At 35.8% G+C, this 72,089-nt stretch overlaps 1 protein-coding gene across 4 annotated transcripts; it reads left to right on the forward strand.

The window, feature by feature from the left end:
• The first annotated feature begins 263 nt into the window (after positions 1–263).
• WASHC3 (WASH complex subunit 3) lies at positions 264–47,321 on the forward strand. 4 transcript variants are annotated; one of them, XM_041738952.1, is made up of 7 exons: positions 264–416; positions 1,048–1,146; positions 7,264–7,329; positions 9,356–9,463; positions 13,333–13,443; positions 32,638–32,702; positions 47,068–47,321. In XM_041738952.1, exons 1-7 carry the CDS (start codon positions 366–368, stop codon positions 47,150–47,152), a joined length of 585 nt encoding a protein of 194 aa, XP_041594886.1. In that variant the 5' UTR covers positions 264–365; the 3' UTR covers positions 47,153–47,321. The 4 variants fall into 4 exon arrangements, with proteins under 4 accessions (XP_041594886.1, XP_041594887.1, XP_041594888.1 ...); XM_041738953.1 differs by having other exon boundaries at positions 13,336–13,443; XM_041738954.1 differs by lacking the exon at positions 7,264–7,329.
• The last annotated feature ends 24,768 nt before the right edge of the window (positions 47,322–72,089 follow it).

The following is a 72,089-nucleotide window of genomic DNA, read 5'->3' on the forward strand; positions in this document are numbered from 1 at the left end:
ATGTATATATTTTTTATTTCCGAACGACTTAGCTATTTACCCGACGGTGGAGGGAAGCAGGGGCAACCCCACACGCTCCGCCCCCTTCCTAAGATCCCACAGCTAACGCCGCGGTCTGGTCCTACCCCGCGCCGTGCGTCTGACGTCACAGCCCAGACTTGAACTACCAATCCCAGAATGCCGTGCAAAGAGGCGGGCTCTCCGGGAGCGGTCGCGTGATTGGCGGGCGGCGGCGTTTCCTTCCGGTGGGAAGGGCGCTGAGGGGTGGGCCCAGGGGGAGGTGTTGGCACATTGTTGCCGGGTTGGGCGGGCCCGGTTTGGGAGGGCTCTGTGGGCGAGCCTCTGGTCCCCCACCCGCTGACAACATGGATGAGGACGGGCTTCCTCTCATGGGGTCAGGCATAGACCTGACCAAGGTTTGTAAAAGGCCACGTTGCATTCAGGCGCCCTGGGAGGAGGATGGCAACGGGACGCTCGGTCCCAGGGACGCCCCATCTCTCCGTGTCCACGTCCGTCCTGACCCCCGGCCTCTCCGGTCCCGCCCTCGGTGGGGGGAAGCCCCACAGTTCACTGTAAAGATGCAGGGTCCTTCCTGACCCGTCCGAGCTGGTGGGGTGCCTTTCCCGGGGTCAGGGGCGCTTCCTGAGTGCGGACTCGCTACGCACGGGCTACGCGACGGCTACAGGGGCAGGTCGCGACCTCTCACCTCACCTCTTCTATTTGGTCCCCAAGTGTTCTGTGTGTCTATGTGTCCTGCCGTTACCTCCTAAAGTTCGCACTTGTGAATCCAAAGCTCCCTCTTAAACTTTGCAGCTTCTGTCATCATCGGACACCTCACTCCCACAGTTTAGGAAAACAAGTTCGTGACTATTTCTAGTACTTCGAGTAACTCCTATAGCATAGGAAAGAGTCCTGTTATTACATGGCAAGGAGTGTGTGTGTGTGTGTGTGTGTGCGCGCGCGTGTGCGCGCATAGATGCAGATGTCAGTGGGTTTGCATGGTGTACTTTGTCCTGTACAAACCATGTTTGTCTTTACATAACACAGGTGCCAGCTATTCAACAGAAAAGAACGGTGGCATTTCTAAACCAGTTTGTGGTGCACACTGTACAGTTCCTCAACCGCTTTTCTACAGTTTGTGAGGAGGTAGGTCCGGTGATAATGGTTTAATGAGTAGCCCAGGAACCATCTTACACTTTTAAAGGTGGCAAATGAGTAAAACAAGAATTGCAGTCTATGTGTTCATTTACCAGGACCTCTCGCTGTCCAGGTGTCCTGGTAACCTACCTTACTTAAATGCTGCTCCATTCTGTACCATCAATCTTGCACCCCACCTCTGCAGAATTCGTTTCTGGAGGCTTTCAGAGATAGTTTACTAAGTCTGTGACTAAAGAGAACAAAAAGGAATTCACAGTCAAAAACATTACTTTGAAATTTGTTTCTATTACCCCAAAGATTTACATTGTTTTCCCTGAAGATACACATTTTTTTTTTCTCTCAAAGATTTACATTTTTAAGTACACCTTATTTTCAGTTTATATTAAAATTATCGGGGCACCTGGGTGGCTCAGTCTGTGATTAATCACTGCTGCTTTAGTTAAGCGCATCTGCCTTTGGTTAGGTCAGGATCCAGGCACCTGGCTCCCTGAGCAGGGAGTCTGCTTCTCCTTCTACCCCTCCCCCTCCACTCATTCTTTCTATTAAATGAATAAATAAGTAAAATCTTTAAAAAAAATACTATTTAACATTCCTTGATGCAAATGATGGTTGGGGAAGTAGCCTCAAAACATAACTTTAGTATCAAATATCCTTGATATCAAATATCAAATATTATGAAAATAATAAAAATACTTTTAGCAAATAACCAGTTAAGGATTAGGTACCAGGTTCAGGGACCCTTGTTTTTTCTTCAAAAGCCAAAAAAGAGAATGGGAAAGAAATGGAACCATGGGTTTAAATTGGGTTTAAGAAAGGAGAAAGAGGAATAAAATGAGATCATTCACAGGTGAGTCAATAAAAACAGTATTTAGTTCACTCTGTTTTATTTATAAGGTATAGCTTTAGCAAGTAGTTTTTGTTAGATGAATTCCTATTAGCAAAAATTTGCATGGAGACAGGGAAACTATTTTCACATGTATAGCATCTGTTATTTTTGTCTAAATTAGCAATCTCTAGCCAAAATCTCTTCTGCCTTCTCACTAAAACAAAAGTGAAATATGATAATTGATAGAGTCAGGGACTCAGTTCCATGTATTTTATTGACAGGCACAGAAGTTAGGTGCTTGCTCCCATGAGTTTTATCTTATATTGCTGCCTCTCTAAATGGGATATAGAATCGACTGACCACAGAGCAGTAAACCAAAGATTACTGGATTTAGTCCCTCACTTTTTATACCAGGGTAGGCAGGGTGGAGAGAGAGGTTTCAAGGATTGTTAGCAGAGAGGAGCAAATATTCCATCCCCATGCTCCTTATCACCAGATTAAAAAAATAAAACAACAACCAGCAAACACACCTATGAAGGCAACTCAGCTAAACTGCCCTGAGACGGGGCAGCCCCTTACTTTCCTAGTGTTTAGTAATTTTCACTGCCTGGATAGTGAATCCAATTTACTAAAGACTAGATCAAATATAACTAATCCTCTCCTGTTTATTTATTGCCTACGTATTAGCAAAGCCACGTGATTCACTCTTTAACCCCCTTCTGTCTCTCTCTCTCAACTTCCCCTCAACTGTTTGGAGTGTCTCACTAGTCCCTACTTCTTCTCTTCCTTAAACCCTAGAGAAAAGTTTGTTGACCAAAAACTCGTGAAGTTTGAAGGTAGTTTATTGCCGCCTTCTCCTTAATGGATGGTAGTCTAGGGTTAACTCTAACTCATTATTTGCAAATTCATATTTTAGCAGTTTGGATATTTATGTCAATTGTTGACTGGTGTGATGACACTAATATTTATTGTCTGCTTATTCTGTGCTAGGCATTTTACTAAGTGTTCTACATGTATTCAATCATCACAGCCCAGCCCTTTGAGAAAGGTCCAATTTTCTATTTTTTAGAAACACAGAAATTGAGATGTAGAGAGATTTAAACCATTTGCTTAGTCCTTATTCATTCATTCAATATATATTTGTGTGCATAGTATTTATAGCTGGAGTCACTACTATTACTTGCCCACACTCACATAGAAAGTAACAGAGTTGGGGTTCTAATTCTGATCTAATAACTGGAAAAAATAGAAGTGTTTCACTGTTCTGTTACATTACACCTTCTGATCTGGTTAGGTACTGCAGTGAGCTATTTAAAATTTTGGTTTTTTTAGATTTGTATTCTCTTCTTTGCTATGCCATATTCATTGGATGTGATGTCTTTTTTGATGTGATAAATTCCGAGGATATAATATATGTATTCGACATCAAGTGCCATTTTTTTCCTCGAGTTAAGATCAATGTGATTTTTCAAAATGGGTTGTTTGTTGATAGCACTTATTAGACCTGTAGTCCTTGTTTAGTGAAAGCCTTAAACAAGAGCCAAAATGTATTTTCTCCCTCAGTAAAAAAGGAAACGCAGATGTTATTTTTTTAATTGGAAGTGAACTGTGACAAGGGGGGGGGGGAGGAAACATTTGTTTGTTGTTTTTCACATAATTTGATTTGAACCAAACCCACCTGTAACAACTTCAGTCACAGCTAAACTCAAACTGGAAGTAAATTTGAAACAAATGATTAGGGCTCTTTCTTCATCAATAATACTGGTTTTAGAATTCTCTAATGAAGAGAAAACTGTAGAACTTCACTTTTTAAAAACTTTCTGGATACCAGGGTGCTTTGCAACTCTTTTAATGACTGTAATCAGGGTAAGAAGAAAGGTTGGAAGACAGAGAAAGGAAAGTAGTTGAATCAGACTCAAGTTACAAAGTTCTTCCTTCACAAATCCCAGTAAGCATTTCTGTTCTGGGCCTAATCAGAAAAGTCTTATGGTGGTCCATTGGGTTTGCAAATTTAAAACAGGATGGGATGAGGAGTGCAGTGCAAGTTCTATGCCTATTACAGATAAAACTAATTTAACCTTATAATGAATTTTAAATTCAAAGCTCCTCTATAAATAGGGCAATCATATGTGTTATTTTGACTCCAACTTGTAACATGTCTAGAATACAGAGTATTCAGTCAAGTTTAGATATTCTAAACTGTTTCTTTTTTCTAAATTCTTTAAGAATAGAAAAAAATACTGAGAATTTTCATATAACCTAACAAAATTTTATAGTGCTTATCTTCTACATCCAATTTTTAACCCCGCTCTTGGACGTAACCTTCAACCAAATAATCTTGCTTAAAACTGTATTTACTTCTACAACTTTTACAACTGCTTTTACAACTTTGACAAATGCTGGATTTAAGTGTCAGATGAAAATTAATAAAACCATTGATTGCTTCCCTTTCTGGCTTATAAGATGTATTCGACCCAGTGTGATATACCTAGAGATCCATTATTTTAAAATATTGCTTCTCTTTTAGAGAATTGGATATGCAAACTGGGTATTTTGCAAACCTGAAAAGCCACAGTGTTTTATTTTTGTTTCCATGTTCAGCTGTTAACTCCAGATTTCTTCCTTTCATCTTCCTTTTCACTTTAATAAAATGCATTGCCTTAGAAATAGGTGGATGATAAATCAAGAAATTTTCAACTTATCTGGCAAACTTCAGATACCTTGCAAATTCCCTTATTGTCCCAAACCAAAATATTTCAAGTTTGCTTTAAATGCTTATAAAGATAGGATGGTTATGTGGATGGAAAAAACTGTTGTTTCAATTTCTTCTTTCTGCTAGAACTTTCAGAGGTGGGGACAGTTACCGTCATTGATCATGTTATGTAAACCCATAGTCCTCTACGGTTTAAGCAGTGGTTCTCAACCAGGGGACATTTTGCAATGTCTAGAGATGTTTTTAACTATTAAAACTGGCATTTAGTGTGCCTGGGTGGCTCTATTGGTTAAGCATCTGCCTTCAGTTCAGGTCAGTTCAGTTCAGATTATTTTACTTGTGTAAAAACTCAGTTTTCTCTTTAAAATTGGCATGTAACAGTTCCTGCTTTATATGTTTGGTGTGAGATTTCAAATGATATATTATATGCACAGTGTAGCATAGTAAGGTAAATGCTCAGATGTTTACAATGATGGTGATTATTGCCTAAAAGTACATTTATCTGGGGCCACCTAGGTGGCTCAGTCAGTTAAGCATCTGACTCTTGATTTTGGCTCAGGTCATGATCTCAGGGTGGCGAGATAGAGCCCTGCATTTGGGCTCCTTGCTGGGCCTGGATCCTGCTTAAGGTTCATTGTCTCCCTCTCCCCTAACCCCTCCCCCCTTTATCCGCTCAGGCGCCCACTCTAAATAAAGAAACAAATAAATAAAAGTACATTTATATAAAGATATCTAAACAAAAATTAATTTTTAATTCATCTTTTTCTGTTTTTATTTTAATCAAACCAATATAAGTATTTTTAGATAAGCTAGAAAGTATCTCACTTACAAATTAATTAGCTGTAGGATTTCTGTAGTTACTAATCTTCTCTAATGAATTAAAAGACTAATGAAATTTGCAAAAATTTAATTTCCATGATTTCTAGGACAACACTTATAATTTGGAAAGGAATTCATTCATATGATTTTTCTATAAACCTATATTTATGTTTACATTAAAGCTTTATGTGAACAAATGCTAGAAATCAAACTTAAACTTAGCTTTAAGAGCCATTTAAAACTAGATTCTAGGGGCACCTGGTTGGCACCGTCGGTTGAGCATCTGACTTTTATTTTGGCCCAAGTCATGATCTCCAGTTCATGATATCCTGTCCCAAGTTAGGCTCTATGCTTGGCATGGAGTCTACTTGAGATTCTCCCTCTCCCCCTCCCACTTGTGTGCTCTCTCTCTCTCTCTCTCTCTCTAAAATACCAAAATGTTTTTTAAAAACTAGATTCTAATGTTTTATTTCTATATTATAGATTTGTAGACACCAGGATGCTCATCTTAAAAGTGTCTGTGAAGAAGCTCTAACCTGTGGCTGCTTTCTGGTTTTCCCCCCCACCCCCCTAAATGTGGGCAAAATGACCATTACTTAGGGTGTTAAAATTCTGCTTAGGAGTTAGTCAGGATCTTGATAGTATCCCAGAAAGCAGTCAGAATGCTGCACATCTGCCAACTAGTAAACGGGCCAACTGGTCTTGGACTGTGTCACTGAGTATAACAGTGTTTAGGATTAGGGAGTTTTAAGTAAATGCTCTTATGGATCATATTTTGTGATGTTATTTTTATTTGTGTGGCTGTAAATAGTATATATACTTGGGTAATTTAATTGTACAGAATAACTAGAGCATGGTAAACTTTTGCTTCTGTTTTATCTTGGATTTGATGGTAGGTTGATTCCTTTTCCTTTTTAGTACTCTAATTTTTTCCTCTTTGTTTTACTTCCTTCCAACCTGAACTGGCTCATCTTTTAACTTCAGGTTCTTTTAACTTTCAACTTAAAAAATTTATATTTGGGTTAATTGCATAAACGAATTGTATATACTTGTTAAAGTAACTTAAAAAGACAGATTTTCCCAGAGTTAGGAGGAAACGAACTAGGGGTAGTAGAAAGGGAGGTGGGCAGGGGGTGGGGGTGACTGGGTGACAGGCACTGAGGGGGGCACTTGATGAGATGAGAACTGGGTGTTATTCTATATGTTGGCAAATTGAACACCAATAAAAATAAATTTAAAATAGATAGATAGATAGATAGATAGATAGATAGATAGATAGATAGACAGACAGATTTTGTTCCAGGCTGTCTTGAGCTAATTTTTATTCTTTCTATGAAGCATTCTTTCATTCATCAACAAATAATTACTAGATTCCTGTTAAGTGTCAGATACTGTTCTGGGCATGGGGGATATAACAGTGAACAAAACTCTCTATTCTGGAAGAAGTTTACATTCTGGTCCCAATGACTGAGTATGTCTCTCATAATGACTTTGATAAGGCTGATAATGTAACTTTTGCTTGTCTGTGAATAGAGCTTTATAAAGTAGCCATGAAACATGCTAATGAAGATAACAGAATCCTTGAGCTCCCATTCCTACTCAGTGTAAATAAGAGAGTAGTATATTAGAAAACGGCTAGTATCTAAACCATAGTTTTTTAAAATTATTTTCAGATTTTCCTTTGTTATCCTGTTAACAGTTCATTTCAATCAGACTTTATACTTTTGTTCTAATCTTTCTTTTCCAGAAACTAGCAGACCTTTCTCTTCGTATCCAGCAAATTGAAACAACTCTCAATATTTTAGATGCAAAGGTTTGTATTTCTGAATAACTTATAGTATAAACTTTGCTCCACATGTACCACTTTCTTAGTCATACTTTAATTTCATTTGGGAATGAATTCAATTTAGCTCCTGCATCCATAATGTGGCACATGTTTTTTGTTTGTTTTTAATTTATTATAACTGTGAATAAAATGATATCATTATGAACTGTTAACTGAGTTTGTTTAAATGTACATGTGAACTAAAATTTCTTTCATTATTTGTCAAACACATGTGAGTAACACGCTAACAAATTGGGGTGTTCTATAGTTCACTCCATTTGATGGAAAACTCAGTTTTCTTAGTAATCATTTGATAACATAATAAAAATTATGTAAAACTTCAGATGTTTCCAGAGCAAAATTTGGAGAAAATATCAGCTATTTCCTATTTGCAAATATACTGAATGCTAATGAAGAATACCAATTTTGATGTCAGAAATTACACAATATAACTAGCAAAAAATAGGAAAGAGTTTTGATTTGAAACCTTGCAGTTTTATGTTTTCCCCGATTATAAAATAGTGGAGACATTAGTATATTTTTGTGACCTTGTCCTTTTTCAAAAAAGTTTATCTGAAAAAATACAGAATATTTATGGAGAAGTAAAATGGCTAATAGCTTTGGCATAATGATCAGAATGTCTAGTTTGTACTTTCTGTATCTTGTGGACATAAGCCATTATATTTCTCTCAGAATATTTCTGTAGCCTGAAAAATTTAGAATATCTAGCCTTGGCTGTGTTGAACATACTCTTCTAGCAGCCATACCTACTTGAAACTGGGCCATGGCTACTGTGCTAAGTACTGTCATCAGTCAGCAGTTCTCAATGAATACTGTTGCTTTAGATATTACCATTGGGTTGGGCTTGTTTTTTTTTTTTTTTTTTCATTATTCTTCATTATGAGCATGTGCCTTATTTTAATGTTTGGGGGAATTCTTGAGTTAGAGTCCATAGTTACAAGTTAAGTTACTGTATGAACAAGTTAACCTTAATTATTTCCATAGCCATAAAATTAATCCCTAAAGTTAGCCAAACATCTGACAAATGTCTATCACTGATCTCAGAATGAAATCAGAAAAGAGCATTTGCATGGATCTTGCAAATCCAACCTGAAATACATAACTACTGACAACATTCCCATCTTTTGTATATGAAACAGACACATTTTAGTAACATTTGGTGGTAAATGTTTAAAGAAAGGAAAAAATAATGGGCTGTGTCAGACATTAAAATGTGATGACAGAGTCTTGTCATTTCCTAGATAATTCAAACTTAAAGTGTACTACAAAGGACTTTTTTTAAGTACAAAATATGTTTAATAAAAATCTATTTACAACAACTGTTTGAGGTAAGTTTTCTTATCCCCACTTCATAGGGGAGAAAATTGATGTGTAGGGAGATTTATAGAAGGTCTTATAGCTTGTGACTTAACCCATGGGCAAAGCCCATGCTTTTATATCTTACACTAAGATCCCATATATTTTTTAAAATAATTCCTGGGAAAAATGTTTATATGAGTGAAGTTAGATTTATGAGAAATTATTCAAAAATACTTTATTTTTGAATACCTTTCACTTTTAGATAGTTTATGGCATGGAGAATTTCAGACACCAATGATGAAATTTTTAAACCCTATTTCTATAGGCTTAAAAACTTAAGATAGCTATCTAAAACATACACTCATTTGGAAACTTAAAACGGTTAAGCAGCTTAATATTATCTTCATATACTAGCATTAATTTTCTTGTTTTCTTTTTTTTAGCCAGAAGAGACCATTAATTTTATTTTATTTTTTTATAATAAATTTATTTTTTATTGGTGTTCAGTTTGCCAACATACAGAATAACACCCAGTGCTCATCCCGTCAAGTGCCCCCCTCAGTGCCCGTCACCCATTCACCCCCACCCCCCGCCCTCCTCCCCTTCCACCACCCCTAGTTCGTTTCCCAGAGTTAGGAGTCTTTATGTTGTCTCCCTTTCTGATATTTCCCACACATTAATTTTCTTTTCTCAGTTGTCATCCATTCCAGGCCTAGATGATGTCACATTTGAAGTATCTCCTGTAAGCGTCACTGGTATCACAAATGAATCACATTCTGAAACTACTTCAGAGAAATCACAGGTAAGTTTTTCAGTTCCAGAAAACATGAGCAAATCTTTTTGGTTAAAAGAGACAAACCTAGCAGCAGGCTTGAAGGAAGAAGTTAAATAAAGATGTAAAAGTTGAATAGTAACATTTTAAAAGCTTGAGATAGAAAATGATGTTTGAAAAAAGTTAACTGTTTTATGGTTCTTTTGAAGAACTCCCTGAAGTTATTTATTTATTTATTTTTGCCTATAAAAGAGAATATATAGAGGAGGAGTAGGAGAAATCTTGAACATAATAATATTCTTCAAGTTCACTATGGACATTTTCCATACATTATGATGAGAATGATATTTTTAAATGTTTTATTATAAAAACCTTCAAACACACACAAAAGTAGAATAGTACAATGAAGACCTAAAGGCACATCACCCAGATCCTCCAGTAAAGATTTTGTTACATTTGCTTCATCTAGTTTTTTTGTCACTTGCTAAAGTGAATCCCAGGCATCATTATCATTTCACCACTATGTAATTCCTTGAGCATCTCTGAAAAGTTCTGGAAGTTTCTTGTATAACCACATGCCTGTATCATAAATACTATAATTAACAGTAATTCCCAACTGTCATCTAACCCTTTGTTACTCAAAGTATGCTCCAAGCACCAGCCTGGGCATCACAGAATCTGAGGTCCATCCCAAACCTACTGAATCAGAATCTATATTATATATATATAGTAAGATTCCAAGGTAACTTGTAGGCTCCTAAAATTTGAGAGATGCGGGATCCCTGGGTGGTGCAGCGGTTTAGCGCCTGCCTTTGGCCCAGGGCTCGATCCTGGAGACCCGGCATCGAATCCCACGTCGGGCTCCCGGTGCATGGAGCCTGCTTCTCCCTTTGCCTATGTCTCTGCCTCTCTCTCTCTCTCTCTCTCTCTCTCTCTCTGTGTGTGACTATCATAAATAAATAAAAAATTAAAAAAAAATTGAGAGATGCTGACCTAGAAATATCAAGTATCTAAAAAGTGTGGTTTTAGAGTTGATTTGTTCAAATTAGCATCCTGGTAAGGGCCATACTTTAATTTACATTTGGTTCTTAATGTCTTGATGTTCATTTATGCCCTGTATACATTTAAGTTTTATATTACTTTTTATGTCAACAAATGAAAATTCTCATTGTTGCAGAATAGATAATTTCTAGTGTATTTTGGTGAAGTATTAAAATTCAAAATAAAAGGATCACTTAAATAGTGATCTGTCTAGTAGTACTGAACAAACAGACTTCTTATCTATATGGATTCTGCATTTGCACCTGGAGATACTTTTCACAGGATACTTATCAGGTTATGAGTACATTGGGTGATGATAATGACTAACAAGCAGAAGGTGCTTACCTACCAGGCATGCTTCTAAGTGCTTTTCAGAAATTAACTCATTTAATTCTTACAGCAGCCCTATGAAGTAAATACTGTATTATCACTGCTACCTGTGTGAAATGATGTACATCATTACGTAACTTGCCAAAGGTCAAAAGAACAAGTGTAAGAGCTGGAATTTTAACCCAGGCAATCCAGTGCCAAAAGTCCTAGCTCTTAACCTGCTATACTACACTGTCTCCAGCACTTGTGTTGAATTCATTAAATATATTGAACATACATATATGAGGCCATGAGAGGAGGCATAAATTTAATTATAATATGTTTTTGGGGAATAATTAGATGAACATTTACTTAATAATTAGATATTAGAAAATTTAACATCCATCTAATCAACATAGTAGATTTCATTATGGCCACTGGAATATATATAATATGGAAGAAAAAAATCCAGATGTTTTAAAGGAGTTTATCTTCACAAGATCCTTTCAATTAAATATGAACCATGCTTTTTCTAAAACAAGGCATATATAAAAAATATTAAAATGTTTTCACTCTACCTAATAGTTATTCTTTGATGGATATTAGCTGTCATATGTCTTTAAGTAGTTTCCGTTTAATTTCAAATATTGCTTTTTCCAGGTGTTATTTTGAATGCCATCTGTAGTATGTATCCTAAAACTTAAGCAGTTGTGTTGGTCCTGCCTATTTAAAGTCTCAAAAAATTGATTACAAGTAGTCACAACTAAATTTTCTAAAATTCAGAATAATTGGTATATTTTGGCAATTTTATTTAAAAACTATATATTAATTCATTTGAAGAATTTATGAAGTTCTGTTGGCTTCCTGGGTTTAAAAAATTGTGGTCAAGTCTTGTGTTGAGTAGCTTAATACCTGTTTAGCATGTTCTTAATATACAAATCAACATCTTTTTCTCCATTGTTATTATTTTTTTATGTAAAATATTTTGAAATGGACTTAAGTACTGCTTAACACAGAATCACTGGCATTACAGTCAGCTCACTTATCTGGTAAAGGATAATCATGTACTTTTTTAATCACTCATGCATTTCAATCTCTAATCTATGTGAGTTAAAGAAGGAACCAAGGTTATATACTGACCTTTCTGCAACTTTAATTTCATAATTCGGATCTTATCATTACTCACATCCAGTTGTGCAAATTGAGATTGAGAATAAAATGAAGGACAGTTGAGAGATATGATAGAGTACTTAATGGATCATTCAAATAGCAAAGGTGTAAGAGCTGACATAATTAAACTTTGTTGAGATCTTGGTTATTAGGCAAAGTTAACAGCCAAGTTTTGAAAATTCATTGGTCCTGTGTGTAATTAATTCTTATTTGTTCCATTGTGCTATTGTATGGGTTTATTGTCCATAATTTTAAAAAAAACGTACTAGGGTCTTGTTTGAATTTTTTAGTTAATTAAATGTTTTGGATGTTTTGTATTTATGTATTTTAAAGATTATACACACACACACACATTGATTTTTGTATATTTAGTGTCATATAACAGGAGAAACCTAAGGGATTTGGGGATGTTTTGTTTACTTCAGTGTTTCAACAGGTTTAATATATATTTGAATTATCTGAGTAAAAATCTTAATATATAATTCAAATTCTAAAACCTATAAACATTTAAAGATATTTCTTGATTTATCTACATTTCAGCATAGACATATAATTGACTTCATTCTGTTGAGGAGCATCCTGTAATGCTAATATATAGGTAATGAGAATTCACAAAAGTAAACTTACTCTAAATGTTCAGGTTGATAGAAGAAGCAAGAACTTTATACAGACAGTCCTAACTTTGCATTCTGAGGACAGGATTCCAATATGGACAATTTTCATTTAACACAGTACCATGCAAAATGAGAACTGCCTATATGATAAAAGCATTTTTATCTAAAAAGACCGTTCCCCATTATTTTTTATTGTAAGTGGTATTAATATTAATAGTTCTATATGTAGCTGAAAGATACAAACTAGATAATTTTTCTAAAAAAAATGGACTTCTCTTCCACAAATTCTCCATGTATTGCTTTCTAAGATGATAGAATAGCCATATACACTTAGACTAAGATTATTTAATAAATGAGGAATACCTAGAAAATCAATTTACTGTCTGCAAATCAAATAGTTTTATTAGCGTTATTAAAAGCTTTATTAAAATAATGTGTCCATTTATATAATTCATGTTTTATGAAAATATGGGGGATAACTAAAGCAGAATTCCAATATTTTTTAATGCCATGAGTATATTTACATTTTTAAGGAACAATTATAAGTTGATATTAAGTGGAATTTCCTCCAAAATCATATTTAAGTATTTGTAAATATTTGGAAGCATATATCCCATAATTACATTATTGGTATGTAAATTTAGAAATATGATTTTTTTCTGATATTGATTGCATTAGAATTATAAAAAGATACATCCCTTTTAAAGTAACATAATGGACCCCTCTGTGAATTGTCTGAAGATTTACACCCAATACTCTCTACAGCAGAACAGTTTACAAGACTCTGGACCACAGAGAAGTGAAGTAACACCAGAAAATATCTTAACTGTAGCCAAGGACCCAAGATATGCCAGATATCTCAAAATGGTTCAAGTGGTAAGCTAATTTGGTCTGTCTTCTCTATCAGCCTCATTTGAAATTCTTAACCTTAGAGGTCTCTGTTATTTTTTCTGAGAAAACTGCTAAACTGAGTGACCAAGTTTTCTAACACTCTTACTTCTTTCCTATGTTTAATTAATGCCCTGGTAAAAAGTGTCTTCCTAGTTAAAATTGATCTTTCTAGTTAAAATCTTTCTAGTTAAAATTGATCTCCACTTCAGACTAACACAGTTTAATATTTATGTAATTTTTTTTGCTTTATATAAAGTTATCATAGCAAATCTTAGATGTATCAGAAGAATGAAAGTGCACTATTTCTTAAATCATGTGGCTTTGGCTTAATTCCTGTATGCTAGTACAAATAATGGGTTTTGTGTATTTTTATTCTGAATTTCTTCTGTCACTGATTTGGTCATAAAAAAGAACCTAAGTCTTTTGGCCATTTAAGGTACAGCTTTTAATATTATATGACTTTAGAATTCATTTTTTTTTCTGAGAAATCATTCCATGTATGATACCAAAAATATCTACAATTGTCTATAATAGCAGAAGTTAATTTCTTTTTATTTTTGTATAAAGGCCTATTGCAATGGTTGAAGGAATTAATTGAAAAAATAATGTATTTCTAAAATTCTATCAAGCAAAATAAATATTAATATTAAAGAACGGTTTGATTTGCTGTCCATGACATTATTTATCATCAAGATAATTAAAAAACAAATACTGTCAGATAATCAGAAAGAGTAGATTGGTTCATTTAGAAGCAACAGAAGTGACACTGGGGAGAAGAAAGTACATTCACTTTTCCTGGCTGTCAGAAAAAGTGGATTTGTCACTTTCAGAATTCTTCATTGGCAACCCAAACCCTGAGCTCTAGGCTTTAGAAAAAAAAACAAACCAGACTTGGGGATGAAAATACATAAAGTTCTTTTTATAAGAATAAAGTAGGGCTAGTTTGAGTATGAATTATGATAAATTTTTAAAGCTAGAACCCAGTAAAGCTGTTTTTATAAAAAATATGGACTATTAAAACCTGTGTCTTACTCTTTCAAATAACAGAGGAAAAGTTTCAGAATGACTCTGGAAGACTTTTTATTTAGTCTTTTCATGCCTAACATATATAAAATATGAAATAGGAACATCTACTTGATGATATTGATAAGAATGCCTTGAAATCTTTGATAGAAGACTACATCTTAGGATAATTGTTATATTCTTGATACCTTGCTTCTGACTTTTTGAGAAGTTCAAAAATTTATTATCCTTTTCAGTGTAAATTTACTGTCCATTTATTCCACAGATATTTATTATACACTCATTTTAAGGTAATGTATTAGGAATTTTTAGATTTATTTAGCCAGATAGGGTTCTCAGACATCACTTGACATTTTTATTTTTATTAATTACTTAGACAAATTCCATTGTTTTTCAGAATCATAAATATACTGTGTGTGTGTGTGTGTGTGTGCGTGTAAATGACTGTAAATATTCACACAGCCTATGAGACCCTATCCAATTTAGCTCTCCTATTGCCCTTTTGATCTCATATCTTCACTCGCTCTGCTCCAGCTCTCCTGGCTGGTTTGATGTTCCTTGAATAAATATATAGACAGTCTCCTAGCTCGGCCCTTTATCTCAGCTATTCTACCCAAAACACTTTTTCCCAGGTATCTTGATGAAACATTTGCTCCACCACTTTTTTCAGATATTACTTTCTCTCTGGCCCATTCCTTTTACCCATTCCCTGCTGTTTTTTCTGATATAACTGACCAATAAGATAAAAAATACTACATATTTTACATACTTGTCTCTTCTATCACTAAAGTACAAACTTAACGAGGGTAGGGAATTTTTTGTGTACTCTACTACTCTCAATTCCTACCTTGCACATAATATTTACCTATGAATGAAAATAGCTACAAAATTCCTCTGTGCCATTTTACCTTTAGATAGGTTTTGGTGATAGGTTTATTTTTTATACCAGCTCAGTGGTTTTCAGATTAGGAAGCTTTATCAAAACATGTTACTGATTCTTACCATACTAAATAAGAATCTCTAAAGTTGGGACTTGGAGCTAGAGCTATATTTTTAAAAATAGCTCTTTTGATTGAAAGCTATTTAAAAATGTTTTATGTTATGTATAACATCGTTAAAGTCTTTTTTATTTTAAAACTAAGAAATAATAGTTCTTGTTTTTATGTTTAATTATGTGGCACTGCTTGGCACTTAGCTTCAGCCTATCCTTTTGCTTGGTGTCACTGAGTATGAGTAGAAGCTCAGTTTCTTCTGCCTCAGAATTTTCCTGTTTTTAGCCCAATTTTCCTGATTTCAGTCCTTTGCCTCTCTTTTGCCTTTGGTATGTGTGTTTCTAATTCCTAAACATTTCCAAGGTTCTGGAAGTGCTACTTCTTTGTGGTATCCCCTCTTCCAGCACTTGGACTTGGCCTTCCTAAACTATGCTAAGTCATCAATCATACTTTTATCTGCTTTTAATTTCCACATGTTATGGTTCATATATGCTGCTTTGTCATTAAAATTAGTGTTTGTATTTTATTTCTTTTTGCCTAATTGGGGGATAATTTTCAAGAAGAAAAAGGGGAGCAGCATCTTTACACTGCCATCCTAAAACTGCAAGTTCATCCAAGTTAAATTTAATTTTATTGTTTTCAGTTTATTGTGCCAACCTGAATCCCAGAATCTTATTACCCAACTTTTGTTTCCTTCTGCTTTCTATCCTGTATTTCATTCTTCAGACAAAACCACAAACCCTTCTCAATATTAACTTCATACTTTTCCACCTCTGAATCTAGATTCCCCTTCTCTTGATTACTACACGTCCAAATGCTGCTCATCTGACATGTTCCTATGAATATTACCTTCTGAACCCACCAACACATAAAGCTAGAAATAATATCTCCCTTCAGTGATCTGTCTAACCACTTAAGTTTCTTTATGGAATTTATCACTTTATATCTTGATAATATATACGTATTTTTTATTGCCCCTGTTGAAAATGAACCATGAGACAAAGTATTTATCTTGACTCATCGTTGCATTCACTTTAACATCTTACCCATAATGGTACTCAATCAATATTTGTTGTATGTTCTATTTTATCCTGCATATTAACTCTCCTTCCCAGCTTTGAGTCACCTGGAAACAGAGATATATTACTGTTTTTTCAAGTCACTAATTTTATTTTATTTTATTTTCAAGTCACTAATTTTTTTTAAATTTTTATTTATTTATGATAGTCACACACAGAGAGAGAGAGAGAGAGAGAGAGGCAGAGACACAACAGGCAGAGGGAGAAGCAGACTCCACACAGGGAGCCTGATGTGGGACTCGATCCCGGGTCTCCAGGATCACGCCCTAGGCCAAAGGCAGGCGCCAAACCGCTGCGCCACCCAGGGATCCCTATTTTCAAGTCACTAATTTTAAATGTTTTGTAGGACCAGATTAGGAACAGACCAACTAGAGGTCTCCCTGAAGGTTGATAGGAATCTGCCAGTCATTATTCTTTGGATTATAGTCATTAAGCCATATATAAATCCACTGTTTTTCCTGTTGTCTAAGAATATCATGAGTGACTGTCAAAATATCCAGCCACAAATGTAGTTACATGTTTGACAATGTCCAGGATTGTCTTTCCTTGGCATGGTCACTACCAGAGCTCCTATGGCTTCTGCATAATCATTCAGTTCTGGGTTTTTGTTTATATTTATGTATGAAATAGTTAAATCAATTCCCTTCATTACATCCTTTATCTGTTGGAGGATGAAATTTTCAGCAAGGTGATAAGAATTTATCAGAGGCTCTGATTTGAGTAAAATTAAGCTGCCAGTACATGTGAATAGCTAATGCCCCCATCGTGGCTGTATCTTGTACTTGTTTGTAACATGGTTTATTAAAGACTGATCTAAATCCTCCATCTGGTCAGGTGATCAGACTCCATTTGATAATACAACCATTGCCTTCTTTTAGCCTCACTTGGCCAGTGAGTCGGGAGGTTTCCTTTATCCCACATTCAAGAATCTCCATGGATGTGTGTATATGTTGATTTATAGACATCTTCCATGTTCCATTGTAAAATATTGTAAGACATTCTTTTCAAATGCCAGCTCCCATTTATGAATTCCTTTCCAGTAAGTGTTAACAGTCCCTGAGATTTACTTATTTTGATACTGCAAGCTTGCTTTCTATAAACACATACTTTTTTTTTTTTAGGCTATTGGATTTGTTTTCTATTTGTTTATATTTCTCCTCTTCATCATTACCTACTAGTTCTTCCACTCTGTTTTTTCTCCTATCATATTATTGTTACTTATAGTCATACAGTTTTAACTGAAGATTATTTTTTTATTCTTTGATTTTAATTTAAAGCCCCTTGATCATACCTGTGTGGGTCTTTTTTTTTTTTTTAAGATTTTATTTATTTATTCATGAGAGACACACACACAGAGAGAGAGAGAGAGAGAGGGGCAGAGACACAGGCAGAGGGAGAAGCAAGCTCCATGCAGGGAGCCCAACGTGGGACTCGATCCTGGGACTCCAGGATCACACCCTGGGCCAAAGGCAGGCGCCAAACTGCTGAGCCACCCAGGGATCCCCTGTGTGGGTCTTGTTAAGCATAATTTTTTGGTTCTTCTGAACTACTTAACACTTTTACAAGAGTATAGTCATTTTAGTGTCATAAGTCATTCATTACCTAACATATGGTTCTTTGGCAGCATCTGCATAGCTGGTTGTGTTTCTTTTTTAAATTTTATTTATTTCTTTGGGGGAGCGAGAGAGAGAGAAAGAGAGAGAACATAAGCAGGGAAAGTGGCAGAGGGAGAAGGAGGTTCCCCACTGAGCAGGGAGCCCGATGTGGGGCTCCATCCCGGAACCCTAGGATCATGACCTGAGCCAAAGGTAGAGACTTATCCAACTGAGCCACCCAGGCGCCTTGCTAGTTGTGTTTCCTAAATCCATACCTTTACAAAGCTATAACTTTAACTGGAAGAACAGATGACAGTACCACCTTGCTTTAGAAAATGCCTCACAGCAGTAAAAGAGTCACATAATAATTTGAATCATTCAATTTCTATCAGTGATTGTGGGAGGAATCTAGATAGCTTTGTATATCTATACTCAGGGTAGTTAGTAAATTGCCATCCTATTTTCTGTTTAGTCTTCTCATCAATTGTTCATTTGGCTGAGATGGTTCAGTTCCTTGAGTGTAACTGAGAACATATAGGATTCAGAGAGATTAGATAGAAATTCGAATTTAACCATTTACTATACGAAGGAGCCTAACCTCAGCTAATTCGAGAGGGTAGCTTCATTAGAAATTGCCATATCTATATTGGAAAGTATTTCACCTCCCAACAAAATTGTAGATTTTTATTTAAATGCCAATTTTTCTCAAACTTAGAGGGTTACTAAGGTTCCTCTTTTTTGTCCATGACTAAAAATTGCATTTTGGGGTACCTGGGGGGGCTCAGTCCTTTAAGCATCCAACTCTTGATTTTGTCTCAGGTCATGATCTGAGGGTTGTGCTATCGAGCCCCATGTTGGGTTCCACACTGGATGTGGAATCTGCTTAAGATTCCCACTCTCCCTCTCCTGCTACCCCTACCAAAAAAATTGGTTCTAGTTACTAATGTAGAGAAAGACCAATATACGCATAATCCATCATGTGAGTTGTATTTTGGCTATTGGTATGATCTTGAGTAGTTTGTCATCCATTGTACACATTGCTACATGTTGTGTTAGAAGTCTACAATCTGGAATGTAGGAAATTGTATTAACAAAAGAAAAGAAGGTAGCATGGTCTCAAAAATACCTGTGTTTCTGAAAAAATCACTATATACCAAAAGTATAAAAATCTCTAAAATCCCCCAAATAACCATTTCTTTTTTTTTTTCAAATAACCATTTCTGTACCCCGAAAAGGAAATTAACAATGCCATAAATTCTCTCACGTCTTAAGGACAATAATAGGATTTCTTTCATTTTTAATTGCCTTTATAATTTTGTCATTTGAAAGTATGAGCTGCTGCTCTATAAGCAGAGTCTTACATCTGTAATTCCATTTATGTTGTTTCTTTTCTTTTCCAAAGTGTAATATTCTTCTACTCAGTGCCTTAATACTAACTAGGCCCTCAAACCTCTTGTAATCTGTCCTCTTGCCTCCTTCTTGAATTATTGTCTAAAACCATTCCATTCTTTCTAAGACAGGGAGTAGACAAGTATTTCTCAAACCCTTTAAGCTTCTTCACTAGTATAAAATCTTGAATTTGCTTTTACTTACTATCCATGTAGCAATCATTCACTTCAGATAGGAAGACATAAAAAGTCCTACAAGTTACAAATACAGATTTTTAAATAATTTTATTTATTTTAGAAAGAGTGAGAGCAGGAGAGCACACAGAGGGAGAGGGAGAAGCAGAATCCCTGCTGTGTAGAGCTCCCAATGATGCTGGCCTCAATGCGGGGCTGGATCCTAGGACCCTGAGATCAGGACATGAGCTGAAGGCAGACACATAACCAACTGAGCCACTCAGGTGCCCCTATAGCTTTTTTTTTTTTTTTTTTTTTTAATTTTCAGGCTTCTAGGATGTCAGGATAAAACTACAGTCTTTTTTTTGGCTCTCTTTCTAAGCTGCCATGCAAATTTCCTGAGTCCTGGCTATCTCCTAGAATGTACTGCTTTGGTATTTGCCCTGCCTTGCTTGCTACAGGTTTTAGTTTTAGAAACTAGGCAATTCATTTGCAAGTACATGGATGGAGCTAGGGTATATTATGCCGAGTGAATTAAGTCAGTCAGAGAAAGACAACATATGATCTAACTCATGTGTGGAATTTAAGAAAGAGAACAGATGAATATATGAGAGGAGGAAAAAGAAAAAGAGGAGAGAGGGAAATAAGCCATAAGTGACTTGTTCTTAACAATAGAGAAGAAAGAAACTGAGGATTGATGGAGGGATATGGGTGGGGGATGGTTATAAGGAAGGCACTGGTTGTGATGAGCACTGAGTGTTGTATGTAAGTGATGAATCACTGAATTCTACTCCAGAAATGAATATTGTACTGTATGTTAACTAACAAAATGTAAATAAAATTTTAAAAATTTGAAACCAAACCAAAAACATTAGGTAGTCAAACCTGCTTAATTATTAAAAACTTCTTTGAACAGAAGCCAACAGAATCTTTCAAGTATCAGAAGTATCAGTTCACAGAGAAGTAAATAGTACCTTGCTTTTTTGGTCTCCATTATCTTTTTCTATCACTCCTACATTACTACCCTCTGTGAGGTATAAGAATAATCATGTTTCCAAAAAGAAGTTGTTTCTCTGTGCCACAACTTGAATGCCTGGGAGTACACCTAGATCTTTATTCTACTTCTGGGATGCAACATGGTATAGTTTCTTAGTTTTGTAATACAGTCCTATGTGACCACATTCAGGCCATGTCACCTCTCAAGTCTTCAGGTCTCTCATACATAAAATGAGATCTGAAGTTCCCTCTAGGTTTGAGATCTATTAATTGATCCCCAAATTTGGATCTCATTATTAATGAATGTTCCTGGAACACCTGCTGGCATTTTCCGATTTTTTTTTTCCTTTTTAAGAAAGTTTTACACAAGATTTTTCAGTGAGTAATACTGTTGTCTTTCAAATGTGGCAGATAATCGATTCTGATTTAACGTTTGTTGTCAAAATAGTGCAGCACAAGCCTTTACTAAATTATATATTGCTTTTATAACTTAACTGGAATTCTGTACATAGATCCCTTTTCCAACAGTTCTCCCCTTTTTACTGGCAAAGTTTGGTGAATCCCTTGCCAGTAATAAATTGTACATTGGGAAAGTCCGACTTCCACATTAAGCTAATGACTTGTATTTTTTGAAACCATATTTGCCAGTCTCTTCGGACACGTCGACTTTTTTAAAGCTCTATTTTCTTTGGCTGGCTTAAAATGTGAATTGAATAATCTCCTTGGTTTTGGTGGTTCTGATGCATCTGTTGCCAGCAGTGGATGTTGGCTTGGGGAAATGTGACTTCCATTACCTAAGGATGAAGAATCTCCAACTGATTATTAAAGATGTTCATCAGGACGTTATATACCTTAGACCTGGGGAAAATAATCAAGCATGAAGTAGAGTGCTCTTTAGATAAGGTATAGTTTTTGTAAAGTAGTTAGTTAAAGGCTTTAAAGCCTTGTTTGGGATATGGCCCCTGGTGTGACCTCCCATGGTCTAGAGTTCCAGGATAGGTTCCTCATCACTGATCAACAGTGTCATCAAAAAGGAGGAGCTACTATTTCATATATAGTCAAAGTTGTGGAGAACACTGGTATAGATTTAGTGTAACAACTATATGATACTTTTTTTTCATTGCTTTTAGACTCAGTAAATATTATGATATATTAACATGTGGTTTTAGTTTCCTTTATAATACCCAAAGTTTACTGCTCAATATCAAGGTCAGTATTTTTTCAGTACATAAAGGTTGGGGTGCCAGGGACAACTTTCCATGGTGTTTTAGCATCTCACTGTGCATTGAAGATAAAAGCTGCATGTATAATGATTGATTTCCTACACATATGAATGTGGATGAAGTTGGATACTGAAAAGATACAAATGAACATTTGCTCATTTAATTAATTGCCCTATTCAGTCAACTTTGCCAATTGAAGAGGAACAGCCAGGTCCATTTGACTACAACTAAAAGAAAAAAGCAAAGCTTAGCAGAATGGTAAATTTGAACTGGGGTAAATGGAACTCAAGAGAGGACAGTTATCCTCCTTCCTCTGTATTCTGTCTTATAACAAATGCAAAGGGGATTAGATAGAGATTTCTCCAAAGGCAGAAAACTGTGACAGCCACCATTTGGGAGCCCTTGAGGTGTTATCTCTGCTTTTCCGTAGCCTGAGTATCTGGAAAACCTAGAAATAGGTAACTTTTTGTTGTATTTTTGGCCCAAGAAAAAGAATTACTTAATTCTCTGCTAGTTAGTGAACTAGCCTCTAAGGAAACCATGTGTGAAGAATTATGCCAGTTTTACTGGAAAGTGTTTCACTTTCCCAAAAAGATTGTAGATTTTCATTAAAACTTTTTTCAATGATTTCAAAATCACTTAGGATTTTTCAATATTTTGGCTACCTTTTGAACCCTCTCCAAGGTGCCTTGAAAGTTAGGGAGTTCAGAGCCTGTCATACTACATACAGTTTAATGTTGAGAAGTATTAATTTTAAATTATGTATTCACCCTTTTGTTTATTCTTTGCTATTTTATTTTTCTTATATATGTTAAAGAACAGTAAACAATATTGCTAAGTTCAGGTTTTAAATTTGCTTTTTCTGATACATTTGTTTTCCTGATTTCTCCTTTTCCTTAGAATACTGAAGGAAAAACATGTAGTGGACAGGTACTAGTAAGTTAGAAGGTTGTCATTATTCATTTGGTAATAGTCTATGCACCTGCCTTATCTATGCCTCAGATATTCTTTGATAATAGCACTTTGCCATAAATATATAGCTGACACCACATATTTTTCATTGTAGTTTTCTTTTGTGGCAGTCATTTGCTAAGAAGATGTTGATTTGAGTAGTTTGTTTCCAGAAACTAGTTGTTTACCAAAACTATTTCTATTTATGGAACTTCTAGTCTCTGGAAAAATACATTTTAAATTGTGAACTGCAGGAGCATTTAGAGTCCTCAATCATATTTAAGGAATAGTCACATACCAACAAACTGGTGTATGTAGAAATCAGTGTTCCTTAGAGTTGTAGGAGGATATCTGGCTGCTCTAGACTCGAATTTTTTGTTTTTTAATAATATATCAGATAATTAAAAATCAAATTTAAAAACAATTTAAAAGGAGAAATAAATGGAACTTGAGATTATTGAGATTACAAAATAATCTTTTAAAAATAATCGATAAGGTAATACATTTAGTATGCTAAATTTGTCAGATCAGTTTTTTCTAAGTATAAAAGTTATGTATGAAAAGAATATATTTCTTTAGGAATTTATTTGCATATTTTTGTGTAATTAGTATCATAACTAAAATAATTTACATAGGATGGCCTATCTGAAACAGTCCTTTAAAACCAAAACATTTAATTCTTTATTTCAGTTTATTTTGTGGAATACCAGTAAAATTTATTTCATCTGCCTTAAATTCACTGTAACACAATACCTCTGTATGCCTCTCGCTGTAAAAGAAGGAAAAAGGAATTAAGCAAAACAGGAGAGAATATTTGGAGGATAAGCTTAAGGTAGTTTTGAATTTCATAGGAATCTCCTTTGAATGGCATATAAAATGGGAACCAACAAAGACGGGCTAAATGCAGAAAAGTATTTTAACTTTAAACTTCATATCTTTCATTCCAACTCATTTAAACAACTCTAACTTCAGAGGTTGTGACAAAAAGAACAGTAATCTATTATTAAGGTTCTTAAGGAAGCTTCTGAGGATACATATTAACAATGACAGTTTTTATAGTTGCTGAAATGTGGTATAGTTCTTTTATTCTGATCCAACTATAATTTTTTAGTCACTCAACTTCGATTTCTCCATGTCCTTTTATCTTCTTTGCTACTACTAACCACTCTGCCAGAAATAAGGGACCTCACAAAAAAGTTTTCCAAAGAGGAGGAAATAAGTGATGTAAATTATGTAGTTATTTACTTAGATTTACTCTTTTCAAAAATACTGTGATTCTCACTGTAACTAAAATTTGTCTAAGATTATGGTTTATCAACAGGAGGAAAAGTAAAAGACCAGAGAAGCAAATGAGCTATAATAAGGAAGTAGGCTCAACACTGGTGGCAGAGAAATGTCTTAAGTGGTTTTAGAGACCATCAGCTTGAGAAAGACATTTTAGCACCATATTTAACAGAATCTAATAGTATAAACATTTATAAAAATGGGGTAGACAGCCCTTGTGTGAAAGATAATTTGTCTTTAATGGATCACAGCAATGTAAAGACACAATATTTCATTTGTAAGTAAATTTTTTGATAAGGATTGTTTTACAGTTTGGAAAAATGTGAATATGTTAACTATGCTTTAAAGGGAAGTAGATTTCAAAATATTAAATTTCATATTAATGAAAATTATTTCTCTACTTGAAGATACCTACATCTTAATACTGCAATTTTTAAAAATATCTCCAGATGTAAGTACATCTTACCATAGCTTTTCATCATATAAGACAGCATCACAACTTTTTTCGTTGTTTTCCTAGCCCAACTTCACAAATGACTTTTATTTAGTTAATTGGTTAGATCATGTGATGATGACACACACTGATAATAGATTCAGGACCCTTCTTCATTGTCGTTCTATAGCCATGTTGAATGGCTAATACTGATCATCAGTCTTTAAGTGGGTACCTATGGATCACTAAGGGCACCGAACGAGACTCATGACACACCTGTTCAAACACATTATCACTATTGAAAAATTAGTTCAGAAGTGACTATTTTGTGGTTTCAATCAGTAGAATCATCTTTGTAATTAATTGCTAAGAATTTTATTCTTTACAACTTTTATTGCTATATTTGGAGATATTTCTTTGAATCTCCTTAAATAGGTACATGTAGTAATTTTCAAAAACTGAACAAAAGGCCATCTGAACTTATTATGCTTTTAATTTTGGTAGTGAATTCCAAAGTGATTTGTTGTAGAATTTTTTTTTAAGTTTTTATTCCTAGAAAGTAGAAATATAGTTAAATTTAGGAAATTTTAATGAATACATGTTTCAAAGAACAAATGTCATTTGAGTGAAATGTGGTGTAGCAAAAAATATATATAGCTGAAGTATTCATAATGGCGTTCTAGTATTGATTAGCCTATTAGAGCAAGTCTTTAAATTTTAAATATTATTTTACATTATAATGAGGGGGGGAAATGGGTTTTTCATAGCACCAAATTGCCCTTAAATCAACAAATCCCTGATTAGCTACAAAATGCAAAGAAAACACACAGTGCAGCATGATCATTACACATGACATTTATCATGTTACAGGAATATCAATGGGAAAAATCAATCACATGGGGAAATTGATGCAGCTGTATTTTTAATTGACTCATAACAATAGATCCTTCACCTTTTGAAATAATTTCTTTAAAGGTTTTTCTTGATAGGCATTTAAGTTAACTTTAGTTCCCGTTCCCAAAAGGCACATGGGGTATTGGCTAATGTATTTATTTTTATGAATATACTTCACCAGTGTCCTGGGGTCCTAGTCAGGACCAGTGTCATTTTTATCTATTTCATCATGGAATTTGTTCCTTCATCTGATGAGCACTCAGTGAGAAATACTTTCTCACTACAAAACTTATCTCTTGAGATAATCAATGAAAAAGGAATAATTTACTCTGTTCCATATAAACCACTGTGTATAGCAGTAGTCAAGATATGTGAACCTCTTTTATTTCCCCGCACATTTAGGTTCAAATCAGTGACCCTTCATAGCAACAGTATTGGAGTTAATATCAGAGTCTAGCATTTTCTAAATCTACCCAAGTCATTAGTGATAAAGCTTCCCTATTTTTTTAGATAGCCATATTCATTTTACATGATTAAGATATATATTTTAAATTAGTTTTGTATCCCTGTACAGAAAACTTCCAGAAGGAGATCAGTGATCATATGCTTGCTTCTGTGGTAGGATTAGTGCAGTATACATTTAGTATCTATTATATAGAATATTTCACCTGAAGATTTTATTCTCATTATAGCACCCTACCTAATATTTTCATAAAAGGCAGTATAGATATTTTTAAGATCACACTGTTGAAAATTAAAAAGGAAAGAAATGGTTGAGTCCATTTCACTAAGTTAAAATTTAATTAAACAACCTGATTACAGGACTGGGTTGCCTTTTTTCCAACCCATGGCTTCTTTTCAACTCCTATTCATTCCCTCTCACTGCAAGGAAAAAAATACTAATTCACCTGTCAACTCAGCAGATCATTTTGTTGTTGTTGTTGACCTAGGTAAGGGAAAGAGACTTAGTATTTTACCTTTTTAATAACTACATTGTTGTGATTCAAGCTCATAAACTGAGAGGAGAAACCGAAGTATACAGAGCATTTTATGTTACTTTAAAAAAAAGTCATTTATCCCTATTAGATTGAGTTAGGATTTTTCTTCTCCCCTTCTAATCTAAAACTTTAGGAAAACCTCAATATGTTTTACAAAAGAATTCAGTAGCTTGTCTTTCATTAACGCAATAAATATAAATACTGGCAACTTACAGTTTTTGTGATACAAGAAACTAGTAACTGTTAGTGTTGCCATCATAATTTCATTAGTGTGGCTTCTTTACACACTTTCTCCAGTGACGCAAATACAGACGTGATTTTTTGGAACATCAAACTTATGGCTGCCTTCTCTCTTCTTCATTACTTATGTTGGACAAACTGCCATTTTCACTTGCCAAAAATAATCCCACAGTTCAGTAGACTTCAGTTTTGAGGTCTCTCATGTCCTCCTTAGACCACCAGTAACTTTGTCTCTTGGAGATCAGAAATTGCACACTTCTTTTTGATGTTTAATAAACCTGACTCTTTCCTTAACCCCTGAGGAAGAATATATCAAAACAACAAATTTTCTAAGCAATATCACTGGAAACATAGCAGCAAATCCCTTTGGAATGCATCCTTTGGGACACAGGCCAAATTATTTTTGTATCAAACTTTATGAGATTTGTTAAAGTGATAATAATACTAAAGTCTCTATTAGGGTAAGATAAGTCATTTGTATTTTCTCTTATCTGTATCCATATACAGAAATGACTAAAGAGTCCCCAAATTTTGGTAGTATTTGTATTCTTGTGCTGTAAAGAGCTTCAAGAAACTAAGGGTAAATTATGGAGTGTACATAGTTAGGTTTCTTGTATACACTATAACCAAGGCCATGAAACTCATGTTAAAATAGGAAAGCTTATCTAATTCTACCAACTTCCATTTTCCCCATTACTCCCTACCCACTGCTTCCCTCACTACCACCTCATACACACACTCTGCTATATTTTAGGAAATGTTTTTTTCCATCTCATTTCTCCTCCCTTCTGTTTTCTCGGCTTTCCAACTTACTTCTATAACCTTTCCAATGATACCCTATGGATTATGCTAAAGTATAATAAATAAATCACATACTTTACTTGAGTCTGTAGAAAGACCTTATACCATCAAACCATAGTTAATAGAAACTGAGAGGTCTTTTTAAAGAAGTGTAATGTAAAACTCTGCTCTTTTTCACATCTATCCTTAGCACTTTAGTGTTTTTTATGAAATGCTTTATAGTCCTAACTTTCCTGGTTCTACTAAATTAAGTAATAGTTAAGTACTTAATTATCAGGTAAAGTTCCCAAACTTATTCAAGTGTCAGCTTTCTCCTCTACCATTAAAATTAATGAATTTTAGTATGAAGTAATTATTAAGTACATTTTGTTTAAAAACCTTTCTCTCAGGCAGCCCGGGTGGCTCAGCAGTTTAGCGCTGCCTTCAACCCAGAGTGTAGTCCTGGACACCTGGGATTGAGACCCACGTCGGGCTCCCTGCATGGAGTCTGCTTCTCCCTCTGCCTGTGTCTGTGCCCCTCTCTCTCTCTCTCTGTATCTCTCATGAATAAATAAATAAAATCTTAAAAAAATAAAATAAAATCCTTTTAAAAATTAAAAATAAAAACCTTTCCTAGTTCTAGGAAATATATTTTAAAAGTGGTACAAGTTTTAAGCTCATGATTTTTTGGTTCCAAATATAAGTATCTGTGCACATTGGATGCCCCTAAGCAAGTTGCTGCCTTTTTTTCTTTCATTTATCCTTAAACTTTATAAGCTAACAAAAGGTTTTATCTTCTACCTTCTTTGTCTTTTAACCCTACCATATTTCACTTTTTAAAATTTCTTAAAGTTTGCACCATGAAACAGTATTACTTTCAGGAGTGTGACTTTGAAGAGAGTTATGTGATGGTACTATTTTCATCTAACACTTGGGGTGCATTTAAGTGTCCATTGCTTTCTGAGTCTTTTTCTGTTTTTGAGAGAAAAAGCCCACATGTGAGAAGAGTGGTAGAGGAGAGGAGCAGAGGGAGAAGAAGAGAAAGAATCTAAATCAGGCTCCACACTGAGCAGGGACTCTGAGGTCATGACCTGAGTCAAAATCAAGAGTCAGTTGCTTAACCCACTAAGCCACCCAGGTGTCCCACTTTCTAAGTCTTAACAGACTACATTTTATTAATTTATAACTTAAACATAACAGTTATGAAAATAAATACTATAAAAAGGCCTGTAAATAACAGTCTTGACTTTGCTGCCTCTCAGGAGAGAGTCATCCTGATAACCTATAAATTTGAAAGACAGTCTTGTTTTCCCAACCTCCTTTAACCTCTTCTCCTATAGCCAAAATAAGAGACTGGTTATAGAAGGCATCTTCTGACACCTAGAATTGTCTTTTCTGGACATTTTTTAAAAAGTAAATAATTAAATTTTAATACATTTTCTGATTTTAAAAATGAATATTATAGTTAGTAAAGATCTGAATTTACTTGGCAAGACCTGTAACATTTTTATGTGAGATATATGGTCATTACCTTTGAAGATTCTTCATACTGATTTTTAATCCATTTGATTCTCACATTTTTACATATGCTTGCCAAGATTTAAACAATTTTATTAGGTGAAATGTAAAATAAGCATTTGGGTGAGGGAACTATCTAAGCAAGTATCTTTTTGTTCTTGAAAGTATGTTTGAGACAACTTGTGTAAGATAGATTATTTACAGATTTATGTTTCTTAGTCTTTGTATTTTTCATTTTAACTAAAACTTCTATCCCATCTTTAAGACTTATCTCAGCAAATCCTTTGCTGGTCCTCAACTCAGCCTTTCCTTGGGTCTAACATTACCCATTATGCATGCCTCTGTTCTCAATCGCATGATTGCACTTTATCTAACAGATCTATTAGGCTGCTCCCTGCTCCCTGAGGGCAGAGGCTGATTATGTCTTTTCTCAGATGAAGTACTGTGCTGCCATAGTGATTGTTAAACATTGTGATATCAGAATTCTGCTAACCCAGTAAATTTACCCCTAAGATCCTTGAGACTAGAAAACACATGGGACAACTGCAAAAGGAAGCAGGGGAACCTTAGTTGGGTTGGTGCCCAGAAAGTTGAGGGTAAGAGTTCTGAGAAACTGGACTAGAGCATCAGTGCTCCTAAGAGGCTTCTTCTCTCAAAACTGAATGTCCACACCTGGCTAGTGACATGGAATGCCTTAAAGGAAGAGTGTGCAGTGCCAGTCGAGAAGTGATGGAGCTCTTTACCACCTGGGCTCTGGGTCCGCTTACCCCTTCTGCCATGCAGGATGAAGACGGGATGAAGATGTATGACAGAAAGGGTCCCAAATGTGGGTAAAACCTTGTAAAGCACAGAAGTCATACTTTTGAAAGTGATATAATAAAGGTCTTCAGATTTAACACATCACACTAGTGTTTCTTCTTTGGTAATGATGTGAAGAGTAGGAATTGGAAAGAGATTTGATTGCATCTTCTTCCCTTAGAGTTTTATAAGTGAGCTTTCAGTAAATATTTATCATCAGATCAGTTGCCTTTTCAAGTAAATATGTATTTATTTTTGTCATATACTTTTCTTATTGTTTTGATGTTCTTATCCTGAATTTTGAGATTCCCATGTTCCTAATGTTTTTGTGACTTGTATACTACCAGCATTATCATTATTTAGTGTTTGTATAGATATAGACAAGATACATAATACAGCGCCAGGAGAGTTCTTGAATTTTATTTGACATTTGTCCAAATGGAATTGGACCATTGCTTATGAAAAGAACATTAACATAGCTATACTTAAGAATAGAAAGCTCTGGCAACCTGGGTGCCTCAGTGGTTGGCTCAGGTTGTGATCTCAGGGCCCTGGGATCGAGTTCTGCATCAGGACTGAGTTCTCCCTCTGCCTGTGTCTCTGCTTCTCTCTCATGAACAAATAAAATCTTTAAAAAAAAAAAAAAAAAAAAAGCTCTGAAGTCTTTATTTGAAAAGACATTCACTCATCTTGTTTAGCATTTATTGTACATTCCAGTCAAGATTTTAATCATTTGCATTATCGACTTTTTTTTTTTTTGGTAGTATAAGAATAGTGAAAATGTGATATCTGACAGCAGAATTAGTAATGGATAAGTTCAAAGGATTTTTAAAGGATAAGTTGGGGATTATGTAATACTGGACAGCACTGATTCCATTAAGTCAGTTAAAATGTGTACCTTATTAGATTATTCAAGCACTACATACATACTAATATAAAAGCAAAATAAGAGCTATTTTAAATAGTGAACCATCTAAAAGGTCTCTTATTTTAGGGAGTATGTGGAGACTTATAAAGTAGGCTTTTTATTTTAGCTTCTATTTATTTATTTTTTCTGGTTTTATTGAGAAATAATTGAAATACATCATCATATAAGTTTAAGGCATACAGCATGATGGTTTGATTTACATATATTGTGAAATGATTACCACAGTAGGTTAACACCCATCGTCTCACACAGATATAGGGAAAAGAAAAGAAAAAAAGTTCTCATGGTGATAAGAATTCTTAGGATCTACTGTCTGAAGAAGTTTACTATATACCATACAGCATTATTTGCTGTAGTCATCATGTTGTACATTACATCCCTACTATTTCTTTATCTTACAACTGGAAGTTTGTACTTTTGACCACCCACCTCCCCATCCCTACCTCTGGTAACCACAAATCTGGTCTCTTTTTTTCTATGAGTTTGGTAGTTTTATTTTGTTTTTAGATTCCACATACAATGAGATCATGAAGTATTTGTCTTTATGTGTTTTAGCATTATGCCTCCAAGGTCCATCCATGTTGTCATAAATAGTAGGTTTTTCTAATTTTTTATGGCTGAATAGTATTCTATTGTGTGAGATATATCTATACCACAACTTCTTTCTCCATTTGTCTACTGATAGACACTTAGGTTGTTTCCATGTTTTGACTGTCATAAACAATGCTGCTACAAAAATGGACTTACATCTTTTTGAGTAGTTAGTATATTCATTTCCTTTGGTTATATTTCCAGCACTGGAATTGCAAGATCATCTGGTAGTTCTAATTAATTTAATTAATTAGAGAAATTAATTTTTTGAGAAATCTTCACACTATTTTCCATAGCAGCTGTACCAATTTACAGTCCCACCAACAGTGCACAAGGGTTCCCTTGCTCACATTCATCTAACAGGCATGAGATGATATCTCATTATTTTTTTTTTATAATTTTTTTTTTAATTTTTATTTATTTACGATAGTCACAGAGAGATAGAGAGAGAGGCAGAGGCACAGGCAGAGGGAGAAGCAGGCTCCATGCACCGGGAGCCCGACGTGGGATTCGATCCCGGGTCTCCAGGATCGCGCCCTGGGCCAAAGGCAGGCGCCAAACCGCTGCGCCACCCAGGGATCCCCGATATCTCATTATTTTTAATTTTCATTTCTCTATTAACTAGTAATGTTGAACATCTTATTGTGTACCTGTTGGCCATTCATATATCTTCTTTGGAAAAATGCCATTCAGGTCCTTTGCCCATTTTGAATTTGCATTATTTACATTTTTTTTACTATTGAGTTGTATAAGTTCTTTATATGTTTTGGATATTAACCCCTGACAGATATATGGTTTGTAAATATTTTTCCCATTCTTTAGGTATTTTATTTTCACTTTGTTGATGGTTTCTTTTGCTGTACAGATGCTTTTAGTTTGATATAGTCTCACATATTTTGTTATTTGTGCTTGGGTGTGATTTCCATAAAATCATTATCAACTCCCATATCAAAGAGTTTTTTTCATAAGTTTTCTTCTAGGAGCTTCATGGTTTCAGGTTTTAAATTTAAGTCTTTCATCCATTTGAGTTAATTTTGTGAGTGGTATAAGATATGGATGAGGATCAGGCTTCGTTTTTTTTTTACATATAACTATTCAATTTTCCCAGCACCGTTAATTGAAGAGACTGTCTTTTCTCCATTGAGCGAATATTATTGGCTCCCTTGTCAGATATTAGTTGGCCATCTGTATTTGGGTTTATTTCTGGGCTCTCAATTCTGCTTCATTGTTGTATATATCTGTTTATATGAAGGAGGCATTTTTAATTATTGATTATCTTATGTCCTTTGCTTAGGGTGTTCCAGTGATGGCAATAAGAAACAAAATGATATCAGAAGGACTAGACCCAGATCTTCTTGAGTAAGTAATTATTCTAATATCATATTATGCCAAGATGTTAAATTTATCAATTATAATAAAAATATTCCAAGCTCTATATTTTTCCCCACTATACAGTATTTTATGGTTGAGGAAGCCACCTCATAGATAGTGTCTCTGCGAATGTTAGAAAAATGAAAAATCTCTTCTTCTACTAAAACCAGCCTTTGCACATTTTAGGAGCAGTTTCAATAGATAATTGATGAATCTATATATCCAAAAGAGATGGAATTTGATGACAGTTTTGCTCCACAGCAGTAGCATCCAACAAAAATTTTTTATGCTACCTTTTTCTTTTCTTTTTTATTCTATTCTTTCCTTCCTTTCTCCCTCCTTTATTCCTTCCTTCCTTTCTTCCTTTCTTTCTCTACCAGATTTTTAAGACCTTAGTGTATAGGAAAGTTACCATGATCTAAGTTGAGCCAGATTGAGAAATAAATAGGATAAAGCCACTCTAGGTCTGCATTAATAATTGCTGTGAAACTAGATATCTGTTTGTGTGAATTTTATAAAAAAATGTTTTTGAGAAATGCTGACAAATTGTGGCTTAGAATTTTGACAATAATTTATTCCATCCAAGGAAACCTGGCTACATTGCTCATTCTGGATAAAATATATCTTAATGGATTATTCAGAGCTAGTCTGTTTTTCAAGTATCTAGATATTTGTAAAGTGTCCAGTTTGGGGTTTTAGTTCACCCTGATGTATTTAGTTATGTTATCCAGACATTCATACTCTACTAGCAATATACTTTGAAATTTTTCTTGGCGCTCAGCCCTTCAAGAAAATGTGTGCATTTTGGAGGTAAAACACAATAAAAGTCTTCTTCTCATATTTTATCTTTTAAAAACAATATTTAAGAATTTTTTAAAAGTCTGTAAGAACAGATTTCACACATGTATCTACATTTAGTATATATCCAAGTAGCAAACAGTTCAAATACAATGGCATATATTGGTAATTTGAACTCAGACATCTCCAAGATATTTGGCATTTGTTCTGGAAATTGTTTCTGACACACACTTTAGAAACAGATGGTTTGTGACATATATTTTAATGTGAATTGAGCATATGGGTCCAATCCATTTTGGTATTCATTGGAATATATGTTATAAATATATTTAACATTGACCATGACCTCTTTTTTGCTTCTGGATACACAGTAGACCTTCTACAATAACAGAACTAAAATGACCTTTAAAATTATTATTTTTCTCTCTAGAGAAAGTGTAATGGAAAACTAACCATCCAGTTAGCATCAGCATATGTTGGATATCCAATCTCTTTACCCCCTGCCGGCTTCATTTCATCCTCTTCCCAGTCTAAACCTACTTCATAATCTTTTACTTCAATCAGCTACGCACACCAAGAACTTGAAAGTCATCCTTCAGTCTATCCTATTCCCTGTCCCTATCAGTCACTATGATTTTTTTTCATTTTTAATATCTCTCACAGCTGACCACAGGACTCCATGCCTATTGCTGTTCAGCTCAAGCCCTCATCATTTCTTACCTGAACTATTATTTTAGCTCCCAATTGGTTTCCTTAATTCTCTTTCAGTCTGTCACTAAAGCCTTAGTGAATCTAAACTTTCTGTGACTCTCAACTGCCTTCCACACATAGTCTTACACCTTAGAATTGCAAATAGATGTTTTTATCATCAAGACCCAGACTCTGTTGCTTTATTTCTTGCCTCTCTTCCATACATTCCTATAGCAGATGACTGGCAGCTCTCTGAATGTTATTCTCCTATTCCCTTTTAGTGTCTTTGATTTTTTTTTCTCCTTGAAACTCCTTCCCCCACCTTATTGGCCTGGCTAATTTCATATTTGTCAAGACTCTATCTAGGTATCACCAAGGGAGGAAGTCCATGGATGACTACCAAGGGGAGAATCCCCAGCACCCCTAATACTTCCTTGATGTATCTCATTTAGCAAGTTTGAGGACCCATCATTGTCTGTAAATGTTGAGAAACATTCAGTTGCAAGGTGGTGCCAAATGTTGGGATAGAATTCCAGTAACAGTTAACATTGTCTTACAGAAAAGCTTCTCCTCAACCACAGCCTGGAGCCTGAATTCTGATCCATTACCTCATAAGTACATGCCATGGGTCACAAGGGTTGGAGTGGGGGTGACTCACTATAACCTATCACCACTACTACTAGAAAACCAGCTTCAGCATTTAGCTAGATACGATAAGTGAAATCAACCGCCGTGTTAAAGAGGGATTCTGGCATTTGGGGAATTATGTTTACAGAAAATTTGGGAGCCTCACTTGGGGGAAAAACGTCTGAGATGATGAAGGAGAAGAAAATGTATCATCTGAGGGAAGAGTATACTTTTATTTAGAATTTTAATACATATTAAGCCTCAGCCAAGAACTTTCAGTAAACATTGTCTTGTTTTTACCTTAAAGTATAAACATACACTTTTTAAAAATTAGCCTTAGGTGGTAAGACAAACTCATACAACTATTAGAGGAAATAGTTTAGATCTGTCTGCACTGAGCAAAAAGCAAAGCTGAGGGTAATATAGAAATAAAGACTGATCACAAATACATTATTATTTGATTGACTTGTTTGTATAAAAATTTGGAAACTAATTTTAAAATAGTTTACATAATAAGGGAGAAGAAAACTTGGCTATTTTCCAAGAAAAAATGACTATCATTGAATTTTAGAAAGTCTGTGAAACTGAAGAAAAGTCCTGATAATTAGCAAATAAAATTTGTTTGCTAATAAATGATTATTTTTAAAAGTCCAAGTTTTTGAGAATAACAATAGTGCTTATATAACCAAGAATTATTTCTGTTTAGCTTGTAAAAATTAGTTTCCAATGCTACTGAGATAAAGACATGTGAAAGAATACCTTTGTAATCATCATACTCTAAAGAGTTTAAGGGGAGACAAAATGGAAATCTTTAAGGTTAATTTGTTTTAGTTTTGAATTCAGAACTGTGCAACAGGTAAATTCTTTTAATCAATGCCTAATCTTATGGGGCAAGAGGGAAGTTTCTCCCTTATCCTATTCTTCTGTATACTTGTATGTCTCAGAACGATAGTTACTATTATTATTTAGCAATTACTACTTCTATTCTAGAATACATAGACTGCCCCCTGGACCTGCCCAGTAAGAGATGAAATTCATAATGGTTAAGGCACAGGCTAAGACAGACTTTAGAAATGGTTTGCATATTCAGATTCTGCTCTGCCACTTTCTAGCAGTATTACCCCAGACTAATTATTTAATTGCTCTCTGCATAAATTTACTCATCAGTAAAGCCAGAAGAATTCACCCTTCACAGAGTTGTTCAGACTTAGTAAGAGAATGATGTAAGCACTTAGCAGAGCTCTAGACAAGCAAGTCCAATAAAATGTTAGTTGTGATTTACAAATGCTTTAATGAGGGAATATGTAGCAAGTTGTAAACAATTGGATTTACCAGGCTTTTGGATCACAGCTTATTTATAATAATTTAGTTGTCTATATACCATTTTATTTTCAACAAGATGTATTTAACATACACGAGGTGGTTATCCTTTTGAATTATGCTGTTTTCTCAAACTGAAAAATCTGTATTTTGAAATTTGCAGTAAAGAATAGACTTCTGAAAATGAAATTCAACTGGTCACACTCTTTAATATTAGTGGAGGGGTACAGTTTGTAGCATTTTTTGAGGTAAAATTAGTATATAACATTATATGTTGCAGGTAATACAGCATTGTAATTTGACATCTGTATACACTACAAAATGAAGTGAATTTTAGAAAGTCACCACTGAAAGTCATTACCATCATCCATCACCACACTTTATTCACTCATTTTGCCCACTCCCACCCCACTTCCTCTCAGGTAACCACCAGTCTGTTCTCTGTATCAATGAGCTTATATTTTTATTTTGTTAATTCATTTGTTTGCTTTCTTTTAGATTCCACATGTGAGTAAAATCATTTGATATTTTTCTTCCTCTGTCTGACTTATTTCACTTAGCATAATACCTTTAAGATCTATCCATCTGTGTTGTTGTAAATGGCAAGATTTCATTCTTTTTTATGGCCTAGCTGTATTCATTGTATTCATTGTATACAACTTCTTTAGTAGTCATCCATCCAATGATGCACATTTAGCTTGTTTCCATTTCTTGGTTATTATGAATAATACTGCATGAAGGTGCAAATATCTTTGTAAATCAGCATTTTTGTATTTGGATAAACACACAAGTCAAATAGCTGGATTATATAGTTCTATTTTTTGAGGAATATCCATACTTTTATCCACAGTGGCTATATGGATTTGCATTCCCATCAACAATATTTGAGGGTTACCTTTTCTCCGGATCCTCACCAACACTTGTTATTTCTTTTCTTTTCAATAATATCCATTAAATCCAATGGGAGGTGATATCTCATTGTGGTTTTGATTTGCATTTCTCTAATAATTCGTGATGTTGAAGATCTTTTCATGTGCTTGTTGGTCATCTGTATGTCTTCTTTGGGAAAATGTCTATCCAGATCCTTTGCCCATTTTTAAATCAAGTTGTTGTTATTTTGTTACTGAGTTTTCTGCGTTATTTATATATTTTAGATATTAATTCCTTAGATACGTGATTTGTAAAGTCTTCTATTCAGTTTGTTGCCTTCTCATTTTGATGATGGTTTCTTTTGCTGTGCAGGAGCTTTTTAGTTTGTTGTAATCCCATTTGTTTATTTTTACTTTTGTTTCCTTTGTTTTTGGAGTCAAATCCACAGAAATATCACCAAGGCCAATGTCAAGGAGCTTATTCCATGTTTCCTTCAAATAATTTTATGGTGTCAGATCTTACATTCAAGTCTTTAACCCACTTTGAGTTAACTTTTTGTGTGTGGTATAACATAGTGGTCTAGTTTCATTCTTTTGCATGTGGTTGTCAAGGACAGAACATGAGACTCCTAACTCTGGGAAATGAACAAGGAGTAGGGGAAACAGAGGTGGGCGCGTGGATGGAGGTGACAGGCACTGAGGGGGGCACTTGATGGGATGAGCACTGGGTGTTATGCTATATGTTGGCAAATTGAATTCCAATAAAAAAATATACAAAAAATTTTTAAAAATAAATAAAATACATGTTTATTGAAAAGACTTCTCTCTTCTCCATTGTATATTTTTTGACTCTTATAAGTTAATTGTCCATTTTGTGTGGGTTTAATTCTTTGTTATCAGTTCTGTTCCATTGATCTCTGTGTCTATTTTTATGCCAGTAACATTCTGTTTTGATTATTATAGCTTTGTACTATGGTTTGAAATTAAAGCCTGATACCTTCAGCCTTGTTCTTTCTCAAGATCGCTTTGGCTATTAGGGTTTGGTTCCATATAAATTTTAGGATTATTTGTTCTAAAAGGCCATTGGGATTTTGATAGGGATTGAATTGAATCTATAGATTGGTTTGGGTAGTATGGACATTTTAACAATATTAATTCTTTCAATCCATGAGCATGTGATATTTTTCCATCTTCTTCAGTTTCTTTCATTAGCATCTTACAGTTGTCAGTATACAGATCTTCCACCTCCTTAAAGTTATTACTAGGTATTTTATTCTTTTTGATAAAATTATGAATGGAATTCTAATTTCTCTTTCTTTTCAAATTAATAAATTTTATATTGGTTACATGTTGAAATAATATTTTGGATTTATCAGGTTAAATAAAAAACATAGTAGTAAATTTTTTTTTATTGGAGTTCAATTTGCCAACGTATAGCATATATTGCATATAGCATATAGCAACACCCAGTGCTCATCCCATCAAGTGCCCACCTCAGTGCCTGTCACCCAGTCACCCCCACCCCCGCCCACCTCCCCTTCCACCACCCCTAGTTCGTTTCCCAGAGTTAGGAGTCTCTCATGTTTTGTCTCCCTCTCTGATATTTCCCACTCATTTTCTCTCCTTTCCCCTTTATTCCCTTTCACTATTTTTTATATTCCCCAAATGAATGACACCATATAATGATTGTCCTTCTCCGATTGTATTTCACTCAGCATAATACCTTCCAGTTCCATCCAGGTCGAAGCAAATGGTGGGTATTTGTCGTTTCCAATGGCTGAGTAATATTCCATTGTATATATAGACCACATCTTTATCCATTCATCTTTCGATGGACACCAAGGCTCCTTCCACAGTTTGGCTATTGTGGACATTGCTGCTATAAACATCGGGGTGCAGGTGTCCTGGCATTTCACTGCATCTGCATCTTTGGACTAAGTCCCCAGCAGTGCAATTGCTGGGTTGTAGGGCAGATCTAGTTTTAACTCTTTGAGGAAACTCCACACAGTTTTCCAGAGTGGCAGCACCAGTTCACATTCCCACCAACAGTGCAAGAGGGTTCCCCTTCCTCCACATCCTCTCCAACATTGTTTGTTGTTTCCTGTCTTGTTAATGTTCACCATTCTCACTGGTGTGAGGTGGTATCTCATTGTGGTTTTGAATTGTATTTCCCTGATGACAAGTGATGCAGAGCATTTTCTCATGTGCTTGTTGGCCATGGCTATGTCTTCCTCTGTGAGATTTCTGTTCATGACTTTTGCCCATTTCATGATTGGATTGTTTGTTTCTTGGGTGGTGAATTTAATAAGTTCTTTTTTGGATAATTTGTTATTATTATAGGAACACCACAGATTTCCATATGTTAATTTTGTATCCTGGTACTTTACTGAATTCATTTATTAGTTCTAGCAGTTTTTTGGTATGGTTGTTTGAATTTTCTATGTATAGTATCATGTCTTCTGCATACTGTGACAGTTTTACTTTCTTTTCAGTTTAATGCCTTTTATTTCTTTCTCTGACCTAATTGTTGTGGCTAGGACTGCCAATACTGCGTTGAATAAAAGTAGGGATAGTGGGTATCCTTGTCATATTCCTAATTTTAGAAGAAAAGCTTTCAGTTTTTCAGTATTGACTTATGTTAGCTGTGGGTTTGTTATATATGGCCTTTATTATATTGACATGTGTTCCCTCTATATCTACTTTGTTCATTATTTTTATCATAAGTGGTTGTTGAATTTTGTCACATGCTTTTTATGCATTTATTGAGATGATCATATGATTTTTGTACTTCAGTTTGGTAATGTGACCTATCACATTGATTTATTTATGGATGTTGAACCGTTCTTGCATCTCTAGAGTAAATCCCACTTGATTGTGGTATATGATCCTTTTAATGTATTATTGAATTCAGTTAGCTAATGTTTTGTTGAGGATTTTTGCATCTGTGTTCATCAGGGTATGTTAGCTTGTAAGGTATGTGTCTTTGTGTATGTGGTGTCTTGGTTTTGGTATTAGGGTAATGCTGGCCTCCTAAAATAAGTTTGGAACCATTCCCTCCTCCTCAATTTTTTTTGAAAGAGTTTTAGAAGGATAGGTATTAAATCTGGATGTTTGGTAGAATTCACCGTGAATGAAGCTGTCTAGTTCTGGACTTTTGTTTATTGAGAAGTTTTGATTACTGATTCAGTCTTCTTACTAGTAATTGGTCAATTTAGACTTTCTATTTCTTCAGTCTTGGAAGATTGTATATTTCTGGGAATTCCTTTCTTCTAGGTTGTCCAATTTTTTGGTAATTGTTCATAGTACTCTATTATGATCTTTTGTATATTTATGATGTCAGTTGTAACTTCTCTTTCCTTTCTATTTTACTAGAGGCCTCTTACTGTTAGTCTAGCTAACATCTTGTCAATTTTATCTTTTCAGAGAACCAGCTCTTAATTTCATTGATCTTTTCTATTGTTTTTTTATTATGTTAGTTCCATTCTGATCTTTCTTTTAAGATTTTATTTATTTATTTGAAAAAGAGAAAAAGTACAAACAGACGGAGCATCAGAGGGAAAGGGAGAAGTAGGCTCCCTGGGACCTTGACCTGAGCTAAAGGCAGATTCTTAACCAACTGAGCCATCCAGGCACCCCCCCACTCTAATATTTCCTTTCTTCTGCTGACTTTTAGTTTCATTTTTTCTTCTTTTTCTAGCTCTTTTAGGTGCAAAGTTAGATGGTTTGAGATTTTTTTTTTCCTTGTGGTAAACTTGTATTGCTATGATCTTCCCTCTTAGAACTGCATTTGCTGCATCCCATACATTTTGGTATGTCATAGTTCCATTTTCTTTTGTCTCTGGATATTTTTAAATTTTTTCTTTGATTTCTTTAATGATTCAGTGGTTGTTCAGTAGCATGTTATTAATCTCCACATTTTTGTAGTTTTTCCAGTAATCTTAGTAATTGATTCTACTTTAATGCCATTGTGAGTGGAGAAGATGCTTGATAAGATTTCAGTCTTCTTGAATTTATTGATTTGTTTTGTGCCCTAACATGTGATCTTTCCATGTGCACTTGAGAAGCATTGGTATTCTGCTACTTTTGGATGGAGTGTTCTGTATATCTATTAAGTCCATCTGATCTAATGTGTCATATAAGACTGATGTTTCCTTATAAATTTTGTTTGGATGATCTATCCATTGATGTAAGTAGATGTAGTATATTGATTTGGCTAATGAAAGCTTGTAATTGAATCAAGCTACCATGCAGTCTTTAAACCAGCTCAGTTGGCATTTGCCCTGAGGGTATTTATCCAAAAGACATTTATACCTCCTCCCAGACTATGGAATGACCACAGTTACGGTTGCCAGAAATAAAAGTAACCACCTCAGCCTACTTATCGTTTTCTGACAAGAGGGAGTTTACTAGTGGTAATCGAAAGGATTCTAGAAACCAAGAAAACTTTCTGTCCAGCTCCCTAAGGGAATTCCTTATCTGCCAGTGATCTTTTCTACATCCTGCTACACAACAACATAAATGATTAAAGTTTGGGCTTTGGCTGGTTGAGAACAGGATAGACTGCAATTTTTCAACTGAATGATTCCAAAAATAGTTTTTCTGCTCTTTTTTAAAATCCTTGCTGAGCTGGAATCCCATTCAATGTAATTGTCACTTCTCAACCACTGGCTGGCAGACTTGCTAGAAAGTACAGAGCAAGACAAAAAACAATGTCAAAATATTGTTATTGGTCCAAAGCTGGAGACCTTGATTACAAGAAAGAAATAACAGAAATACTAAAGATATGGTATTTAAAAACATTGTGATCTACCAATGACTAGTGAGCAAAAGATAAGGGAGCAGCGGGGCAGTAAAGGACCCCAAGATAAACAGCAAAAGCCAGTCTTTACTAGGAAAGCTGGCTATTTTTTTTAATTTTTTTTTTATTTATGATAGTCAGAGAGAGAGAGAGAGAGAGAGGCAGAGACACAGGCAGAGGGAGAAGCAGGCTCCATGCACCGGGAGCCCGACGTGGGATTCGATCCCGGGTCTCCAGGATCGCGCCCTGGGCCAAAGGCAAGCGCCAAACCGCTGCGCCACCCAGGGATCCCGCTGGCTATTTTTTTTTTATAGGAATAAGCATTACATTTTCTCCCTATGTACCACAACAAAGGACAGGATATATGTGTGTTGATGGGCATTCAGATGGGAAAAGACCAAAGTATGTGTAGTCTGAATAAATGTAATGCTGAAGTAAGTCTCCCCAGCTACTATAATATCAAAGTCTGAATTGTCATTTTTATAACCACCTCAGAGGTCTTTATATTGTCAGTACAATCTTGGTTTAGGAATTTAGTGTTTTGCTTTTTCTTTAAGACCACCTGTTTCCATTGCATAGAGCTATGACTGAACACTACTAATTGACAACTGGATCATGTGACATTATAAGTTTATGTGTTCTATAGTTGATATTGAAAAGTAATTTGAATGATAGCTACTATACTCTCTCCCCATAACCTACTCAGCAGTATTTTTACTAACAATGTTCTTGGCACTTAATCTGCTTTAAATTTAATGGCTTTTAAGTTTAAAGAAAATAAAAAATACTTTTAAACTGTTTATCTACATCAATAAATGTTTTTCCAAAGTATGTTTATATGTTTTGTGTCCTTAAAGTAACTGTGGTTTTAAACACGAATATAAATATCTCTTTAATAAAACAAATTAAACCAATGGAATTTGTATGTTAGGGCTCTTTTCATGTTCAGAATCACAGAAACCAGCTCAAACTAAACAAAAGAGAAGTTATTGATTCACATAGCTAAGAAGCCTGAGTAGGACATGATCTAGGAGTTCAGTATCATCTGTGCTTGCTGTCTGGTTGACTGGAGTTCTCTCTTTCCTAGCACCTCATTCCAGCATTACTCCCTGGCATAATAATTCACCTTTCTCCAACTATAGATGATCTTGCTCCTTGAAGCCAAGGAATTAGCAGTAATGAAGGCCTTATTATTGTTAATTTTACTAATTGAATGAAATGAACTCTGGAATATTATAGCTCATTTGCAGGGAAACATTCTGCTAGCTCTGCTTGGGTCATGTGCCCTCCCTTGAATCAGTCTCTCTTCCCAGGGGAAAAAGTGCTTAATGACTGGCCAACCTTAGATTATGTGACTGAAACAAGGATTATGTGACAGTGTAAAGAGAAAGAATGGGGGCAGCAGTAATTGTGGTTGGCATCTTTATTTGAGCCACATAAATGGGAGAAAGGTGAGTATCAAAAAGAACATACACCTAGCATCTGATATGCTAAAAAGTACTGATCGGTATATGTTTGGTTCTTCCTTCTCCTTTCTATTGTAAATTTTGGCTCATTTTTTGTTGAGGTCAACCTAGTAACTTTAATAAGTGACTTAAAAATACTTATTTTAAAAGATAAAGAAATGAGTTTAAAGTTTTTGCTTTTATTAAGACTTTTATGGATAATCTTGGTGCCACAAATTATATGCTTATTAAAATGTAGCTACCAAGGTAGCGTTTTTTTATAGCCCTTAAAGATTGAGATTTTTAAAAAAACATACATGATACATCATGAATACACGGACTTTGTATGTGTTTCTGCGTTTTGCTGATGAACTCTTTTTTAGTGATTCACTATATATTTGAGTCACTGAAAAACTGTTATAAAGTCCTCATCTTCCCGTTTTAATAGTGAATCTTGAGTTTTGAAAAACTAAACTTCAGGCCAGTACTTTAAGGTAGCAACCTTTTCGAACATATCTTTAAAACTTCTTTGCATGAGGGCACCTGGGTGACTCAGTTGCTTAAGCATCTGCCTTCAACTCAGGTCATAATCCTGGGGCCCTGGGATTGAGCCTGCATCTGGTTTCTACCTCTCCCTCTGATCCTCCCTGCTGCTTGTGCTCATGTACTGTCTCTCAAATGAATAAATTTTTTTTTTAATTTTAAAAAAACTTCTTTGCGTGAAAAACAACTTAAAAGATTCATATAAATAGGATCAAGTAAGAGCAATTCTGATCATAGCACAAAAAGCCAAAATTTTGTTTCCCCCAAGAATATGAATATCCAGTGTGGAAATTATACTGTTGTAAGCTTTATTATTACTATTAACTTTCCTATTAAGCTTTTCATAAAGTATTTATAAAATACTTTCATATACATTACCTCATTTGATTCTCATAGTATCTTGAAGTTTTTCTCTTTTTTATATCTGGGTGGATGCTTTTTCTTTTATCCTCCTAGCAATTCCAAGTCAAAGTAGCCTAAAATTTATTTTTAGATGAATGAAGACAAACAATAACAAGTATTCGTAGAGATACAAAGAAAATGGAATCTCTGTGCACTCTTGGTAGGAATGTAAAATAATACAGCTACTATGGAAAACAATATTGCAATTCCTCAAGAAATTAAGCATGCTATTACTATATGGCTAAGGAAATCCACTTCTGGGTATATACCCAAAAGAAGTGAAAGCAGGGACTCAGACATGTATTTGTATACCATATTCATGGTAGCCCAAAGGTGGAAGCAGCCCACATGCCCACCCATAGGTGAATGGATAAACAAAATGTAATGTGTGCAAACAAAGGCTTATTATTCATCCTTTAAAAAGGAAGGAAATTCTCATACCTACTGCTCCTACCAAATGGCTTAATGTCATTGAATTTAACTGCAACATCCTTATGTTCTAGCTCCCAAATGACTTATTATAGTTCCCAAATGCAGCATGAATTCCCTTTTTCCCCCCTTTATTCAAAATACTCTCATCCCCACTTATTCCCACCTTTTCTGTTTCTGGGAAATTCCTACTCATATCTGAATGCCCTTCACAGATTCCACTTCTCTGGAATCTTCTCTAACTCAACCTTGTAGAGTAAATTGCTTTTTCTTTTCACATAAGCATAGTTACTACAACTGTATTCCTGTATATCACACTGTATAATAATAATTTGCATTAATGTCTCCCTCTAAAATATCTCCCTTAAATATCAGCTTCTCAGGGCAGGAACTACTTGTTATTCATTTCTCTATCTCCAGCACCTGACAGAATCCCTGGCAAAATTGTGGGTATGTGATGATGATATGATGATAGAAGATAGAATTTATTTAATATACTTACTATATGCCAGATACTGATATACTTTACTAATAGCTCATTTTAATCATTAACAATCCAATCAGTTGGTTGGATCCAGAGTGGTTACATAGCTTCCCCAAAGTTGCTCAAATGTGTAGCAAGACTAGGATTTGAATCCAAGCAGTCTGGCTCCAGTATCTGTGTTCTTAGCTACTATGCTATACAGCTGTGTGATGATCACATGTATTAAAAAATGGCTATACATATAAATTATGTAATTTCAGCTCCTTCTAGGCTTAAGAGGCTTTTGCTTTTAAGTAGCATTTATTTTAGAGACATCATATACATTGTTTTTGTTTGAGTTGCCATAGATATAATTTTGATGTAGTCAAATAATTCACTCTGATAATTTTTTTCCTTTTTAATAAAGTAGAAACAGTAAGAAATCACCTATATGGCAAAGAGAAATTTACTTGAAAAATGTGTCCAGTATTCATGCCCACTACTTCTAGAGTTCTTCTATGGAGAGCAGTGAAGACTGCGGTCTTGTGTTAGTATTTTAGGCAGATGGAATATCAGTCAAAACTTAGAAAGTCAAAAACCAGCTTTAAAGTTTTACTATTGAGTGCATGTGTCTTCCTTGATAGTCATTATCAATCTGGAAGCAGAGCAAATGGATTTATGTTTGACCCATTGTTGGAAAGCAGTGTCAGCATTTGTTTTGTAGGATGACAGAATTTTTAAAAACTCAGCCATAATTTCTAATAACTGAATTTAAATGATAGATTGTACATTTTTTGAGTAATAGTAATTACATTTGTGGCAAAGAAGACTCTTATTGATTGGTTTCCTAATTCTTTAATAAGAGTCAAGGAACCTGAGGGACAAATAAATCTGGTAGGTTTTGATTATTAAGGCTGGCTACATCATTCTTCCTTTATCTCTTAATTTCCCCAGTATACTTTATTCACTTAATATGCTTTCTTAGAGTGAATAGAGGCTGAATGATAGTATTACCATAGCGATTAGAATGACTTACTAACAAATAGTATGGAGCCTGTCTTAAAATTTAATTTGGTTTATTATAATATATCTCTGCGGGGATCCCTGGGTAGCTCAGCGGTTTAGCGCCTGCCTTTGGCCCAGGGCACGATCCGGAGTCCCGGGATCGAGTTCCACGTCTGGTTCCCAGCATGGAGCCTGCTTCTCCCTCTGCCTGTGTCTCTGCCTCTCTTTCTTTCTCTCTCTCTCTGTGTGTCTATCATGAACAAATAAATGAATAAATCTTTAAAAAATTTTAAAAAATAATATATCCCTGCAAAGTTGGAGTTTAACCATTCCCATATCTCTTTGTTGTGCCTAAGGAATCTTTGAGACATATTTTTTACCAACTCATACTTTTTACATTCATTCTATGAAGATAAAATATAAGTGAAAGCACTCCACAAATATTAAGAACTTCTTTTACCAGGCCCTCTTCCCCCTGCAAAATTTCCATATGGCTTGGGTTTCTTCATAGCTATTCTTTTACTCTCTTCCATTTTTAAATTTCTGCAGCTCTCCTGGAACATGAAGATTTTCCTTTTCTTTCCATTTCTAGTTTTCCTTTCTCTGTACCTTCGGTACACTTGGAGGCTGCAGAGATGTAGCACTGGGCATGCCAGCCTCTCTACATCGCATCTGTGTCTGTAGTTGGGTCTCCATGGTAATAAGCAGAAAGTGCTGAAGTAGCACACTCTGTAGGGACTGGCAAAAGAAAACAGTGCTGTGGCCCATACAGGAACAGCCCTTAATCCCCGCAGTGCTGGGGAAGCCAAAGAGAAGCACGCTGTGGAGGAGAGCAGGAGACTCTCAGTTAAGGATGAAGACGTGGCAGATTTATTAGCAGCAATATTATAGGATGAACCTAATTTACATATAGTAAATTTTTTTTTCAACTGGAAAAACTTTTCATTGTTCCCTTCTCTTTTAGGAGGCCAGATGCTCCAGTGCCTGATGGTGAAGGTGAAAAAAATACAGAAGAAAGTTCAGACAGTGAATCTTCTTTTAGTGACTAAGCTTAATTTTGATAACAGTTACATATACATGTGTAGGTATACATATACATTCTATAAGAAAGAGAACCTGAACTTGAACTCTTAATCATAAAACATCAAATGGCCATATATCCACCACCAAACCTCTTCTATGTTAAAAATAAATAAATAAAGCATTTATAACCTGGCAGTATGTCTTGTTACCAAAATACGGAGCTATGACCAAAAAATAGAATAACCTAAATAGAGTCCCTTTAGTGCTACAAATACCAAGATGTGGATATTTTAGGGATGTGGTGAGCATTGAAAATGAAGGCAATGTAAGTTTGGCAATCAAAGATAGACTCAATGCAAAAAAAGTGAATTTGGCTAAGTGAATTATTCAATTTTTGTGACTATTTTAGCATGGAAAGTATTATGTGCATTTGTAGTATGAGTGTTGTTAAGTTTCTGGCAGAGATTAATACCAGATTTAAATTTTCTGTGACAATCTGAGGCTTATATGTCATAAAATATGAATTTGGAATTTATTGGTCATATTTATTAAAATATAGAACTTTTTACCACTTGTCCATTAGTTTATATACTATCAAAGTGTCAGTCTTAGAATATTTATTATCAGGTAGAAATTGAATTGAAGGTAGTGTCAGTGTGTTTTAGAGTGAGCAAGCATCATGTGATCAACTCTTTTATTGCCAGTTAAACAGGTAGAAAAAAGTATTTAATTTAAAATGCTATCTTCACCTCATTTTGCAAATAATTCTTCATGAATAATTATTTGCACACTGTAAAAAATTCCTAAAATACGTACATGAAAAGGTATATAAATGTATTTGGTTAATGGTACTCAGTTTAGCCCACCTGAAAGTAGACACTGAGAAAAGGGCTTGGGGATAAGTTGTCACTTGTGAGGTGATCACAGGATGCAGAAGTGAGAGAACAGGAAGAGCAAGAGGAAGAAAAACCACACAGAAGTATATTGTTAAGGTTGCCATTTTGGGCTCTAAAACCTGTGGAGCTTACAAAATGCATCCCCCAAATGCCCACCTGATACAGAGAGGATAATTGTTAACCAGTTTCCATACTCCCCTAGTTGAAAGTTAACCTCCAGGAGCATTGACCACCCCAGCACTTCTGGGCTACACTCTTGTGTGGGAAGGCAGGCTTCCCCCACATTGAAAAAGGACTTGGAACGGAAAATAAAAAGATGCATGGCTCACACCTGTGGTGTGATTTCACCAGCAAAAAAGCTCAAGTCTGAGCTTAGAACTGTCCATGCGGTTGTGGCTCTATCAGAAGTTGACAATGGGATGCAAAAGAGGTATTTGTTGCTGAATAGTCCTTGCCTGTCCAGAACTGCTTGAGTCCCCGAGTCTTCGAGGCAGTGGTCAGGCACATTCTGTAAAAGACTACCCAGAAGGATTAGACAAGCTCCATTCTTGTTAGTATTGAACCCAAGGCCAAAATATATTCCTTATCCTTCCCCTACCACCCATTTGAGGTTTTCGTTGCTCTCTGCCAGAAATTCAGCTGGTCTGGTTTGGTCAACTGCTAGAGTGAACCAGACCTTCATCCCTTCAGGGACCTAGGGTCTTGATTACTTTGCCTTTTTTTAGGATATGATTTTCACAGTTGTTTGTTCTCTGTTCACACCAGGCTTGAAAACATTAAGATATGCCCCCAATGAATCACCTGAGTTCCAGACACTCCTGTTTCATGTTATAGTCACATTCCTAACTCCTCGTGTTAACCAACATATTAATTGCCCTTTCTTGCCTGTTGTCCCACAGACATGAGCAGCCCAACAAGACCAGTTGGCAGCTATAGCTTCAGTTTTCTGGAATCCTTACAGTGCTTCCTGGTGGAAGTGTGCCAGCTTCTTCCCTTTACCCTGTCAGGATACAAGACCTCCAATCCAGCAAAGCCTAAGGTGATAGGAATGGAAAACACATTCTACAAGTAGCTCACTGGGAATGGTGGTAAGAAAGGCCAATCCTATTTCTATCCTCTTGGTTCCTGCACCTCACAGCTGGGGACATGGCATCATATACTGGCCATTGGTATAGTGCATGTATCATCTCCTGGAAAATAGGACCTTAATCCTACAGGATGTTATACCTGAGCTGTTGCCTAAGCTGACCCTATTATTAGGTCATTTCGTTGTTCTCCTAGATTAACTTCTGGATAATGCTGTATAATGCTGGATAATGCTTCTGGATAATGCTGTATATGTAGGAGCATTGATCTAATCATTCAAAGCTTAGTTCCTGGATCTAAGGCATTGTAATGCAGGATACCATGTTGGTAATAGGCATTCTGTAGACTACCAGATAGTAAAGATGGCAGAGGTATTGCTGGAAGGGAGAGCAAACCTATACTAAGAGTACAGATTAATTACTGTAGGAATGAATTACTGCCTCCTTCAGGGTGGAAGGAAATTAATGCACACGAGTTGCTACCGAGTAGCTAGTTGATTTTGATAAAGGAATAGTATCAAATCCTTGATCTCTGCTGGTGACAGATCACCTATTCAATAGTGGTAATAACTAGATCATGGTTAAGGAGAGAAAACCCAAGCTATTGGCCCCATGCCCATGCATGACCTCCATCTGTGTCACCATGATTACTCCATTCATGGGTTTGTGGTGCAAGCCTGGAGTGGTCAAGGACATGACTGGCTGAAATGTACTAGAATCATCCTGTTTGCCAATCCTTACTTCCTATGTAAGTGTTCTCTCATTGACATTCCATGATACAAAAATCTGCACATTTTGTCATAATCAAAGAGACTTTATTCTTTTTTTTTAAGATTTTATTTATTTTTTCATGGAAGACACAGAGAGAGAGAGGCAGAGACACAGGCAGAGGGAGAAGCAGGCTCCCTGCAAGGAGCCTGACGCGGGACTCGATCCTGAGTCTCCAGGATCACATCCTGGGCTGAAGGCGGTGCTAAACCACTGAGCCACCCAGGCTGCCCAAAAAGACTTTATTCTTAACTCAAGCCTTTTCTTTCTCTATCAGCATAGATGACTAAGTGTGCTGTTTGAAACTGTCCATCACGAAGATTTTTCCCTCACCACTAATCTCTGTGGCCCCCTATGAGAGAGGTTATAGTATAGAACCCAGCCATTGTTGGCTCACACCAACATATCAAGCTGGTCCATCCACGAACAAGGCCTACCTCTTCCTTATCTGTCAGCTGGCAGGTTAATATTGCAAAAAAGAGCTTCAGGTGCTCACCTCTCCCTATCTCCATGCCTTTTGCCATATAATTTTATGTCACCTTCCCACTGTGGGTGGAGCATTCTACACCTTTTGATTCTGAATTTAGCCATATGATTTTGCCTTGGACCAATAGAATGTTAGTGATGGATCCAAGCAAAGGTTTGAAAAATATCTGGATGATTGGTATTGTCTTCTCTTGTGCCTTTGCTATCGACATAAAGACATGACTAGGATAGTGTGATGAAGAATGAAAGCTGTGTGATCCAGAGCAAAGTTGTTTCCGTCACCCAGAAAGCCAAGCCCAAAATGTGAGCAAGCCCAGCCAACACCAGAACATATGCCTAGCCAATTACCAGCTGGCCCTAGATGTGTGAATAATAAATGCTCATTGTTGATTCTCTTAAAGATGTTTTCGATTATTATATGGCATATTGTAGCAATAAATAATTGATACAACTGATCATAGGGAATTCCCCATGAGATCATAGGATCTAGGATCATAGGAATAGGTTGAAGGAGATGCATTAATGCAAGAGAGGTGAATGATAGGGGTAAGTAGGCTACCTGTCCATGTAACTTGCACATGCCCTCTGGACTTGCTCCAGTTTGATCCTAAATGCATCATTTGGATACGCAATGGATTCCTACTGTGACTACCTGACTTTATGATTTAGTGACTCTGATAGCACCCACCTCATGATGGGCAGCTCCATTTAATCACTGACATCAGATTTTCAGTTTCTAACAGGTACAGAGGCAGGCCAGGAGTTGCTTTTCAAACAATGAAAAGGCATGACTGCTCCAGAACCTAATATCAGTGCTGTCTATTAGAACTTGCCAGGGATGCTACACAGTGTACTGCTCAGGTATCTGTAGGGTCAGTGGATACTCTGTCATGTAATCAGCTGAGCAGCAGGGCAGCTTATGTCATAGCCTGAACCTAGAACACAGCATTCTCTGCTACGAACTCCATTTGAAACTGGCAGCCTTCCAACTCTCCCCACAAATGTGTGAGAGCAGTGTTTGGCTTTCAAAAACCAAAGCCTCCAACATGCTCTACCTTTATCTTAATGGTAGAGGATACAAGTTCAGTAACTTGTCCTCTACCCTCGAGGGGATATCCTAGCATCCTCCAGACCATTGGACCCCTAAAATCTGCAAGGATCTGAATCTTCTATCTTCTAGCTTGTATGTGTGTCTTACAGGGCACCACAGGTCCTTTCCCCTTCCTCTTCACTAAATCTGATTGGCCTGATTTATAAATACAAGTTACCAGCATGAGGTTTTGTGGAATATTAGGATGAATAAGATATCAGCAGACTACATAGTGAGGGAGGAGGAGAGTTAATAGAACCCTCTGATAGATTAGCATGCCTTGCCTTCCTTCCCATGTATATATAAACACTTTTGATGTTCTTAATGATTGAAAAAAGTTTTCCAGATCAACAGTCATCCACCAAAAAGACAAAACAAAACAAAAAAAGGGATATACCATGTCAGAGGCTATGTTGATATGTCCCAGGAAAGTTGTATCAGGCACAGGAGCCATGACTGACACAACCACTTGGTTCAGTTCATGATGGTCCTTTGACTTCTAACCGTGGTCCTTGTGATTTAGTAGGTCATGCAGGTGAAGAGGGGGGGCGGGTAGCACCTCTGCATCCTTTAAGTGTTTGAGGTGGTGCTAATCTCTGCAATTCCACTCAGAATGAAATATTTTTTTTCTGGTTTACTATCTGGCTGGGGTGGTAGGGTAATTTTAGGGATTTGTACTTGATCCTCCCTACCATAATGGATATTATTCCATAGGTCAGCGAACCAATGTGAAGCAGTTAAGAATATCCCAGTTGTGTACTCATAGACCAGGGAAATAGCCACAGGGACCTATTTGCTCTGACTGAAAGTACTAAAGATGGACTGGAGCCCAGATTTTGTTACCTGGTGTCCATAATGCCTCACTCTTAATTAGGTAAAATGATGACATCTTAGATTGCTTGATATCAAGTCCGTTTGGCCATCTATCCAACAATATTTAAAAGGATTAAGTATGTGCCTTTCTCCATTGTATAGTTACTTTGACAAGTAGCTTATAGTTCTTTAGAGAAAGACTGAGCAAATATTTTTTTATATATACTTGTAGTGGCAAAGGTGGCATTTTTTTTTAAGATTTTCATTTATTTATGGGGTGGAGGCAGCAGGGAGCAGAGGGAGAGGGCCAATTAACAAGACCTGAGCCAAAAACAAGAGTTGGCTACCCAACCAACTGCACTCAGGAGTCTCAGATGGCATTTTTCAAAGCACTTTGGCCTCCTTTTTGATGGATGGACATGAGATAATAATAATTATAGGAAAACATTTATAGCAGCTGACATCAGCCTTCTCACCAACTCATGCCTTTTTTTTTTTTTTCTGGCTTTTACAATGAAAGCTACACTCTAGTCTACTGCCTTGTACTCTGAGCATGAGGTACGCCATGGTATATTAGTCACCACCACAGATCTCTGCTCACCAGAGTCTTGATTGCCACCTCAGCTCATTGCCACTTCATTCACTGATGGTAGAATGTCACTAACTGCCTCCCACCATTATGGAATCCTACCCTCCCAGTTAATACCACAGAACCTAATTCGGTGGTATTATATCCTCTCCTGTGAATTCTGGCCTCCAGAATGTAGCTACCGCTGACTTTTCTCAAAGATGTCAGCACTAGCCTCATTAGTTACATTCTTCATTTCCTTAGTAAACAGAGTTCTGTAGATCCTTCCTGAAAAAATAGTAGGTTGGCTCTCTCAACACAATAAATAAATGCATTCTAACATTCCTGCCTCTCAGGACCTGACCTCTTCCTCAGTACTTTGACAAGGCGATTTCAGCATCTCCATCTCACTTAGTGTAGGCCATCATGACCAAATTTCGTGAAGTCATCCCAACAGCCTATTAGTACCAGCAGCACTGCCAGGATGTTGAATCTTTTGTCTTAAGAGAGTGCTCTCATGTTAATAAACTCTCCTCCATCCTGCCTTATATTCTCTGTCTGGTCTGACATGCTCAAGATCTATCCCTACACATATTCTCCAGATTTATGCCAATACTTGTCAGCCAGTTCTTAAAATTCTTTCAGTAAATAGGCTCTTTCTTCCCAGATCAAGGACTATCTTTTCTCTCTCAGCTGAAACCTGACATTAGTTCTCAAAGCAACAGAAGAAAAGAAGTTGAATCTTGAGGTGGGGTGGTAGGGGTCATCGTACACAGAAGGCATCCACTCCAACTGAACACTGCATAGCCTCCAGGTAAGACAAGGCTGTTCTCCTCTAGTAAAGGAGAAAGAGCTGCTTTGGCTGGCCTGATATTCAAACTGCTCAAACGCATCCATACAAATTTTTCCATCTCAAGTCTGTCAATATCAGGGCTGTGACTTTAGCAAAGCTGACTGTGGAAGCTTCATGTTTCATCTCCTTTGCAGGTCTGCCACTCTTAGATGTTGGGCCTGATTTTCAGCACAGCTGAAATCAGCTGTGGGAATAATGGTCTCTTTACTGCAGAAGTGACTTTTTGGCTTTCTGTGTGTCCTACGACAATAGTTGGTGGAGCTGAGCCTTTTATATCCTTTTTTCAAGGTTTCCAAGACAATTAACAAATGCTAGTCAATTCTACAATCCTTTGCCCCCAAACTATCCTAGTGACAAAGCTACTGGCTAACTCATAGCTTCTTGTCCCAACCCACCACAGGTGAGATTCTTATGAATTGTGATGCACAGCAGAGATTACCATCATCCTGTTTATTCTAACCATAGGATAAGGGACCCAGTTCTAGAATCCTATCCTAAGGATCTGCTTTCCAGGGCCACTATCATACCAAAGTCCTATGTGGTATTCCTCCTAAAACAGATCTCAAGATAAGCACTCAGGCACAATTTGATTTGTAAATTAATCCCAGGAGTCAGGAGTGAGAGAACAGGAAGAATGGGACAGGGAAGAAAATACAATACAAGGGTAGATTGTCAGGATTTCCACTGTGAGTGCTTGGGACTTGATTCTAAGACCATCACCTCCTTAGAAATGAACAGGTGCATTAAAAAAAAACATTAATTCACATCTTCTATATCTTTGATGAAGTTTTTGCCTGAGAAGGATGTTTTGGAAAATATCAAACACTTTTCTACAATCAGAATGTATTGTCTTTATATTGGACAAAAATATGTTTTGTCTTATAAGACAAAAAAATAAAGTATAAACAAAACAAAAAGAAATGAACAAGTGCTTCCCAGAATTGTCCACCAGAAGGACTGTGGCTGAATCATCTGTCTGCTAGCCCTGGACCCATTGATTGAGGGTATTACTCCTCCCAACTATTTGGGAAATAGTTGCCTATGCACCTAGGTGGCTCCATGCCCTTAGAAAGAATACTTTGTTAGAAACTAGAGAAATGGGATATTCATTGGAGATGAAATAAAAGGTGAGTCTGAAATTGAATAGAAGTCTACTACAGCTGTGGCTGACATCCAAGGTGGGACTGGGGGATGTGTTGCAGGGCACTACCAGAAGCTTCCACTGTGGATGGTACTACTTTTAAAACACCAAATTGACCTGAACTTACTTTATTTAAAATGTTTAATTTTCATCTTTAATGTAAAGAAAATTGGATGGTGAGCCATGGTCAAGATTTCCAGAACTTTTTCATTACAAATTTTAGTCTTTAAAATCTTCCAAGAATGAGCAAAGGATAAACAATGACTAAATCTGTATCTTTATAGTTTGTTGTAATTATAATTTTTAAATGTTTCCTTTTACACATACCCTGCAGAGTTTTTCTGTGAAACTTTTATATCTGAACCAGAGCATGGCTCCTGTTAGAGAATAAATTGTGTCCATGTGCTCTTGAAGAGTGCCCAGACAACATAACATTCAGTGAAACTGTTTTGTTTCTGATCAAGTTCTTCACAAAAACAAGCTTGATTTCCAGGATCCATGAAGAACTTAAATTCTCACGGTTTAGTCCTGTACAGTTTAATAGCTGCTGCAACAGTGCCAAGGTGTCTTTTCAAAAACATTCACTTTTACCTTTCTTGTTAAGGTAGGTTAATAACAAAAGCACTGACACTAAAGCTAGTGACACTCTGACTTGGATTTCGAATAGTTTAAACAAGAGACATTTGTTTTCCTTTGGAACATGAAGTGTAAGGATTTTATTTGTGACTACATTTTCTCTCTTCCCAAAACAGTATTACTTTAGATTTTGCAGATTACAAGTAAATAAATTTGGGGAAAATTCATTTTATAATATCTACAAATTATTCATCTGTATATACTTATGTTCAAATTGATATAAATAGATTAAAATACTTTAGAATTAAGCTCTTCATTTCATAGTTAACTGCAAATATTTTTTCTCAATAAATTTAAGTTTTGGAATATAACATTTTTAAACCTGGAGTAAGTCTTAGCAAATGTCTAATTTCCTCTTTTTCACAAATGAATCAATTGAAGCCCAGAAGAGTTGAAGGATTCTCCAGGAAATAAAAGAAGTTTAGTTACATAAACAAAAATACTTTATAAGTATCCTTATCTTAAATACTAATGCTTTTGTTATCTGTACAAAAGCAAAATACTTAAATTTTTAGTAATCTTATTAAAAGTTCAATTGTAATCTGCGAAGTGGAGTTGTGAAATTTTTTTATGTTTAAAGATATTCTCAGATCAGTCTCCATTTTTTCACTTGTATAACTATATGTGACCATGTGGCAATCCAGTAAAGTTACTTCTGCAGTCTCTTAGGGTCATCTTAACCATACTGGTTTCTGCTTTGTTATACTTTAATTCTAGTTTTCCAAATCAAACCTTGGAAAATTCTAAGCATAGAATTTTTAGAATTTGTATGGCCAGCATAAACACAGAGTACCTAGATATCAAAGTCAAAAAGGCCCAAGGGTAAAATGAAATAATTCCATAAAAGAAACAAAGTTTCAAAAATCACTCCAAAAGAATAATCTGGACATCCTTACACCTAAAAAGAAGTTAAATGTATAATTAAAACATTCTCATAAAGAAAACTGGACACCACATTACTTCAGTGGTGAATCTTACCAAACATTTAAGGAAAAAATAATGCCCAAATCCTACCACACATTTAAGGAAGAAAAAATGCTAATTCTACACAAACTCTTCCAGAAAACTGAAAATGGGGAACTACTTCCTAAGTCATTCTGTCAGACCAATATTAATCTGGTACCAAAATCAAACATTATAGTTAAACTACAAACAATACTCCTTATGAAAACAGAGATAAATGTTCTTAAATTTTTCTTTGCAAATTGAATTTAATACCATAGAAGATACACAGATGTTCACTAGAAATATGACAAGTTGGTCATCATGTATCAATAGGGAAATACAAAAACAAAAACAAAACCGTGATGAGATTATACCACTTACGTATTAGAATGACTAAAATCCAAAATCCTAGTAAGACTAGATGCTGGAAAGGCTGCAAAGCAATGCTAACACTCCTTTATAGCTTATGGAAATGCAGAATAGTGGGACCACTTTGAAAAACAGTTTGTAGTTTCTTAAAGCTAAGCATAGTTTCACCATACAGAAGCCACACTCCTAGGTATTTACCTAATTGGCTTGGAAACATATCCACACAAAAACCTACCCGTGAATGTTTATAGCAGCTTTATTCATCATTCTCCAAACTAGAAACAACCAAGATGTCTTGTCTTTCAATATGTGAATGAATAAACAAACTCTAGTATATCCATACAGTGGAATACGATTCAGTAATCAGAGGAAATGTGTCAGTAAGACGTGAAAAGACACAGAGCAACCTTTAAGCATATTGCTAAGTGAAAAGTCTACATATTGTATGATTCCAACTCCATGACATTTTAGAAAGGCAAAACTACAAAAATAGTAAAACAAAACAAAACAAAACAAAAAAACCCACAGTAGTTGTCAGGATGTAAGGGGAATGAGGGTAGACTGAATAGGTGAAGCACAAGATATTAGGTAACTAACCTATTCTGTATGAAACTGTAAAATGATGTATAATATCATCTTTCATTTGTCAAAACCCATAGAACTCTACAACAGAAAGAGTGAGCCTTAATGTAAACTTATGGACTGGTTAATAATAATGTATCAATATTGGTTCCTTAATTATAAAAAATGGTGCATTAATTATAACAAATGCATCACACTAATGTAATTTGTTAATGGGAAAACTGGGTGGCTCAGTGGTTGAGCATCTGCCTTAAGCTCAGGTCATGAACCCAGGGTCCTGGGATCGAGTCTCGCATCAGGCTCCCTGCAGGAAGCCTGCTTCTCCCCCTGCCTGTCTCTGCCTCTCTCTCTGTGTGTCTCATGAATAAATAAAATCTTTTTAAAAAGCAATAATGGTGAAACTGGAATGGGAGAATGGAGTATATATGTTGAACTTCTGTACTATTTACTCAGTTATTCTGTAAATGTAAACTATACTAAAAACATCTATTATTTTTCTTTCCATAGAGATGAGAATGGAATAATGTTTTTTAAGTTTTTCTTTAAATTCCAGTTATTTAACATATATAATTCATTACAATATACTGTTATAGTAGTTTCCAGTGTACAATATAGTAATTCAGTACTTCCATATAGCATCTGGTACTCATTGCAAAAAGTGCACTCCTTAAACCCCATCACCTATTTTACCCATCTCCCCACCCACCTCCACTTTGTGACCATCAGTTTGTTCTCTATAGTTAAAAGTCTGTTTCTTGGTTTACCTTTGTCTTTCTCTCTTTTTTATCCTTTGTTCATTTTGTTCCTTAAATTCCACATATCCGTGAAGTCCTGTGGTATTTGTCTTTCTCTGAGTGACTTATTTTCTTAGCATAACACTCTCTAATTCTATCCATGTCATTGCAAATATCAAATTTCATTCTTTTTTTATGGCCGAGTAATATGCTATCATATATGTACGTATATATACACAATATGCATATATGCATATATATATATTACACACATGTACACACTCACACATATCCATTTTCTTTATCCATTCATCATGGATTGGAAGAACAAATATTGTTAAAATGTTTATAGTACCCAAAGCAATCTACACATTTAATGCAATCCCTATGAAAATTCCAACAGCATTTTTCACAGAGGAAAAATAATTCTAAAAATTGTATGGAACCACAAAAGACCCCCAGTAGCCAAAGCAACCTTGAGAAACAAAAGCAGAGCTGAAGCAGACAATTCTGAGCTTCAGGTTATATTACAAAGCTGTAGCGATAAAGACCACATGGTACTGGAACAAAAATAGGCACATAGGTCAGTAGAACAGAATAGAAAATTCGGAAATGAACGCACAACCGTATGGTCAATTAATCTTCAACAAAGCAGGAAAAAATATCCAGTGGGAAGAAGACAGTCTCTTCAACAAATGGTGTTAGGAAAACTGGACAACATGCAGAAGAATGAAACTGTCTTACATCATAGCTAAAAATAAAATCAAAATGGTTTAAGAACGTAAATGTGAGACCTGAAACCATAAAAATCCTAGAAGAGAGCACAAGTAGTAACTTCTTTGACATCAGCCATAGCAACATTTTTCTAGATATGTCTCCTGCAGGAAATAAAAGCAAAAGTAAACTATTAGGATTTAAAAACTAATGCACAGTGGAGGAAACAAACAACAAAACTAAATGGCAGCCTATGGAATGGGAGGAGATATTTACACACGCAATGAAGGGTTAGTATCCAAAATATATAATGAACTTCTAGAGCAACATCCAAAAATGAATAATCCAATTAAGAAATCAGAAGACATGAATAGGTATTTTTCCAAAGAACACATATAGATGGCTAAGTTCAGGCACATGAAAAAGATGCCCAACACCACTCATCATGAGGGAAATACAAATCAAAATCACAATGAGCTATCACCTCACACCTGTCAGAATGGCTAAAATCAACAACACAAGAAACAACAGGTGTTGGAAAGGATGCAGGGAAAGGGGAACCCTCTTGCACTGTTAGTGGGAATGCAAGCTGGTGCAGCCACTATAGAAAACAATATGTAATTTCCTCACATAGTCAAAAAAAGAACTAGCCTGTGATCTAGCAATTGCACTACTAGGTATTTACCCAAAGAATACAAAAATACTGATGCATCCCATTGTTTATAGCCGCATTATCTACAACAGCTAAATTATGGAAGTAGCCCCAAAACATCTATTTTTAAATAATATGTCATATCCAAATTGGGTTTATCCTAGGAAAGCAAGGTTAGATTAACACTCAAAAATCAATTTAATTTATCATATTAACAAACTAAAAGAAAAAAAGCATAATCATCTCAATAGGCACAGAAAAAATGCATTTGACAAAGGCCAACATATATTCTCCATGAACTAAAACTAGAAATGAAATTCCTCTATCTGATTAAAAACCAAAAACAAAAAACCTATCCAGGTAATATCATACCTAATAGTAAAAATGTCCACTCCTACCACTTCTATTCAACATCCTCCTGGAGATTCTAGCCAATAAAATAAGGCAAGGAAAGAAATAAAAGGCATACAGATTGTAAGGAAAAGCTATATTTACCTGCAGATATTATTATTTATATAGAAATGGATTGGAATCTATAAAAATGCTAGAGCTAATGAGCTTATAAAATTGAAGGATACAAGATCAATATACAATAATCAATTGTATTTTTATATACTAACAATGAACAGTTGAAATTAAAAATTGCCGTTTACAATAGCATCAAAAACTATGAAAGCCTTAGGGATAAATCTAACCCTCCAAAAATGTAAAACACAGGTACACTAAAAAACAGGAGCCAGGGCAGCCCTGGTGGTCCAGCGGTTTGGCGCCGCCTGCAGCCCAGGGCGCGATCCTGGAGACCCTGGATCGAGTCCCCCGTCAGGCTCTCTGCGTGGGGCCTGCTCCTCCCTCTGCCTGTGTCTCTGCCTGTGTCTCTGCCTCTCTCTGTGTGTGTGTGTCTCTATGAATCAATAAATAAATAATCTTAAAAAAAAAAAAAAACAGGAGCCATCTCCCAGGCTCCTTCCCTGCATCTCCAGCTTGGCCTATGCAGGGGCAGAGGCTGAGACCTGGGCCCTGCTGCCCCCCGAGCTTCACCCTGCCTGCCTGGAATTTTTGGCTCCAGGCCGGCTCTCTCACAAGAAAGTTGCTGATCATTTTGGAAATCCTAGAAATGTGGAGTCCCTTGACAAGACATCAAAAACTGTTGTAACTGGCCTGGTGGGGGTTCCAGCACGTGGTGACATAATGGCGTGGATTCAAGTGGATGAAAAGGAGAAGATCATGGATGCCAGGTTTAAAACATTTGGCTCTGGGTCTGTAATTGCCTCCAGCTCACTGGGCCCTGAATGGGTAACAGGCCAGAGGGTGGAAGAAGCCTTGACCATGAAGAACAGGGACATCAAGGAGCTCTGCCTGCTGCCCTTGAAACTGCACTGCTCCATGATAGCCAAGATGCAATCAAGGCTGCCCTGGCTAGTTAAAAACTGAAACAAGAACCCAAGAAAGGAGAGGTGGAGAAGTGAGCCCTCAGCGACGTGCCAGCAGGTCATGTCTGCTGCCTGTCCACTTGCCGCACAATCGCTGTAGGTGTGCAGAAGCCCTCACACTACAGTAAAACAGCTCAGAGAAACACATGGCATTTGCTGGTGTTGTGGCTCCAAATGCAAGGAAAATACACAGTAAAAAAGTCAAGTCTTACCAAATTGGTCTGTAGTTTAAATGCAATCCAACAAAGACTTTAATAGAAATTGACCAAATGATTGTAAAATCCATATGGAAATGCAAAGACCCTAGAATACCCAAACAGAAAAAGAACTAAGTTGGAAGACTAAAACTACTTGGTTTCAAGAGTTATCATAACCTACAGTAATCAAGAAAGTCTAATATTGGTGTATACTCTAGTATATCAGAGTTCAGAATTAGACCAATACCTACAAGGTGCTAATTTCCAACAAAGATGTAAAGGCAATTTAGTGGAGGAAAATAGGCAGAATAGAACAATTCGATATCCATATGTTTTTTTAAAAACTTTAATCCATTCAAAACCTTATATAAAAATAACAAAATGAAATCATAATTTTTTCTCTGACTTATTTCACTTAGTGTAATACCCTCTAGTTCCATTCACATTGTCAAAAATGGTTAAGATTTCATTTTCCATGACTAATATTCTAATATGTATATAGACTAATATTCTAATATGTATTTATCCATTCATCTGGCAGAGGACATCTGAGCTCTCTCCATATTTTGGCCATTGCGGACGTCACTGCTGTAAACACTGGGATGCACTTACCCCTTCAGATCACTATGTTTGTGTCCTTTGGGTAAATGCCTAGCAGGGCAATTGCTGGGTTGCAGGGTAGCTGTACAGAGTCAAGAAATAGGAGGATCTCAGGAGAAGGAAGGGAAGAATAGACTCCGATGAAATCAGAGAGAGAGACAAGCCATAAGAGACTCTTAACTATAGTAAACAGAGTTGCCGGAGGGGAGGGGGGTGAGGGGATGGGGTAAGTGGGTGATGGGCATTAAGGAGGCACATGATGTAATGAGCACCTAATGTTATATCCAACTGATGAACCACTAAATTCTACCCCAGAATTAATAATATGCTATATGTTACCTAACTTGAATTTAAATAAAACTAAAAAACAATACAAATCTATTAACAAAAAATGATGCACGTCATTAGTCTTTAGGGAAATGAAAATCAAAACCACAACAAAATACTATTTTATTATATCTCTTACCTATTAGAATGGCTGAAAATTTTTTTAATGTACTAAGGTACGATTGGTATACCATATCATTAATTCCAGTTGTACAAATAGTGATTTGATATTTGTATACCTTGCAAAACGGTCACCATAGTCTAGTTATCTATCACCTTCCAAAGGTAATATGGTATTATTGACTACATTACAAATGCCGTACATTACATCCCCATGATGTATTTCTTTTATAATTGGAAATTTGCAATTCTTAATACCTTTCACCCGTTTTGCCCCTTCAACCTCCCCTCCGCTCCAGTGACCACCAATGCATTCTCTATTGGTGATTCTGGGTTTTGATTTGTTTTGTTTGTTTTAGATTCCACATATAAGAGAATTCATGTGACCCTTGTCTTTGTCTGAGTTAATTCACTTAGCTTAATCCCCTGAAGGTCCATCTGTATTGTTGCAAATGGCAATATTTCATTTTTTTAATGGCTGAATAAGACGCCACAACATTTTTATCCATTCATTTGTCATTGGACACAGGTTGTTCAATATTGTGGGTATTGTAAATGCTGCAGTGAATATAGGGGTGCATATCTTTTTGAATTATTGTTTTCATTTTCTCCAGATAGATACCCAGTAGCAGAATTGCTGGATCATAGGGTGGCCCTATTTTTAATTTTTTAAGGAGACTGCATACTGTTTTCCATAGTGGCTGCACCAATTCATAATCCCATCAATAGTGCATGAAGAACACTTTTTTTACACCCCTTTTCTCTACACCCTAGACAAAGTTTGTTACTTCTTGTCTTTTTGATAATAGCCATGCCGACAAGTATATAAAGTGATATCTCATTGTTGTTTTTATTTGCAATTCCCTGATGATAAGTGATGTTGAACATCTTTTCATTTGCTTATTAGCCCTCTGTACGTCTTCTTTGGAAAAATGTCTATTCAGATCCTCTACTCATTTTGTAATCAGATTTTTTTTTACTACTGAGTTATGAGTTCTTTATATTTTTGTATATTAATCCCTTATTGGATATATGATTTGCAAATATCTCCTCCCACTCAATACATTGTCTCTTCATTGTGTTGCTGGCTTCCTTTGCTGTGCGGAACTCATTCGTTTGATGTCATCCCATTGGTTTATTTTCGCTTCCGTTTCACCTGCCTTTCAAGTCACGTCCAAGAAACATCACTAAGCCCAGTATCAAAGAACTGACTGCCTAATGTTTTCTTCTACGAATTTCATGGTTTCAGGTATTGCATTCAAGTCTTTAATCCATTCTAAATTAATCTGGGGTATGGTGTAATATAGCAGTCCAGTTTCATTCTTTTGCATATAGCTGTCCAGTTCTCCCAGCACCATTTACTAAGGAAGCTGTCCTTTTCCCATTGTGTAACCTCTAATCCTTTGTCATAACTTAATTGACTATATATGCATGGGTCTATTTCTCTGCTCTCTATTCCATTCTGTTAATCTTTGTGTCTTTTTTAGTGCAAATGCCATACTGTTTTTGTTAGTATGGCTTTATAGTATGGTTTGAAATCAGGGAGTATGATATCCTCAGCTTTGTTCTTTCTCAATATTGCTTTGGCTATTAGAGATCCTTTGTTGTTCCATATAAATTTTAGAATTATTTGTTCTCATGCTATACAAGATCTTCATTAGAATTTTCATATAAAAAATTTTCATAGGAATTGCATTGAATTTGTAGATTGCTTTAGGTAGATATGGATATTTAACAATATTAACTCTTGCAGGAACACAATATCTTTTCAATTTCTTGGCTGATAATTGTACTCTTGTGATTCTTTGCATGTCTTTGGTATCAGTTTTAACTTTAATTTCTTGTTTATTTGAATCTTCTTTTTCCTAGTGAGTCTAGCTGAGGGTTTGTCAGTTTTGTTTCTCTTTTCAGATAACCAGCTCTTAGTTTCAGTGATCGTTTCTGTTTTTTTAGTTTCGATTTCATTTTTTTCCCATTTCATTTTCTTCTATTTCATTCCTTCTACTAACTTTGGGCTTTGTCTGTACTTCTTTTTCTAGTTCCTTTAGATGTAAAATTAAATTGGCATGTTCCTTCTTTCTTGAGGTGGGCCTATATTTATTTATTTATTTATTTTATTTATTTTTGGGGGGCTATATTTATATCAACTTCCCTCTTGGAACTACTTTTGCTGCATCCCATATATTTTGATATGTCAGATTTATGTTTTCACTTGTGTCTAAGTGTATTGAATTTCTCTTTTGATTTCTCCTATGACCTAGTAGTTGCTCAGTAATTTAATTATTTTAGTTATTTAAGTTATTAAGTTATTATTTTAGTTATTTAATTTGCATGATTTTTAGTTTTTTTCTTGTAATTGATTTCTAGTATCATGCCATGTGGTTAGAAAAGATGCTTGATACCATTTCACTTTTCTTGAATTTAGTGAGACTTGTTTTGTGGCCTAACATGTGATCTATCCTGGAGAATATTCCATGTCCATGCAGAAGAATGTGTATTCTGGCATTGGGGATGAGATGTTCTGTATATATCTATTAAGTCTATCTGGTCTAATGTGTCATTTAAAGTTTTTCCTCGGGCAGCCCTGGTGGCTCAGCAGTTAGCGCTGCCTTTGGCCCAGGGTGGGATCCTGGAGACCCAGGATCGAGTCCCATGTCGGGCTCCCTGCATGGAGCCTGCTTCTCCCTCTGCCTGTGTCTCTGCCTCTCTCTCTCTCTCTCTATGTTTCTCATGCATAAATAAAATTTTAAAATCTTTTAAAAAATAAATAAAAATAAAGATTTTCCTCACTGCTCTATTTCAATTCCTTCCTCATGTTTTTGTGTATATTTACTGTATTTACTATAAGTTTTGTGGGCCTTACTGCTATAAACTTCCCTTTTAGAACAACTTTTGCTGCCTCCCAAAGATTTTGGACTAATGTGTTTTCATCTTTATTTGTCTTCATGTATTTTTTTATTTCCTCTTTGATTTCCTGATTGACCCATATATTATCTGGTAGCATGTTATTTAGCTCCATGTATTTGTGTTCTTTCCAGATTTTTTCTTGTGGTTGATTTCTAGTTTCATAGCATTGTGTTTGGAAAAGGTGCATGGTATGACTTCAGTCTTTTTGAATTTGTTGGAACTTGTTCTGTGGCCTAAATGTAATCTATTCTGGAGAATATCCATGTGCACTTGAAAACAATGTATATTCTGCTGTCTTAGGATGGAATGTTCTGAATGTTCTGTTAGATCATCCTGATCCAGTGTGTCATCCAAAGGCATTGTTTTCTTGTTGATTTTCTGTTTGGATGATCTGTCCATTGATGTAACTGGAGTGCTTAAGTCTCCTGCTATTATTGAGTTATATTTTCGGTTGGATTTTTCCCTTTATGGTCACGTAGTGACCTTCTTTGTCTCCTGTTACAGTCTTTGTTTTAAAGTCTGTTTTGTCCAATGTAGGTATTGCTACCCTAGCATTTTTTTTTCATTTCCATTTGTATGATAAATGTTTTTACATCCCTTCACTTTCAGTCTGCATATATGTTTACATCTGAAATGAGTCTCTTTTGGGCAGCATATAGATGGGGCTTGCTATTGTATCTATTCCACCACCCTCTGTCTTTTGATTGGAGCATTTAGTCCATTTACATTCAAAGTAATTATTGATAGATATGTACTTATTACCATTTTGTTACTTGTTTTATGGTTGTTTCTTTAGTTCTCTGTTCCTTTCTTGCTCTCTTCTCTCATGATTTGCTGGCTTCCTTTAGTGATATACTTGGATCCCTTTCTGTTTAGGTTTTGCATATCTATTATCAATTTTTTATTTGTGGTTTATATATAACATTATACATCAAGAAATCTGTATTAAGTTGATGGTAATTTAAGTTTGAACCCATTCTAAAAGCACTAATGTTTTACTCCTCTCTCCCACCCCTCACATTTTATGTATATGGTATCATACTTCACATCCTTTCATTTTGTGAATCACTTGACTGATTTTTTATAGAAATACTAATTTTATTGCTTTATGCTTCCTACTTTTCATACTCCTGCTTATGGCCTTTCCTTTCCACTCAAAGAATACCCTTTAACATTTCGTGTAAGGACAGTTTAACAGTGATGTATTCCATTAACTTTTGCATGTGTGGGAAGCTCTGTATCTCTCCTATTCTGAATGATAATCTTGCTGGATAGAATATTCTGGGCTGCAGGGGTTTTTTTCTTTCAGCACTTTGAATATATCGTGCCACTTTCTTCTGGCGTGCAAAGTTTCAGCTGAAAAAAAATCATCTGATAGCCTTATGGGGTTTACCTTGTGGGTAACTATTGTCTTCTCTCTTGTTCTTTTTAAAATTCTCTCTTTATCACTAATTTTTTGCCCTTTTAATTACTATGTGTCTTGGTATTGATTTTCTTGGTGGCTCACTGTGCCTCTTGGATCTGGATTTCTGTTTCCTTCCACAGGTTCAAGTTTTCAGCTACTATTTTTTCAAATAAATTTTCTCCCCTTTTTTCTCCCTCTTCTCGATCTTGAATCCCTGTAATGCAAATATTAGTATGCTTGATGGTGTTACTGAGTTCTCTTAATCATTTTCCTTTTTTAATGAATTTTTCTCTCTCCTATTCAGCTTTATTGCTTTCCATTACTCTGTCCTCCAGGTCACTGATACATTTTTCTGCTTCCTTTAGTCTACTATTTATTCCCTATAGTGTATTTTTACATTGTTGTCAAGTTCTTCATCTCTGATTGGTTCTTTTTAATGTATTCTATCTCTTTGCTGAGGATCTCACTGAGGTCTTCCACTTTTTTTAAAAAAAGATTTTATTTATTTATTCATGAGAGACGGAGAGAGAGAGGCAGAGACACAGGCAGAGGGAGAAGCAGGCTCCATGCAGGGAACCTGACGTGGGACTCGATCCCGGGTCCCCAGGATCCCGCGCTGGGCTGAAAGCAGTGCTAAACCGCTAAGCCACCCAGGCTGCCCAGTCTTCCACTTCTTTCTTCAGTCCAGTATCTTTATTACTATTACTTTAAATTCTCTCAGGCAAAATCAGGTACAGCAGCTCTCTTGCTGTGATTTTATCCTCTTCTTTTTTGGGACATATTCCTCTGTCTCCTCACTTCGTCTAACTCTCTCTATTTCTATACATTAGAAAAGTTGGCTATGTTTCCTGCTCTTGAAAGTAGTGGCCTTATAGAAGAGGACCTATAGTGCCCTACAGTTTAATGTCCTCTGTTTACCAGAACCTAGTGCTTCAGGGGTATCTCCTATGTGTGTTATGTGCACCATACTGTTGTGGATGAGCCATGTTTGCTTTTAGTCCAGTCATCAGCAATGGTCTCTTTCTTTTTATAGACAGTGTTTGGTACCTGTATTACTAAACTGCCAGTCTGGAGCCACCTTGGGCTTGAGTTGAGTCAGACTAGGTATTTGCCAGAGCTATGGTAGCACAGAACTGCAGGGTGCTATCCCTGTACTGTTCCTTGAGAAGCTTTCATTGATGGGTGAGGCCTACAGTCACACCAAATGTCTGCCCCCATTCCTGAGGCTGCAGTTAAACTAGTATGCATGGTTATCTTCCCCTCTTCATGAGGCTGGAAACACTGGCCCCTCAGTACTGCTTCCATACTGGCACAGTTGTGGCACCACTTTGAGTGGACTCCAATAAAGGCATGTTGAAGGTGGTGGATCCACAGGAGAACATGGGGGCAGGGTAACATCAGACATATTTTACTAAATGTAATGGGCAATTTTAAAAATCCCTTGGGCTTTTAGACAAAAAGAAATTACTTCTAAACAAAATAATGTTAGAATGTCAACAAATTTTTGATAGTTTATACTGAAAGACAATGGCATAACATATTTAAGACACCCAAAGAAAGAAAATGTTATCTAAATATACAGCTAAATTGAGCTTCAAATATAGACATACAGGCAAACTGCTAATCCTAGAACTCAAAAAAATAAGCAACAAGCCATTAAAAGCACAAAATTTGAATAGATATTTCTCAAGAGAAGATACACAAATGGCCAATAAGCACATTAAAAGATGCCCAACATTATTCATCTTTAGAAAAATGCAAAGCAAAACCACAATGAGAAATGACTTACACTCATTAGAATGGCTATTATAATACATAATAGAATAAGAGAAAATAACAAGTGTGGTGAGGAAGTGAAAATATGGGAATTCTTGTACATTCCTGGTGGGAAATGTAAAATTGTGCAGCTGCTGTGGGGAAAAAGGTAAGCATATAATTACCATCCAGCTGCTATGGATCCAGCAATTCCACTTCTCAGTATGAAGTGAATGCAGAGACTCAACAGCATTGTTCACAGTAGCTCAAAGATGGAAGCAACTCAAATGCCCATCCATGGATGAATGGATAAACAAAATGTAATATATATATATATATATATATATATATATATATATATATACACACACACACACACACACACACACACACACAATGGAATATTATTCAGCCTTCAAAAGGAAGCAAATTAGGATACATGCTACAATATGGATGAACCTTGAAGATATGATAAATGAAATAAGCCAGATACAAAAGAACAAATATGGCATGGTTCCACTTATATGAGGTAACTAGAATAGTCAAATTCGTAGAGACAGAAAGTGTAATGGTAGTTACCACTGGCTGTAGGAGGTGTTGGGGAGAAATAGGGAGTTATTATTTAACGAATACAACGTTTTAATTAAGGAAGATGAAAAAGTTCTGGAGATGGATAATGGTGATGATTGCACAGCAATGTGAATGTACCTAATCCCACTGAACTGTACATTTTACAAATTATTAAATGTTAAATTTTGTTATGTATATTTACCACAATAAACAACTATCAAAATTGTGCTAGAACATAAGAACCTAACTAGGAAATACTGTTCTTATGAGACCTTTGATAGGAAACCAATACCCCTTATAGGGTACCAAATGAGTAAATAAGATTATAGTAGAGCATATCAACCAATACCATGTTCTAGATTCTGCTCTAAGTGCTCAGGACAAAAATTATTTGTATAACAAATAATTACTGAGTTGTTACTGTGTGCCAGGTATTGTTCTAGGAATGAAGGACATTACAGTGAGTAAAACAGGAAAAGGTACCTGCCTTCATGCAGCGTGCATTTGTGTTAGGGGAGAAGGACAAAGAAGATATATTGTATACCAGATGATGATAAGAGCTTAATGAAAAGTTAGGAAGTAAGGAGGATATATAGTAGAGAGGGCAGAGAGGGATTCACAATCTGGTGATGGGAAAAACATAAATACTTTCCAAAAATCCAAATGAATATTCCACAAAGAATATATGTAGAGTATTTTATGGGTATACTGAGGAGGGGGAGTCTATATAATCTTGGCTTGGAGAAGGAGAATATCAGAGAAGCTGTAGAGATGTAGAAGTGTCTGAACTGAATTTTAAAGAATTCCATGAAGAAGCATTAGTAGAAGTTGGCAAGATCCAACAGAAGGAGCAAGAAGTGCAAATATGAGGATATATGAGAAAATATGGGACATCCAGAGAACTGAGTGATTCAATATGAGGTGAGAGATGAAGCTGGCAGGTTGAAGCATTGAGGCCCATGATGTAAAGCTTGAGTTTTATCTGGAAGTCTATAGAGAACTATCAAAAGATATTAAACATGGAAGTCACATAATTAGATTCTACTTTAGAAAGGTCACTTTTTGTTGCTTTGATCTGATTGAAACAAACCAAAACCAGAAGCAAGGAGGTATGACTACTGGATCAAAGAGAGAAGTAACATTGAATTAAGGCACTGGCTATGCAGATAGAGAGAAAACTCATTTAAGAAATGCCTAGAGCACTGAGGGGGGCACTTCACGGGATGAGTACTGTTGGCAAATCGAACTGCAATAAAAACAATTTTTTTAAAAAATAAATGACTAGAAACCAATCAATACAATTTGACAACCAATTGGATGTGAGATTCAAAGGAGAGATAAATCAAAGATGATGCCAAGGTTTAAGTCTATAAATGATGACTAGGTCCCATTTACTAAATTAAAGAGTGCATACTAGGTATTTACCCCAAAGATACAGATGTAGTGAAATGAAGGGACACCTGCACCCCAATGTTCATAGCAGCAATGTCCACAATAGCCAAATAGTGGAAGGAGCCATGATATCCTTCAACAGATAAATGGATAAAGAAGATGTGGTCTATATATAATGGAATATTACTCAGCCATCAGAAAGGATGAATACCTAGCATTTACATTCACATGGATGGAACTGAAAGGTATTATGCTGAGTGAAATAAGTCAATAAGAGAAAGACAATTATATGGTTTCACTCATATGTGGAATATAAGAAATAGTGAAAGGGATCCTAAGGGAGGAGGGGAAGCTGAATGGGGAAAATTAGAGAGGGAGACAAACCATGAGACTCCTAACTGTGGGAAACAAACAAAGGGTTGCAGAAGGGGAGGTGGGTGGGGGATGGGATAACTAAGTGATGGGCATTAAGGAGGGCACTTGATGGGATAAGCACTGGGTGTTGTATGTTGGCAAATTGATTTAAATAAAATAAATTAATGAGTGCAGAGAAGAGGCTTAGGGTACATAATAATTCCATCCAGACTGTTTACTTTGGAGCACTAGTGGACATCCAAGTATCAATAGATAAAGTGTGGAATTTAGGATAAAAATCTGGGCTGAAAATATAGATTTAGAAGTATCAGCATATAGTAGGTGGAAGAAATCATGGGATATGAATGAGATCATGAAGGAAACAAGATACAGATTGAGGGGAAGGCCAAAGAAGGAACCAGAGAAAGAACATGGGACAGGTAGAGAAAGAGCAGCCCAGTACAAAGTCAATGAAGACATGGTCAGAATTAAAGGAGGACCCAGAAAAGATGGTGTCACAAAAGCCAATATCAAAGAATGGTTCACGTGGGAGGGAACAGCCATCATCAACAACTTCCAAGTAGCACTTACTGTACCTTGTTACTTAATTGTTTGACTTTCCTGCTGAACTTGAGCTCTGAGAGGGCATTTGTACTTCTTACCATCATATTCCCAGCTCTGAGCACACAGCAGATACTTAATAAGTATTTTGTTGAATAAATTAATGTTAAAACCAAAAGAATCAGATTTTGTAGCAAATAGGTAACTGTAGACCTTGATGAGAACAATTTCAGGATGTTATAAAGGTGAAGCCATATAACAGTGGGTTCAGGTATAAATGGGATGTGAGGAAAATAGAAGAATCCTTTCAGAGGCTTGGTTGTGAAGAGGAAAAAAAGAACAGCTAGGAATCAAGTAGGCTAGAAGGGTCATGGGAGGGCTTTACTTGTTAAACATTTTGGGTGGGTTTTTTGTTTTGTTTTGTTTTTGTTTTGTTTTTTAAAGATGGCAAATACCTGGATAGGAAAAGAGAATTGATGGAGAAAGTATGCTCTGACAGGGGAAGGGATTGAATCCAGAGGTTGATTGGAAGAAAGACATAAACATGTAAATAGTTGAATAAAACTAAAAAGCTAAGAACAGAAACAACTATGCAAGAACTACCCCACATACACACAGTCATTTCATGATTAATTGTCAAACAACTGATGGTCAGAAAGGGATCAGAGTTCAGGAAAGGATGAAATTACTTGGATGAGACTGGAATTGTTTTTTGGAGGTTTTGGGATCTGAACTTAAAGTATGTGTTAGGTGGAAAAGGTAGAAAAGCAGGGGGAGGGGATTCTGTGTGAAGGGACCACGGAGGTGGTGCTTTGTAGTAATAATTTTAAAGGATCCCCTGGATCTTTTTCAAGCCATGCTTGAAATTTATCAAATGTATTTCTTTAAATATTTGTTTCAGTCTCCACTCACCTCTCCTCACCTTCTGAAACTCCAATTACACATATGTTAGGCTGCTGAATGTTGCCCTGTAGCTCACTGATGGTCTGTTCATTTTTTCCAGTCTTTGTATT

This window comes from Vulpes lagopus, chromosome 23 (assembly GCF_018345385.1).
Source record: "Vulpes lagopus strain Blue_001 chromosome 23, ASM1834538v1, whole genome shotgun sequence".
Lineage (NCBI taxonomy): Eukaryota > Metazoa > Chordata > Mammalia > Carnivora > Canidae > Vulpes > Vulpes lagopus.

What these genes read in the sequence shown, in the direction of transcription:
- WASHC3 (XM_041738952.1), top strand. Translation starts at nt 366, where the DNA reads ATGGATGAGGACGGGCTTCCTCTCATGGGGTCAGGCATAGACCTGACC. An exon ending in ATCTCAAAATGGTTCAAGTG is followed by an intron (nt 13,444 to 32,637) that starts GTAAGCTAATTT and finishes TCCTTTGCTTAG; the next exon opens with GGTGTTCCAGTGATGGCAAT. An exon ending in CTAGACCCAGATCTTCTTGA is followed by an intron (nt 32,703 to 47,067) that starts GTAAGTAATTAT and finishes CTTCTCTTTTAG; the next exon opens with GAGGCCAGATGCTCCAGTGC.